General features: G+C 35.5%; 2 protein-coding genes and 1 long non-coding RNA gene across 3 annotated transcripts in view; all 3 read left to right on the plus strand.

Moving 5' to 3' along the window:
• LOC145686546 (uncharacterized) overlaps positions 1-3,389 on the plus strand; it is a 19,289-nt gene extending 15,900 nt beyond the window's left edge. Inside the window, exon 3 of the mRNA XM_081759983.1 lies at positions 2,794-3,389. Within this exon, the coding sequence (XP_081616109.1) occupies positions 2,794-3,178 (385 nt within the window). The 3' untranslated portion in view covers positions 3,179-3,389. The remainder of the gene's footprint in view (positions 1-2,793) is intronic.
• Positions 3,390-16,305: 12,916 nt separating this feature from the next.
• Positions 16,306-43,679, plus strand: LOC145686547 (uncharacterized). The gene is made up of 3 exons (XR_014131619.1): positions 16,306-16,361; positions 29,230-29,494; positions 43,467-43,679. It is a non-coding gene; the product is annotated as an uncharacterized LOC145686547 (long non-coding RNA).
• A 15,044-nt stretch (positions 43,680-58,723) lies between these two features.
• Positions 58,724-72,089, plus strand: part of LOC145686545 (uncharacterized) — a 16,878-nt gene continuing 3,512 nt past the window's right edge. Inside the window, exons 1-2 of the mRNA XM_081759982.1 lie at positions 58,724-58,874; positions 72,048-72,089. The exon at positions 72,048-72,089 is cut by the window's right edge and continues 206 nt beyond it. Coding sequence (XP_081616108.1) covers positions 58,746-58,874; positions 72,048-72,089 — 171 coding nt within the window. The 5' untranslated portion in view covers positions 58,724-58,745. The remainder of the gene's footprint in view (positions 58,875-72,047) is intronic.

Here is a 72,089-nt window from a genome sequence, read left to right on the forward strand (position 1 = left end):
GTTATGTTTGATATGGAGACCACCTATACTGACTATTGCCTGAAATCGGCGTTTCCATGGTAGAAAACTGCGTTGCAACTGGACCACAGGATTTCCTCAGGTCTGAGAAGGTTCGGACTCGATGATGGGAAAGGTACTGCTTGAGGAGTCCAAAAGGACATTAGTCCATTGAGTCTGGCGTCTGGATTCTTGACTGAGATGTCAGGGAAAGGAATTGCCGCAATTCGTATGTTCTGTTCCATACGGCGATAGAATTCCAGTGACGTAGCATTCATTAGTTAAGACGGATGGTACTAATAGAGCTGCGAACTCTCAAAAATAAAATCAACATCACCCGCTCATAATTTTCAAAATAGTTTAATTCAGGGATGCAAATAAGCACTCGCGCACGCGCCCGGGGCGCGTGGCTTATCGGTACGGGCGAGTATTTAAAATCATACCGAAGTAAATAAATGATTTCTATTGTGGGATGTACGCGAGTAGCTTCTTTCTTGGGCAAATAAAATTTTGTTGCTTATTTGCATCCCTGGGTTAATTATATGTTTTAAATGTTCAGCAGTTGGCAACCCAAATAAAGAATGCTAGGCCCATATACATACTTTGCATTAATTATGCACGAACGCAGGAATTTATTTCGTGAGGAGCTTCAAAGTCAATATGAGGATAAGTTATATTAAATTTCATAAAATTACCCCTAAAATTAGACTAAATTAACAGAAAAATTGGGATTTTAAAGGGTTCCAGACTTGCAGGACCCAAATTTAATTATGGATAATTAGACGTTAGTCGTTTTCTTCAAGATAAGAAAAAAATAGTAACATAAATATTAGCATAGTAACAGTTTAGCCGGGAAACTCCGGGAATTTACATCATCTGTGACCCTCAAAATTATTGAAAACTTCAAATGTTCCGGTTTTTCTCCAAAGCATACATTAATATAATTACCCTCACAGGGCAATAAAAGAAAAGAATCTTAATATTTCATGGTATGTTGGAAGGAGTGTGTTTTAAATTTTCATATTTCCTGACATTTTAAGAAAATGTTCAAATTTAGTTAGAATTTTAATAATCCTTCATATTCTATGTGTGACGTATACCTAAACTAAACTAAGTAACCTTCGATGAGTCCAGTGACATTGTATCATTCTCAAAATTAAGAGTTGTTTCCCCTGTATAAGGTGGGTTTCTTTCTTATCAGATCATAGTGGGCGCGGTGGCTCAGTGGTAGAGCGTTCAACTCCGGTGCTTGGGGTCCCTGGTCCGCGCCGTGTGGACTTTGTGGTGGACAAACACCGTGCTCGTGGGTTTTTTCGGGGTTGTCCCGTTTCCTCAAACTTTCTTCATTCCACCATTTCACTCATCTCTCATCATCACCGTCTCCTTAAGCCTAACCGGCATAATCGTGGGACGTAAAACTAAAGATTTCATTTCATTTCATTTTCTTATCAGATAATTAACAATGGTTCAGAGCCCATCTCCAAGTTATATGGAGACAGCGGTGGCTCAGTAATAGAGCGTTCACCTCTGGTGCATGGGGTCCCGGGTTCAAACCCTGCTCCCGTCAAGTTGAACTTTGTGGTGGACAAACACCGTATGCGTGGGTTTTCTCGGGGTTCTACCATTTCCTCCCACTTTCTTCATTCCACCACTTCATTCATTCCTTATTATCACCGTCTCCTTTAGCCTAGCCGGCATAATCGTGAGACGTAAAACTCAAATATTTAATTTCATTTTATTCCAAGTTATGCTTACTGATGGAGGGAACTCTCCTAGCGAGTTGGCTTATCCTCAAACACTAAACCCCACTTTTGTTGTATGGAAGATTCAGAATCTCACCATATGACCACAATTTGGCAGTCAACCCATGATCTGTAAAGTCCCCGAAAAGCAAGGAATTTCTACGATTCCAGCCATGCCTTAATAATATTAGGCTGAAGCACCACCTGTATTACCAAAACTAACGATCCGTGCTATACCCCTATTTGGAGTGCAATAAACTCCTCATGCAGGATGTCTCTTCCATCTAACTTTACGAGAAAGGCATCTAGTTCACGTCACTTTATAACAAAAAATGACAATTTCAGTGCAGGATTTACTTGTATTACCTGCAGTATGTTTAATGTAAAACTTCTCTACTTCATAAAATTCGACAAGAGACAGAGCTATGTGACGGTAACGCCATACTTGAGGGAAACGAGATGTTGACAGTTGCACATTCCCAGGCTTGTATCCCTATGTTTTAATCTTATTATATATTACTATATTATTTGAAGTGTAGTACGTATAAATATGCCAATTGTAATCGTAAGCTTTATTTAATGGTGTAAACTTTTGTCTGATATATGCATTTTACAAAGCTTAATGAATACGTAACACGAATTAAAGGTATATATAAAGGATACATACACATTATATCTTTTAGAAAGTACGAGAATGCAGTTACCTTTTCCTTTATATATATATATATATATATATATATATATATATATATATATATATATATATATATATATATATATATTTGAACTTTTGATTTTCATATTTTCTTCTTTTTGCTTTATATTATCTCTCTTTAGTAAATATGTATAGTTATTTGGTATTTAGTACTTCATCTGAAAGTTCCTATACATAGTTAGTCGGTGATTTAAAGATGAGAGAGGCTCAAATGTTCATACTGAAATTAACTGATGGCGAAAAAGTTTTAAGAGTGATATAGAGTTAACTATTAATAATTTAGACCTATCCTAAGTTGCAGTTGTGGTGGACATTACAGTAATATTTATCTGTTTCTAGCTACCAGTCTGACGACGGTACATCCGTAGAAGAAAGAGGATATTTGAGGAACGCTGGCAACCCAGAATTGGAAGCCCAGGTAGCCGAAGGCTCTTACACTTACACCGGTGATGATGGCGTAACATACACCGTTACATATGTTGCGGATGAAAATGGATTCCAACCTTCTGGAGATCATTTGCCAACTCCTCCACCAATCCCTGAAGAAATCCAGAGAGCTCTTGATCTGATTGCCCGAACCAACGCTCTTGGATCTGGCACTAGTGGTTCTGGATTTGGATCCGTTGGAGCTGCAGCATCCGATCCCGGATACAACTACAACCCACCAGGTCTCAGCTCTCAAGTCAGACGCCCAACAGCCCTTTACGGCGCTCCCGGAAAATAACATAAACATCTAAATAGTAAATCCTCCGAATAACTCATTGTATGCTCAATTGCCTTATTGTATTGAATAAACTGATTACTTTGTTTGCATGGACATTGAATCAAATGCTGCTGAAAGAATGAATGATTTTAGAAGTTTTGTAGTTATTTGTATATATTTATTTTTGTATGATAAAAGTGGGAATTGTATTAAAGGTTGATTTGCAAGCTGATGAATTGTTTCATTTACTCTGAATTATTGATATTTGAACTTGCTTCCGCTCAGAAATATACTCTGAGTTTGCTGTCACATGTGCAGATAATTTTAAAGTATCGGAAATTCACCGAAGTACACAAAACATGATATTTTAAGAAATTACACTTCAAAATATCTAGGTTTCTTCCACCCTTTATACATTCAGTTTTTCTTTTTTCAGATAGATCTTCTTAGTCAAGAGCTCTGATCTTGGGGCCCTAAGGAACATGGCCTCAAATGTTTCCTTGGGCTTCCTTAATCGTGGACACAATGTTACGTAGATGTCGCTTCACTTACATACGTAGGTATATCTTCAACAAATGGTCATTCGTATACGTAGCTAGCTTAAAAATCTATGTGTAATACCTGCAGAAATCTTATTTAGGGCTACTTAAGAGTATTTTTAACTATTATATTTGGTCTAGGAATTAATTCGTGCGGGTGGACAAGAGATGGCGCAACGAACGGAGCGTCCCACAGTTCCGTGTATTCACACATGTGCTGCAAACCCCTGTCATCGCGTATCGTTCGTAGTATAGGGCAGTGGATTAAAGCGTCAACAACACCAGTTTGTAGTTAAGTGAACATGGCGCAATTTGTGCCTGATAAAGTGTTTTTGCGGGGTGTCCTGCTGCATTACTTTAACATGCAGAAAAGTGCGACTGAAAGTCATCGTATTTTGGTGGAAGTGTATGGTGACCATGCTCTAGCTGAGCGAACGTGTCAGAAGTGGTTTGCACGGTTTAGAAGTGGTGATTTCGGCTTGGCAGACCAAGAGCGAGCTGTACAGCCTAAAAAATTTCAAGACGAAGAATTGACAGCATTGCTCGAGCAGGATTCGTGTCAAACGCAGGAACAACTTGCAGCAGCATTAGGCGTTGATCAAACAACAGTCTCCAAACGCTTGAAAGCCATGGGAATGATTCAAAAGATGTCACATTGGGTTCCACATGAATTGAAAGACAGAGACGTTGAAAGACGAAAAACCATTTGCGAATTGCTGCTTCAACGACAGAACAGAAAGGGGTTTCTGCATCGAATTATTACGGGTGATGAGAAGTGGATCCATTACGAGAACCCTAAACGAAGAAAGGCCTGAGTGAAACCAGGTGAACCAAGTCCATCACAACCAAAACGAGATATTCACTGTGCAAAGGTTATGCTGTGCATATGGTGGGATATGAAAGGTGTGGTATACTATGAGCTGCTGCAACCGGGTGAAACTATGAATGGAGAACGTTATCGACGACAATTAATGCGTTTGAAGCAAGCTCTGGCCAGAACACGACCAGAATGGGAGAACAGACATGATAAACTTATTGTTCAACATGATAACGCTCGCCCACATGTCGCAAAACCGGTCAAAACCTATTTAGAAAATGTCGGATGGGAAGTTTTACCCCACCCGCCGTATTCACCAGACGTTGCTCCTTCGGACTACTACTTGTTCGATTGCATGAACAACGATTTGATTGGACAGCGGTTTACTTCTTCAGAAGATATCGAAACATGGGTCTCTGACTGGATCGCTTCCAAGGATGAGGACTTCTTTCGCCACGGAATCCGTACATTGCCTGACAGATGGGCGAAAGTGGTGGCTAGCGATGGACAATATTTTTCTTAAGGTATTTATGTATTTTGTGTTTGTACTACAGCTTCAATGTGTGCGTACCAACCGCACGAATTAATTCCTAGACCAAATATTTCTAATCAAAATGTGTCAAAATCCTCACAGACATACTTTATAGTTTTCAAAATTATGGGGTAACAGATAATATAAATTGAGGACTGTCCCGGCTAAACCTGGAGGTGTGACAAGGGAACATCTTATATTGATAGCAGCATTGCCCAATCAAACAATGCGCAATCGATAGAGGAGTGAAGAAAAGTGATAAATCCGAAGTTTTACGGGCCGACACCCAGAAACACGGGAGATACAGAGGAAAGAAGGATCTAGAAGCATGTGAAGATAGCAATGCAAAAGATACTTTGACACAGAAACAACTTCAAAGTGATTAAAGAAATCAAAATGTCATTCACACAACAGTATAGTAAGCAAACATTGTACCCACAGACATGCTCAAATGCAGTGTTGCCAACGGAGCACAAAATGAAGTTTTGTTAAATAGCACGGAACACAAATTATAACATTTAGAAAATTTAATTATAAGTAGAACCTTACATGTGAAGTCGTGATGAATTTAGATTTCTCACTTTTCTTCACTTCTCTATCGATTGCTCATTGTTTAATTGGACAATACTACTACCAATATAATATGTTCCCTTGTGAGAATCTAAAATTAAGGCAATTGGAATAAATATTTACGTTAGTATTTTCTTATTTTGTAAAATACGAATAATCTTAAATTATCCATAATTAAATTTAGGCCCTGAGGATCCGAATCGCTCTAAAATCCCGATTTTTTAATGTTAATTTAGTCTAGTTTTAGGGGTAATTTAATAAAGTATAATATAATTTATCTTCACATTGTTACAAGATATGTGATAACAAACACATAGTTGAACTTCCACTCTACTCAATATTATTAGCATCTTGGACTATAGCTCGTAATGCTAAGATATACCTGACAATATTTCATATTCCACACCAATAACTGGGGAAGAAGTTGACAGCAAAAGAAAATGAAGCTCCTTGTTCTATCAATATAGATAGTGTGTATGTATGGAAACTCCTAGCAATAGGGTGGGATCATTTCGCCCTGTTGCATTTGCCATTTTCCCGTATCCGGATGAGAGCACGTAGTCAATTTCTAAGGGTTGCACGATATGCTTTGCTACGAGTATTCTGTAGGTATGGTAAATGAATACTCCGTAGATTTCGTTTTATTTTACGAACCTGTTTTCCAACCCTAATGGAGCATTTTTTCAACCCGTTTTTTCAACCCCTTACACTCACTCAACTCCTATTTAAGATAGCAGAGATTACACACAATCTAGAGTACGGCATAATAGCAGGACACGAACACATATTCAGACCCATGTGTAAGGTTATGACTACTTTTTTGGCCTCTCACAGTCAATCCCTATTTAACATAGCAGAAATTCATTAAGTCTAGACTGTGGCATAATAATAGACTACGAACACCTATTTAACATAGCAGAGATTATACACAGTCTATGCTACGCCATAGTAGCAGACTACGAACACATATTCTTAAACCTATGTAATCTAGCTACTACTGCTACTACTATGTAAGACTTTGATTACTTTTTCAGTCCCTTGCACGCAATCAATATTTAATATAACAGAAATTACATAGAGTCAAGGCTATGACATAGTAGTAGACTACGAACACATATTCCAAACCCTATCCATCATTGCAAAGATTAAATACAACAAACACATATTCCAACACCTATGTAAAGCTATGACTACATGATGCATTTCCCAATGCATATTTAGCATAGCGGAGATTAAAGACTGCGAACACATATTCCAGCCCCTTTTTAATATAGCAGGGATTAGATAGGAAGTTAATAAAATATTATAACCACCTTTCAACCCGTATTTAACATAGTAGAGATTACACAAGAAAAAGGGAACATAGAAACCTTATTACCCCATGACCATTTTTACCAACTCCTATGTAACAGCAGAAATTATACAATAAAAGACTATATATTACCCCTATGTAATATTATTTCATAAAAAAATATGGCACCTTTTCCAACAACATTTCTCTTTTTTTTCAGCCTCAATTAACATAGCAGAGATTATGAACAAAACCAAAAGACTAAAGTGCCTACTAATAAGACTAAAATGACCTTTTCAACTGTATTTAACATAGTAGAGACGATGTATTTACCATTCCATGTTCTCTTTTACAACCCCTTTTTTCTAACCGTTATGTAGTATAGTAGAGCTTACGCAAGTAAGGTTATAACTCTTCTCTTTTACGACATCTTTCTCAACCCCTATTTAACAAAGTAGAAAAAGTTATCACGGGTAGGAGACCTCGTTCCTCTTACAACCCTTATTTTACACATATTTCGATGAAACTCGGTATATACGGGTTTTCGGTCAAGCCGATTACGGATATTATACATTAGTTTCTGGAAAATACACCTATTTACAAGAAGTTTAATCGATGTGCATGAAACTCCGTATGTAGGGGTTTTCAAACATGCTGATCACGAATATCAGTTTATGAAGGATATGCCCTTTTATAAAAATTTTAACCAATCTGCGAGAGACTTAGTATATAAGGGTTTTCGAACATACTGATTACAAATATCGTATTAGTTTTTGTGGGATACGCACTTTTATAGAAATTCTAAACAGATTTGCATGAAAATCGGTATATAAGGTTCCCGAACATGCTAATCACGAATATTATACAAGTATTTTTTTTGTCTAGGTCTTACACTTTATGTTGGATACGCCCTTTAATAAAAATTTCAACTCTGCATGAAACTCGATATTTAGGTGCTTTCGAACATCTTGTGACCTTGAAGTCAAAATTCCACTATTTAGTCATGTGTAACTTGTATGCGGTACAAGATATTAAAACACTGTTTTAACATTTAGCAATGGAACTTGGGCTACTACTCCGTGTGCAAAGTGATGGCAACTATCATTGGTCCACTGTCGCCTTTTGGCGGATAGTCGCCGAAGTGAAGGAAAACTGACCGCCGGCATCGTTCCTCTTTCGATACCAAGCGGAAAGCCACCAAAGGGGAAGCGAAGTGGCTGCCGTTAGATAGCAGTTGTTGCTTTTCAGCCAGGCGATGTTATAGAGACTTTTCGACGAATGACCGCTGAATGATTGTGAGATCTCGGTAACGTCTGCTCAGAACTATTCTGCCACCTGTTCTTCTAATCTCTTTTTATGTTCTAGGATATAAAAACAACAGGTGGAAGTACTGCTATTCATGTATCTGTTGTCAGACAGTTCATAGACTTACAAAATTATTATCGTTGCCGATTACAGAAAAACATTTATATTATTCGTTACTTGGCCAAAATTTCAAATATACTGCGTAATGCTTTGCTCACTGCAAACAATAAAATCCAATTAAAATTCTCACTGACAATTACCAGTACTTCTGATATGCTTGGAAAACCATGTCTTTGGTGTCCATATCAGCATTGCGGATTACCGCAAATCATTCCAGGCCCACCTGATACTGCTGCTCTTGATAGGCAAAGCAGGGAAAGCCATAAACGTGTTCAAGGCACTAGTCAATCTCCATTTGGATCTCGATCTAACTCCCGTTCACCAGCTGTTTCACGTTCAACTCGGTCTTAGCCATCAAAGAAAACACACACCATTAGCGATTCTGAATCTGAACTTCAGATAGATCTAGGAGACGACCGGTAATTTTCACCATTACAAACACCGCAATGTTCACCGGTATACAGCTTTCTACTTCAATAGTTTGATTCTAAGTTTACCAATCTCTGCTCAAGCAATTCTGTAAGTACGTACCTCGTACATCAATTTCTGAGCTAATACCTACTCGCAAAGGCATCATCATAAAATCAACAGATGAAAAACCGGCCTATAAAATTCTGAACCTCTGAAGCTATGAAGTCTTTGACAAAACAGCCAATGTGACACGATTAACCGACAAAAGATCCAAGCAGCCACCACCACCACAGAAATCGCCTACCTTGTTTGTAGTTATACGCAGTGTGGACTCGTCGATCACAGACGAATAGGTTGCAGAAGAGCTCAAACAGGGAGGCCATGTCATTACGAAATGCATCCGCATTAAGAACAATATGGGCCCAACTTATATGATGTGTGTTATTTCCTCGCATCAAGTAACCATCGATGAACTTCAAGTTCAGGGGCATTCATCTTCAAACGTCGACACTGGGTCGAGGCATCTCGCACTCCACAACTTCTCCCACTTCGATGCGAAAAGTGTCAAAAATATAATTCTCATCCAACATCGAAATGTCCAAATCAACCAACGTGTGGCTTTTGTTCCGGGCCTCACTTCACTAAGGTTTGTCCAAATACACACCAACCGCCTAAATGCACTATATGTCCTGAACAATATCCTACGTTCAGTTATAAATGCAAAGCCAGGCCACCAGAGGACGAGAGTAAACCTGAACTTGTGGTGCGTATCAAAACACCCGAGAATAAATCTCAATTTCCACCTATCACCTCAGTGTATCAACCTATAACGATTGAACTTCTTGCATTTTTCACCGTAGTTCTGCAAAACATTCATCCATTTCAAAGACAATATGTACTCCAACAAATCCAACTTGCAGCTCAGGCAACTCTTAACGTCACATTAAATGCTACATATTCAGGTCCGTATGCTTATTTCCATGCTACTGCGGTTCCACCTAGCTCTTAAAACTTCACTTACTGTATACTGCTCATTATGGCTTTAATATTTCTGTTTCTTAATATCCGGTCTCTTCAATCACATAAACCACTGTTTGAACAACTACTACTAGAAGAACAAGTCACTGCATTTCTCCTTAACGAAACTCATCTGAAGCCTAAACAAAGCTGCAAATTTTCAAAATACACATTGCTCAGACATGACACAGCCATATCCATGTGCCGTGCAAATGGCGGAGTTGCCCTTGGATTTTCTCCTACAATCGCCTATCGCCAACATTTTCTGTCAATGCCAAACATCCCGGAATACATTATTACCACTCTATACTACAAAGATATATATATATATATACACGTCACTTTGGATACCATTTACGTCCGCCCTGGTCATGCCATACCTCTCCTGTTCTTTCAATATATCTCAAACACGTTCCGCGCCTGCATCATCATGGCAGACATAAATTTTCAGTCAAACGGACCGCCAAAAGGAACAATTTCTAGATTCCATTGCAACCGAACATCCGGCACATTCCATACCCTGCCTCATTCTACCCGATCTATCTAGGATACCACTCCAGACGTTGTCATTACTTCAGCCAGTCTCTCTACACGCTGTACTCTCACAGTGCTCGATTTTCTTGGTAGTGATCATGTTCCCGTTGAAATTATCACTCACGTCTTTACACCGTCCAGCATCACACTTACCTCCTGTCACTCGTACCACGTTGCGCTTCGATAAACCTGACTGGCCAGGATATCGAAATTACCTCAGTAGCACTTTTGACAACTCAACTCTACCAGAAACGAAGGAATATCTTTATAGTTCTTTGGATAGAATAACTACAGCACTTCATGACGCAACCAGCCGTTTTATACCGACTAGTACTTCCCATAATCATCACCCAACGTTCCCACCCCATTATTTACCACTTATCAAGGCACGTAGCCAAGGGGGGTCCGGGGGGTCCGGACCCACCCCTTCGACACCAGAAATGAAAAAATTAAGAAAGGAAAAACAAAATGAAATGAGAAAAAGAAGGATCAGCGTTAATAATAATAATAATAATAATAATAATAATAATAATAATAATAATAATAACTACAGGAAGCCTTTAGTTACTCTTTCTTATGAGGAGATTTGTATTACTTGCAATATATGGCGGCGAAATATCCTGAAGAGTCAGGGAATTTGAAATTTGTAGAAAAGTTACAGAATTCTCAGAATTTCTGCTACCAGTCAGGGAGATTTCAAGCTTCCGAAAGCATAGTGCTGTTGAGTAACAGCGTGACTATTTTTTATCATAATTTTTCGTCATCGCATCCTTGCAGAAATAAACATGTTATTTCAAAAACAACTTTCAACTGCTCCTTTAACCTGTCGTTTGGAACCGGCACAAGTTGACGGAATAACAAAACAAAAATTTATATGGAAAAGAATTTCTATTAGCATTTGATTCAACAGAAAAAGGAAAGCAGATATTGTAAAATAATTTACAAGACATTATTGAGTATGTAGTTTTTATAATAGTGAATATGTACTTTTTATAATAGTTGGGGTCATAATGAAAGGAAAATTGTTATATTTGAATAAACTGAGGAAGGACGTAAATGTTGTAAAATCTTTTTCAATACTTTTTTTATTCTTTTATTACTCGAGATTTCTTAATAGTTTGTTATCAAAATACTTACCAACATATCCTCATTTTATTGTCCTAACAATCCACTATATGTTGATAGTAAAATAGTTTACATCGATCAAGCTCCTGAGCATTCTGAATTTCATATCACGCTCCCCTTCCCCCGTTAGAAAATTCTGGATAAACGAACCAATATATGTTCCACTAAAATAGTTTAGAATGATCGAGACCCTGGTGTGATGATCACAGTATTTCATGTCGCGGGTCCCCCCTTCACCAAATCCTGGCTACGTGCCTGACTTATCAGACGTTCACGAGCACTCTACAGAGATTACAAACGTACAGGAAATCCAGAGTCATTGAACTTAAATCGTCAATTTCAACGCACAGTTCACAATTATGTTAAAGCATATAAACTCCGTCAATGGATAAAAGCTTGCAATATTTTGACAGACAACTTACACCCATCGAAATACTGGCACTATTTCTACATGCATACTGGTTGCAAGTCCCACACTACCTATCCTCTCATAGAAAATGAAAATCTTCTTCAGAAGGACAAAGAGAAAGTAGACGCTTTCGCAACCTCTCTACAATCTATCTTCACGCCATCTGAAGCTGCCATTCCTCGCAAGCATCCCACACATACCTATAACATAAATTCACCAAAACTTAATCCAGCACGTATCATATTTTACCCGATCATCCTCTTGCTACGCCTATCACGATAACACATATCAACTCCTTCACGGCTCGCAAACGCAATACTATTCCTGGTCTGGATTCAATCACTTATCGGCATGTCAAAGAAGCACCTAACGTCTTACTAAGCCTATTGGCAACTATCTTTACGCTTATTCTCCGCAAGGTTATTTTCCCTCTCAGTGGAAGACTTCCAAAACACTCATGTTTGCCAAGATACACAAACCACTGAATACCGTATCATCTTACAGGCCCATACAATTAACTCCGACTTTCAGCAAAATATTGAAACGCATCGTTGTTAACAGACTTCACACTCATTTAAAAGCGAAACATTTGCTACCTTTACATCTAAACGAGTTTCGTGTGGGTTTACCGGCCCAATGTACAGGCTTCCACCTGTGGTTCTCAACCCTAGGGATCAACGTAGAAACAGTAGGCGGGAATCTGATACCTCGGATAAGTCCGTTGATAAGCGTCCCCTTTCGGGCTCTGCTCCTGAGGCGGCCAATGCTTCCACTGCTGATGACCAGGACCTAACTATCTCAGACCCTACACCAACTCCATCTTCTCGGGATCAAATTTATAATTTCCTTCTAACAAACTTTGTTGCAAATTTCAAGAATTCAAACATATTTTTCAACAACTTGTTAAATACGTGCACGATTGGAGATAGCCGAGATTCGTTTCACTAACAATGGTGTCATACTCATGTCCAAGAGCCCAGATTTTCATCGCCACGTTCGTAACAAGGCCTCTTTTGAGATCTTTGGCAATAATGCAAACATTACTATCTTGCAACCAAAACATCAGACGCAAGCTCCACCACCAAGAAAACGCCACTGTTATCCGTCGTCATCAAGGGTGTCGATCCCGAGATAATTGACTCGGAAGTGGAAGACGAGCTTACTGCTGAAGGCGTCAACATCCAAAACTACTGGCAGTATACGCAACAATACTAGCCGCACTTATCTAGTTCGAGTTCGGACAATCGAACAGTAAGCTACTGATAATTATAATTAAAAATTAGTTATGTTTTACAAAATAACAAGAAAAATTAACATGATGTTTATTCTCAATTACTTCATATTGAACATTAACTTTAGGTTCTCAGACGTCCTGGTTTAGCCGGGACAATCCTGAATTTACATATGTTACCTCCAAAATTGTTGAAAACTGCAAATGTTTCGTTTTTCTCCGAAAGTAGGGCGCCCTTGTAGGGCAATAGGAATAAAGATCTTAATATTTTATGGCAGATACTTTTCAATCAGGTGGATAGTAGCCAGTTCTGAGGACAAAGTTGTACAGAGTTGCCAAAATATGAAGTAAAATAGCAAGACCTTCTTTTATATTTTAGTACGTAATGCCAATAAACCCTAGTGCCGTGTGTTTCTTGTACTACGTTCGTAATATCCAGTGGCGTTATTGATGCCGTTAAAGGATGCTAATGTATGGTTCAGTGTATGACCCATGTTAAATCCAAGGTTGAAATGTTTCCAGTCCTTAGTCAGATGACTCTTCTCTACTAAAACATTAACTGTCTTTATTCAGTTGCGTTTTTTATATGCTCGGATGTAAATTAGAACCATGCGAAGGTACTGACGATGAAATCGATTAGGAAAAACTATGTCTACCTTTACAGCATTATGATCACTACTAATAGAATCGAGGACACTGACATCGAGATATAATACTATACTAGATGAGGCAACTACCACATCAGGAGTTCTATTAGAGGATGGACGGGTTGCTCTCAGCAGTGGACAAATTTCGCAGTTCGTGTCACAAGTAATGAAATCATAAATAAACATTTTTCGGTAGCATTTCTGCTATGGTAGTTAATGCCAGCCATGGCGATATAGGAGCGAAAATTATTATCCAAATTATAACATCATAAAAGGTCCTCGTATAACTAAGGCTACTAATTTATCAAAATCCATTTTACACACTGCGTTCTGATATTACCTTTTATTGTAGTGCGAAACAAGTTAATCGTTTACTAACTAACTAACTCTATGGCCTATGGAATCCGGAGGTTCAATGCCGCGTTCACATAGGCTTTCCACTGACTTCTATTCTTAGTCAATCGGATCCAGTTTCTACTTTGTATTCCTATCTCTGCGAGATCCATCTTAATATTGTGCCCTTATCTGCGCCTAAGTCTTCCTAATGGTCATTTTCCGATTGGTCTTCCAGTCAAGACTTTGAAAGCGTTTCTACTTTCTTCCATTCTAGCTACATGACCTACCCACCTAGGCCTCCTAGACTTGATGACCCTAACAATGTTGGGTAAACCGTATAAATTATGTAGTTCCTCGTTATGAAGTTTCCGCCATTCTCGATTCCCGTTCCTCATGGGTCCGAATATCCGTCTCAGGATCTTGTTCCCAAATACTTTCAGTCTATGTTCTTTTCTTAGAGTAAGCGACCATGTTCGCAAACATACAGAACAACAGGCATGATTATCGTTTTATATATTTTAAGCTTTAAATTCCTCGACAGAATTCGAGAATACAAGAGATTTTGAACCGAATAGTAACACGAATTCCCTGCTTTTAACCGACATTTAATTTCTTCGTGAATATGATTTTCCTCTGTTAATATTGATACTAAATATTTGTGAGTATCCACTTTATCAAAAGTATTATTTAATATTTTAACGAATTCTCAATTTGCCGTATTACGGTCCCAACGCACTTAAATATATTTAGTTTTCTCTGCATTTACTTCTAAACCCATGTCCCTGCAAGCGTTTAATAAGATCTCTGTATTTCTTTCTATTGTTCTCCTATCATCTCCTATTAAATTTACATCATCAGCACATGCCATAACCTGGTAAATAACGTTCAACTCTAGGACCTGGTTGCTATGTTTGATTTTCCTTATAGCGTATTCCAGCACAAAGCTGAATAATAATGGCGACAACGCATCTCCTTGTTTCAGGCCATTTTCGACGTGAAAGCTCGTGGACAAAAATTTTCCTACCCGGACTTTACTTTGGGACTCATTTAAACATATCTTAATTAATCTAGTTAGCTTTTTCGGCATTCCAAGTTCTATAAGAACGTTCTATAAGAACGACTCTCCTAATCGAGTTGTACGCCTTTCTAAAATCAATAAATAATTGATGTACCGGTGTATTGTATTCCCACTTCTTTTCGGGTATTTGGCGAATCGTAAATATTTGGTCGATAGTTGATCGATTTCGTCTAAATCCGCACTGATAATCTCCAATAATTTCATCCGCGTATGGGATGAATCTCGCTAATAGAATATTTGAAAGGGTTTTATAGGATGTTGACAGAAGAGATATGCTTCGATAATTATTACAGTCAGTTTTGTCGCCTTTCTTGTGAATTGGAACAATGATTGATTCTTTCCACTCTTGTGGCAATTCTTCTTTGTTCCAGATAAGGAGAATGAGTTTGTGTATCTTGTTCGACAATTTTTCGCCTCCAGCTAAAAATTAACTCCGCCGGAATTTCATCTACACCCGGAGATTTTGTTTCTTTAATTTCTTTATAGCGGTTTCTACTTCTATTCGCTTGGGTTCTAGAATATACGGTTTTGCGGTGTGTATCTCCTTTTCTCCACGTTTCCTTAAAATTGTACATTAAGTCTTCACAAGATGGATCCTCTATTATAATAAGATTTATTATTCGTTACTCACATCGTCGAATTACTATTATAACATAATATCATCCCATAACAACAGAAAATTAATTACATCTATTTCTTTTTTTTTCATATTCTTCTTCTTCCTTTTTAGAACCGCTTGTTCATAATTTTAAAATACATTTTGCCCATAAATATAAACAAAGAGGTTAAAAATACAAGTATTGTTGTATGTTGCATCTGAACAATAGTGTAATATGACTAAAGCATTTTGGTAAAAGGCAAATAATATTTTATTAATTTTGACATTAATATTTTGTAAACCTTCATATATTAAATGCAAATAAAACTCAATTCCTAGTCTGGTGCTGTTAGGTCGTTCACACGTGTAAAGAAATTAAGAAAGTCTCGTAACAATTCAAAACAATGTCTAGATTAAACATTCTTTTAATAGGAAATATAACTTATGTAGACAATAACAAACACTTCCTACTTCAAGTTATGAGGTAATTCTAAAAATGTAATTATAAGCGGAAGAAATGACGCAACCAAAGACTAGGAAGAAAAGGTAGGTGGACAAAAAGAGTAGTGAACTCGAGAGAGTTTTGAAGTGACCATCAGACAAGAAGGATCAACCTCTCAAAATCTTCACTCATCAAAATCTGGGTGAGTACATGCTGGTTACAATTTGATAACACACTTTCATTATTCGACCTTCCTTTAATTTATAACCTAACTTCAAAATTCAATATGACAGTTATTATAGATTTTGACGTAAGGCCACAGCACTAGTTTTGGGTAATTATCTGATCTGATATCTCTACTTTTATTTCTACAATCAAAACCATCCATCTTAACAAATTAATCGCTCTACCTAAAATTAAATGGTTAAGTTTGTTATGAGAAACTCTTTAAATTGCCCCCATGCAAGTATGGTTATTAATACATTGAGCTATGTGTGGATAAAATTGTATATGTCAACGTCCGGATTTCGGGCCAATAAGTTGGCATATGTTAATAGGATCTTTTTTTCTAAAAGTAAAGAAAGAGAAATTCTGGATCGTTAACTATTACATACCTTTTACTTAAGTTTTTGAATGACTATCGTATATAAAGTATAAAAATTATAATTCATATATCATATTTATCTTTACATCAATATGATTTTCATATTTTATTATAATTCTCTTAATTAATTTCATTTTGAATATTTATACATTTCAACGTCGATAACAGAAGGTACATTCAGATAACGGCATAAAAGTTGTTTAATTTTAGGTCTCTTTGTGGTCATTGATACGTGTTATAAGTTGAAAGTTAACAAAATCTATGTTATTTTATCGGGCAAAATTAAGAAGATTGTGAAAATGATATCATTATGACATTTACATAGTTGCTCTTTTAAACAAGAAAGGATCAAATATATGATATATTCCAACAAAATACAAATTAAAAATGAAATATTGACAATATCTGGAATAAAACAAGATAATCAATATCACAACAAAAACTAACACAAGTAAAGAAATTATCATATTAAGAATAAATTCAAAGATTATATGTCATTCATGTTAACTTTGATCACAATCTCAGAAGGAACTAATGTTTTAACTAATTGCATCCATTTACTTTTAGTATACTTTGAAGAACGTGCCTAACTGCAGTTCATAAAACAATTTTACGGTTTGAACAAAAGAGGTTATTATTAAGATCATAAATGTACAAATTTTTCCATCTGTTGATTCATTCAATTATCTTCTGATAATTCAAATAAGTTATAAATAACAAACAAAATCATAACGATATTTTAAAGCAAATTAAAGGAAAATCAATAGAATACGGTATTCTCGGACGCCGTAACTTTAGCTTAAATTACATGACCAACGAATTCGTTCAAATTGCATTGAAAGTCATAAACCGGGATACAGTCTGGTGATTATTTACTTCTACAGTTCTTTGTTTCTTATTTTGAGAAATTTTGACATCTATGAAATTGCTACGAAATCTAATTCGAGGGATATTAGATCTAATGACTATCTGCTTCCTACATATATGGTCTATTACGATTCTTATTAGGTTCGGTTACCTTACCGGTAAAATTAGGTTCAGTTCTCATTCGTTTTACTGGTGGCGACATGTCGTGTCTCCTAACAGGGCTGTACTTGTCCTTTACACGATATCCACGTTAGAGTATCCTATCACGGTTTGTGTTTCCTCTGTAATTAGGTTCAGTTACATTATCGGTACACATGAATCTAACATTACTTTTCACATTGGGATCACACTTTAGTATCACATGGGCACTTCGAACTTGGTTTCGATTAAGGTTAGTTTGGTTCTGTATTGCACTATCGATGGATTTTTAAAATTTCGCAATGTCATACCTAGATGACTGAAGTCAACGCATTGCAACACGTTCTGTAAAAGCACCACCGAATGTTCACTATTATCATTTTGGTCTTTTCGTTGAGTGAACAGTTCAACAGCTCCAACTCAATCGACCAATCCCTACAAGCATTGGTGGGAACACACGTCCTCTTTCTGAATTTCACGAATACTAGGATCAATTTTCTTCCTGATACATGAACCAAGGTCGTGTATAGATCATTAAAAGATTTTATTACAATTACTTCGTCTAGACGAAGACAACCATAACTTTTCGCATATTGATGCATACTAAAATCTTCGTTACATGCAGCATCATCTCCCAGGAGGAGTAAACAATCTCCTAGATAATTGCAGATTGATATTAAGGCAATCAAAAACATTCGAATGAAGAGAAATGTTAGGATAATCTGATCCAACCAATACAGTAGTATGTTTTTGCGAACACTCAGCAAATTTCATCCACACATTTAAATCAATGATGTCATTTTTTTCGTTGATGCAAATTTAGGATCTGTATTCTTCATAGTTTCTGTGGAAGGTTCAGGTTCACTTAATGCTTCGGTAACTGATAAACGTTGACTATTACTGTCGAGTTGTTCAGGCACGTAGCCAGGATTTCGTGAAGGAGGGGGGGGGGGGTCCGTGACATGAAATACTGTCATCATCACAAAAGGGGCTCGATCACTCTAAACTATTTTACTGGAACATATATTGGTTTGTTAGGACAATAAAATGAGGATATGTTGAAGGAGCAACGGAAAATTGTCCTTGAAATAACACGTTTGATACTGCGAGGATGCGATGACGAAAAGTAATGATTAAAACTGTCCACGCTGTTACATAACGGCACTTATGCTTTCGAAAGCTTGAAATCTCCCTGACTAGTAGCAGGAATTCTGAGAATTCCATAACTTTTCTTGAAATTTCAAATTCGCTGACTCTTCGAGAATACCTCGCTTACCTCGCCACCATATTGCAAGTAATACAAATCTCCTCATAAGAAAGAGTAAGCAAAAGCTTTTTGTAGTTTTCTTTTTAATTTTTAACTCTGATCCTTCTTTTTGTCATGTCATTTTGTTTTATCCTTCCTTATTTTTTTTTTCATTTCTGGTCTCGAAGGGGAGGACCCCCCCTGGGCTACGTGCCTGAGTTGTTGCTTCAATTGTACAGTCTGCTGATTCATTTGCTCACCAAAATATTGCTCTAATTGTCCCATTTGCTGATTCATCCGTTCCATATGTTGATTCATTCATTCCTTCATTTGTTCCTTTCGCTCACCAATATCTTGTCTCAGTAGTCCAATCTGTTGTTTAAATAGGTCAGCAAGGTTCCTATTACTATTTGATTCAGTTGCATTTTCAATATTAGGAAGACTCATTTTGATATTTTTTTAGCAAAACCACTGCGTAGCCTTAATATCAATCTGCAATTATCTAGGAGGTTGTTTACTTAGCAACACACAAATCTCTTAAATTTATAACACGTAATCCTGGAGCGGATGACGCCAAGTTTTAACGTAAGGTCCACAGTTCATATATTTATATAATTAAGGCTACTAAGGTACCAAAAACCATTTACGACTGATTATTATGATATTATATTTTAATTGCAGTACGTATCAAATTAAACATTTACACTTCTTAATAAATGTACATATAGCCTAGTTTTCACGAGATGGATCCTCTATTATTATAATAAAGGATCGTTGCTGTGACAACTACATATTTTTCGTTCCTATGACAACTAAACTCACATCGTCGAATCACTATTATAACAAAATATCATCGCATAACAACAGAAAAGTAATTACATCTATTTCTCTTCTCATATTCTTCTTGTTCCTTTTAAGAACAGCTTGTGCATAATTTAAAAGTACATTTTGCCCATAAATACAAATAAAGAGGCTAAAAATACAAGTATCGATGTAAGATAAGTGAAAAACGAAGTAGGTATGCGAACATGCGGTCGAACATATATATTTGCTACAGTGACAGGCCTTGATTTAAAAAAAAAAAAAATTGTGACAATATTATGGTCCGGTAGAGGTTCAGTGAATTTGTGATTAATGATTTTGATGGAAACTTATGTTGAGTGCGAATTCCTGTTCCACCATTTGCTTGCTGCCCTGGTAGTCGATCGTGACGTATGAATTGATAACCAGGAAAATAAATGGATTGTTTTGGAGCTGGAAAGTTTCATTTAAGAGAAAACTATGAACCTTATGTTCATTTGATAAAGCAGTAAGTAGATCCTTTCTGGTACAGAGTGACTGGATATTGAATTAAAGAAACGTTATAATAAAATCCGAATCCATGATGTATGACAGTTGAACTTGGGTTGTAAGAGAATGGATTTGAAAATGCACTGTCTGTCCAGGTTGCTTTGAGATCTAGGTTATAGAGTATTTTAGTTGCATATACAACTTTGTGGATTATGTGAGTCCGCAAGAAAGAATGCATGTTCCGAAGAGCAAGACTAAAGAAGCAGATCATGTCTTGGACTGTAACGGGTTCTCGAAGAGAATTATGAGGAGGCACTGGTGTATTTGGTGTACGTAAAGGCACCACTAGTTCGGGTTTAGTGGGCTCTGCTTGAGGTTTGGTCTTACATTTGTAGCTATAGGTAGGATGCACATCATGGCAGATGTTGCAATTTGGCGGCGCTGCTCCGTAAGGACAGTCTTTAGTTAGATGATTTTGACCACAGTAACCACATTTAGAAGTATTCGGACAGTTAGGTGTCAGGTGCTGGTTGTAACCCTGGCACTTTTCATAGCGAATCGGAATAGGTGCGGGTGTACGACAGGGTTCTACTTAATGGCGGGTTTTAAATATGTGGGCCTCATTCTGTAATAATTTTATTCATAATTAAATTTGGGCTCTGGCGGTCCGGATCTCCCTAAAATCCCGATTTTTCTGTCAGCTTAGTCTAATAATTTATCCTCATATTCAATTTGGCCCTCCTCACAAAATAAATTCCGGCGTTCGTGCATAATTAATGCAAAGTACTTATATGGACCTACCATTCTTTATTTGGGTTGCCAACTACCGATATTTTTAAGGCTTACCTGTGTATTTCAATGTTTAAAAAATATAATTAATCTATTCTGAAGATTATGAACGGGTGATGGTGATTTTATTTTTGAGAGTTCGCAGCTTTGTTAGTATCGTTCGTCTTAACTAATGAATTCTACATTCCTGGAATTATGTCTCTGTATGGAACAGAAAACGAATTGCTTCAATTCCTTTCCCTGACATCTCAGTCAAGAACCCAGACGCCAGCTCAATGGACTATTGCCCTTTTGAGCTCCTCAAGAGGCATCGGTCCTGTCGTCGAGTCCGAAGCTTCTCCGATTTGTGGAAAGCGTGTAAAGAGGGGTACGATGCAATATTCTTGATCCGTCTGCAAAGCAGTCTTCTGCATTAGAAACGCCGATGCCAGGCAATAGACAGTAGAAGTGGTCTGCATATGAAGCATAACCGGTGGTGGAAACATGGCAATTACTAGGATGAGGCATATTAAAATTTAGCTCAGCATAACGGAATCAGCCTTTGTATAACTACATTTAAGTGTACAAGATGATCTAGAAAAATTATAATTAAAGTATCACAATAGAGGAAGTAATTCTGTCCTTCTTTACTTTTATTTTAAACATTTAGTTTAAACAAACATTATGAAATTGCTATTGAAAGTGGCAAAAGTTACGCTTAAAACAAAGCCCGTTAGTTTTCAATTAACTCCATTATTTTGGCACTGTTTACAAATATTTACAAATGAACTCAAGTCACAAGTTGGCTCTACCAATATTGTATCTATATCCTAAGGGTGTATTGTGATATTAGTCATCAATTATTTTGTTAATTTATATTTGGGCTTTCTCAACAATATACAAATATCAAATAAACCGTTAGAGTACGCAATATTGAAGATTTTGAAAACCGAAAAGATCAACAACTCAAGAAATAAAGAAGGTTGGGTCCTATGCTGCCCATTTCCCAATGTTTATCCAGATAATTTCATATTGCTAGCTAGAAGGTAATGTGTAATGTTCCAATATCTGCTATTACTGAACCAAATCCTTTTAAAGGACTTATTTTAAGTAATTGACTATTCTATGTGAATTAAAAGCACTTCAAGATTTTGTCACGGAAATATTTTGCCTATCACGGGACCACTCTTATTCTTTCTTACTAATATATAGAATGTAATATATAGAATTACGTGTGCGTGTGCTCTTGTATGTGTGGGTGTGTTCACCAGATTTTGTCACGTACAAAGCAGTTTTTTTTTTTTTTAATTTCGACTCGGGGAAGGATTTTGTAGTGAAAATTTAAAAATGAACCATAGTACTTGTGGGGCATGCAAAACAACGGCTTTTCCTGTGTTCCAGGTTGCCTAACTTTCAGATCATTGAATTATTTTGCATTAACTTTAATCTCGTATATTTAATGTAGTTAAATTCAGATTAAATACAGGTTACAATACAATACAGTTTAATATGATTAGATATGTGTACCAAATTAGACATAGTGTCCTACTTTTATGCTGCTTCTCTGCTGTAAGATAAACTTCAAAGCAAACTATGTATTAATAAATTTACATAAATGGTCGCAGATTAATCAAAATGTTACAAATAACAACATATAAACATTTAATAGGAAACCTCTTTTAACTTAACAAATAAATACATTTTACCGTGTTCAAAAGTTGTAGTGCAGTAGCATATCCAAACTTGCAAGTGGATTTTTCCCTCTTTAGATCCCTTATTCTTGATGTATTACAACTGCAAGTAACAGACTTATTTCTGCAAGTGAGAGGAAGGCATATGTCAAGTTTCATTGTAATAGGAAAAGTTTTGCGAATGTTGTCATTTGATAGACAGGCAAAATAATGATGAAGTCAAATGGAAGAAGCTTCGCTAACATTACTTTCATTAACTGTTTTTTTAATATTATTTCATAAAATGAAATTCAGTTGGAGTAAAATTAATAACTGGAACCAAAACAAAGCTATTGGGAGCAATTTAACCACATAAGCTTCTTCTTTAAAGATTGTGTCAAGCATGGGAGCAATTGTTTATAATTAATTATATCGAACCACTCGCTGGTATCCCAAAAACTTTCACCACAGTTTTAAGAAGAGAAGTCAATACTTTAATCTGAGATCCATTTCTACATTTTAATCAGCGAAATAAATAAAAATAAGATATAAATTAATAGTGCATTTGATATTAGCATTGTTTACAGTTTTTTTAAGTTCATAGAATTGTTTCACGTGCATGATCGTTCGATAGTTAAAACAATAAAAGCAAAATTGAAACATCTATTTTCATAAATTTTGACTGATTTTGTACCAGCTTATGAACAATAAAAGTACCGGTACATATTTGCAAACTCAAAATAGAGCTCAAGTCGTATTTTGAAACCAATAATTCCAATGTCACATATTACAATAGTTAAACTTAGACTTTATATATTCGCGGATTGTTAAGAGTTACGCTATACATGAAGATAACACGGAAATTAATTTCATTTGGTAAACTAAAAATAGATGGCAAGATAATCAGTTATGTAAGATATTTCAACAATTTTTGTACAGGAGGATACAAAAAAAAAAATACTTTCTCTTTCATATTGTTTTGAATCCTTCACGCATGACATGTTTTCGATAAAACAATGCACATTTATGCTTAAAAGATATGCATAATTTCCGACAGATCAATATTTAGTACTTTGAATGGTTTGTTTTCATTACAAGAAGCTGAAAATGTTTTCACTAACCCTTCCCTTCTCCATGGTTAGATTTTAATCATAGTTGTTGGATATGTTATATACATGCTTAACAAATTGGTTAATTAAGGCATGAATTGCCATCTTACTTTCAAACATCTTCTTCTAAACGGGTGAGCATATGTATGGCAGGAGTGCCCACAAGGGGGGGCTATGACGCAAACTGCGTCATTGAAATATTTGGGGGGGGGTTAAAAATCTATATAAATATGTTTGAGTTGGTGTAAAAATTAATTGAAAGGTTTTTTTTCATGGAAGAACACCTACGGGTAGACAATTGAGGGGGGTGCGTCATGGACATGAGGGGGGGGGCACCACTGTGTATGGTATGAATTGACTTCTGCCAATCAGACAAGTGTGTGGTTTTATTGTCTTTTCTCTTTCGTTTTGTTATCCTTGTATCCTTGTATCTCTGTCAACATATGACCCGAGAATGGGACAAAAACTTGTTTATAGCATATGCAAGTGGGAGGAAGATGGAAGTAAATCTGCCGATGGCGTAAGTGTTATATCTGTTACTGGACATGTAGTGCAAACTATAAGCACTCTCCTGGAATTATAATGTTTGTTTCCTCCCTCCTACCTTTTCCATTTTTATTCATCCCCCTCTTTGCACGTTAAAATATTTTAAACCATATGTGCGTTATCTCCATGTGAGGGAGCACGGATATATATATATATATATATATATATATATATATAAAGGTGGCAGAGTGTTCCGATTCATCAGTCAGCTTACCTATAGCACATGTCTAACACGTTCTTAAGAGCTCGAAGAATGCCTAAGATTGTAAGTAGCTTAGTTTCAACTAAGTTCTATTAGACTATGTAACATAAATGTGTTAATTTGAAACTAAAAATATCAGATACGCATATTAGCAAAGGAAATAACAACATTGTTAGTAAGTCGTATTTCAACGTACGAGACTTCTACTAATTATATATTTTATAAAAAATAGTTATCAACATTTATCAGTTGATGTAAATATAAATGCTCTTATCCGAAACATTAGCACACACCTATCGCGGATTCAATTTTCAGTTGTTTTTCAATATCCGCATACGAGTCAAGACCTTTTTTAAATGATAAATTAGCAGTCAATTTCGGTCAAGAACTAGTAAAGAATTAGATTGATCAACTACAATCTGTTTGGCCAGACATCGCCTTATAGGCTGCCATGCGCTGTGTAACCAAGAAATTAGTTTTGTTTCAGTTGTATTAAAAGTGAATGTTTTAAACATCTATTGCTAAATCAGAAGTTCCTAATATTCCTTGTGCCCTTTTCTTTACAGATTGTAAGCGTGCACGTGGTTCCAGGTTCTATTCTCAGTTATAAAAAGAACACAAGAAGTCATAAGGTGTTTAATTTAAGTATTAAGCCCTTTCTCATGGAACATTGTTTCTGGAAAGGCACTTACGTTGCAATGCAATTACTCAAAATGCTGCCTTTTTATTTTATTTTATTTATTTATTTATTTATTTATTGAAACCCATGGGGCACAAATTAAAACATTGAGCTCTCTTCTTAAAATTATGACTAAAGATTTGTAGATATCAGAGAGAGGTTCGATATAATTAATTATAAACAGTAGATACTATGCTTGACGCAATCTTCAAACAAGTAGTTCATGTGGTTAAATCGCTCCCAATAGCTTGTTTTCCGTCCCAGTTCTAAATTTTACTCCGCCGTTTCAATACATTTTATAAAAGTATATTTAAAAAAAAAAAAAAAACAGTTAATCGAAGTAGTGTGAGAGAAAGTTCTACCATTCAACTCCATTAGTATTTTGTCTGTCTGTCTCAGGAGAACACTCGCAAAACTTTTCCTATTACAATGAAACTTGACATGTACTTTCCTCTCACTTGCAGAAATAAGTCTGTTGTTTACAGTTGTAATACATCAAGAATAAGGGAGCTAAAGTACTCCTGTAATCCCATCCTATTTTTATAATTTCACTTGACGTTGCAGCGTAGGAGAGGGGGAAGATATATAAAAATGATCGAAAATGAACGATATTAGTGTCTAGTCCATAGTTTTCAGGGTCGCTGAGATGAATAGTGACACTTCCGATGTTACTGAAATACACCTTCAGGCCCGCAACTTGGGGAAGGGGAAGCAGGAGATAAAAATTATCAAAAATGGCCGATATTATAGTCCGCGTCACCCGAATTGGCATGTGGCATCAGCCAATAAACTCTCAGTGCGTTGTTAATAAACCTTCAGGGAGGTGTCTAATCATTCATAATTGTCCACAAATACAATTAAAGTCAATATAGTGAAGAATCCATAGTTTTTGGGGTCAGTGAAATGAACCGTAACACTTCTTATGCCATTTAAATCCAAATTCATCCCCGCAATTTGGGGGAGGGGGAGATGGGGATGATCGAAAATTACCGATATCAGTGAGCACTCCAGTAATAGTAAAAAGTGACTGACTAAAAGTAAACATATTACTAATTTTTCTTATTTTAACCTAATGAAGCGGTTAATTGAAGCTAGTAATGTACTAGTTAAAATAAATTTTACTTAAGGCGGCAGACTACTAAATATTTTTGAAAAACTAATATTTTTCCTTTTGCCCGTTTTTCGTAAGTGGAAAGAGATAATAAAATGTAACTTACCACAATAATAGATAATGTTATTCTACACCCGAAAATGCGAATCGGAAGAATTTTCAGTGTTGTCATCCATGGAAATTACAGTGTGATCAGAATTTGAATTACTCAAAAATCTAAGTTAAGCCAGCGACTAGAAAAATGAACTCAACGATAATTGATGACTTATCATGCTGTCTATGCTTTTTGTTTACTACTTTTTAAATAATATTTCTATTTATTTTATAAAACTTAATGAATTATTACAAAATAAATAAGTTATTACAAAATAAATAGAAACATTATTTAAAAAGTAGTAAACAAGGAGCATACACAGCATGATAAGTTATCAATTACCGTTGAGTTCATTTTTCTAGTTGCTGCCTTAACCTAGATTTTTGAGTAATTCAAATTCTGGTAATACTTTCTATGCATGGCAACACTGAAAATTCTTCCGACTCGTATTTTCGGGCGTAGAATAACATTATCTATTATTGTGATAAGTTACATTTTATTACCTCTTTACACTTATGAAAAACGAGCAAAAGAAAAATTATTAGTTTTTCAAAAATATTTAGTAGTCTGCCCCCATAATACAATCAGTAGTTAAAAGGATAGATCTGGATTTAGAGCCAGTGGTGATTTTAGAAGATTCTCTTCTTTGGAGACTTTAAAATACACAGAGGATGAAAAGAAATACTTCGAAAAATATTAGTAACACATTGAGCACAATTGAGAATATGGCCCCGAGAGAAATAAAGTAATTTTGGACAGAAATTTCTCTGATCCGGGCTTCACACAATTAACACTCATTCATTAAAGTTACACTAAACATGACAATTCATTCGTTACGTAATATGGCGAGGTACGAACTATACAAATTCGCAAATGGGGTGAAATATGTTTCTCTGTAAACAAGATAACTTTTTACCTATAACAGCTAGGGGACTCAAATTTGATATACAGGTACCTTAGGTCGATGCTGGGATCCAATAACCGAACCAACCATCTACGATCACTCTCAAGGTCAAAAAGGTCAAATTACTAAAAAATTTCTAAAATTATAAAAAGAGACCTATACGTTACAGTGACTTGAAAAGTATTTTTTTTTAGTGTCAAATATTGATAATGGTTTACAATAACATAAAGACAACGCATGATTTTCAAGTCAACAAATATTAAATATATTCACTAAGGAATGTAAAGCATCACGCTAACAGTTGTATCGTACTACTACAAATTTGTGTCACGATACTGATACATCTGGTTATCATTTAGTGAGAAAGGTATTTCGCGCCCAGTAGCTAAAAAAGTTGCGAAAAGGGCACAATATATATATCACAATTTATTGCGTTATATTACCTTATACTACCATAAATCTATGTTTGTATAAGAGCTCACTTAATTAAGCGACAGGTACTCCAGGTCTTGCTCTGTGATACAATTATTGTGAATTAGTTGCTTCAATCTTTCGATATGTGTGCTATCTGCCATACCATACGAGTCGATTACTCCAACTCTATCATGTTGTTAATCTCCAAAACCTAAACACAAGTGTCCATTATCGGCATATGGGAAGAAGATCAACTGTGACTAGAGCATCTTTTCATCACAATATTGGTGTATGCCACCGTACTCGAATGTCGAAACATTGTACAGCTTCATCAGCAAAACTTTGTCGAAGACAGAATAAATACTATAGGGCAGAGTGAAAACGGATGGCCAATTATTCGAATGTCCGTTATCGTTTATGTATCCGCTCAACATATAAAAAATATATATTGATCACAGAAGTTGACACGTCCCGAGTTGGATCCAAGAAAGGTAAAACCTCTGAAATTGAAGGAGCCACTCTTAAGTCATCATAAAAGTTGAATTCTTTGGCAGTTGTAATTGCTGTGAGGATTGAGTTGTATTGAGCAGTTTCCCAGCGTGTTATGCCTTTTCTACATAAGAGTAAAAATCTTGTCCTAACTTATGTGTTTCGGCGTTATATTCATTACTAATATCCATTTTTATATATAGAAGTTCTTATTTATATATTTTCCTCAATTAATTTAGCTTATTTACGGGTCATAGTGCATGTTTTGTCTGTATTTTTCATGGTTTTAAGGGTGTTTGTTTCGATGTTTGCACCAGAACTCATATCTATCACTTGGATATCAGGGATTAAAAATTCTAAACTTTCTTCATATTTCCGACGCTGTAGAAATGCAGGTAAATATTTTCTTCTATCGGAGTTCAGTGAACATTGGGTCGAACATGATGCCAGATAAGGTTTTGCATCTACTTACTGAAACATATGTTAATCCCAAGCTAGCTTCTCTGTTACCAATGTCCACTATAGCTTTGTCAAATCAGTCAATAACTTTGTCAGTGCCTTTAAATTGTCTGATAGATCATGGAGGCAGAGGCGGTGGAGACGGATATCTTCAACTGACGCCGGGAGGAAGTGTTTTTCTCTTTCTCCTCACAGAATCAGTTGAGAAACACGTTCGAGAGAAGTTAATTGAACACAGGAAGTGAGCATGAGGAAATTTTAATTGATGTAACTATCTTTAATTTCTACGTGTTTCATATTTGAAATTTTTTTTTAAACTACACTCATACCTCCTGCTATGGTTTTAATGGGTTTTAATCTATCATGGGGACTTCGCCATCCTTGTTCCACGAGCGCCTAGTTATAAAGAATTTCAGAAATAGTATTATCAGCTGGAAATAACAGTTTATTGTATATTTAAACTTTGCCTTTGTGTTTCAGATTTTACTTTTGGCCAACTTTGGAATTGCATTAGCCCAAAGAAACACAGACTTTCCACCAGGCAGAGGTTCTTCATTAAGATGTGGATTTGGAGGTTCTTTTAGTGCTTCAAATGTTGGTGACTTTGTCGAACCACCTTTTGCATCAATCTTTCATGATGCTGGATCAATTGGAGGACCACTTGATGCTGGATCTATTGGGTTAGCTTTATCAAATGCTGCAAGACCTTTAGCTGCCATTCTTGCATACTCCAACGAAAACAATGGTGATAGTTCTTATAGTTACAGGGAGGTGTAGGGTATGGATAATTGTTACATTTCTTATTTGTTGCCATAAATGAATAAAAAGAATGGAAAGTTGGAAAAATAATCTATAAAACAACTTTTACATTAGTTCAATGGGTTTTTCAACAATAAAAATATATGTCCAAACAACAGGTTCTCACATTTATAATTGAATTGAATTTTCTATGTCGAAGTGATCGAACGAGATAGCTCTAAACACGGGGTGCCCAGCAGGGTGACATGATGATTTTTTTTTTAAAGTTCCGTACAGAACAGAAACATTTCTTACATATTCAGTCATGAGATACCGGAATGTCCATGTTATGTCCCATTTCTATCAGTTTGGTCTTGTAAAAATTTAAATGTCATCTTCTGTCTCCCAGTAGTGGGATGTCCTAGGACATTTCTGAGCTTTTTGTGGGTTAATCACAGGACAACTTTTGGACATCCAAGTCTTGTCCCCTGACAGGCACTTCCCATTAAAGTACAGGGGAAATCCCATAAATATCTCCGTCATTATCCTTAAAGTTTCTGCTCCAATAGACACTTCCTACGGAAACCAAAGAAAGATCACATGGATATTTTCATTAACTGTAAAATATTTACTGCAAGCTTGAATGTTCCTGAATAGGCATGAGACTTCTCGAACGTCCCGTGGACACGTTCTGCTATATTGGAAAGGTAAGAAAGAAATTATTCGAGACATTTTAGCAAGCGAGCAACAAAATAGTTGTCTACGAACTACAGAAGCGATACATTTTTTTTAAAAATCAAGGCTATATCCGGAAGACATGCCAATAGTGAAATTTAGGATTGAGTCATAAGATAGGAAGTTAGGCACCTTTGGCTCTAAATATATATGAAACAAGTAATGATATTTTCTGGAAATAAATCTTTAAAGCTGTACTTAAGTACATATAAGAATAAGAATTAAAATTAAGAATAAATAGTAATACGTTTCGTTAGTCAGTCACTTTTTACTATTACTGAAGCGCTCCTTGATATTAGTCATTTTTGATGACTTTTATATATTCCCTCTCCTCCCCACGTTGCGGGTCGCAGCATTGGAAGTGTCATTGTTCATCTCAGCGACCCCGAAAAGTATGAATTCGACACTGATATTGGTAACTTTGATTTTATATATATATATCCCTCCCCTCCCAGAATTTTTGCGGGCCCCAATTTGGATTTAAATGGCATCAGAAGTGTTACTGTTCACCTCAGCGACTTCAACAACTATAGATTCGACAGTAATATCGATGATTTTCAATCATTTGTAAATGTCTTTCTCTTCCTTTAAGTTACATAGTCAAAGTGATATGACAAAAAATCATCTCATGTTCGAACTTAATCTATGTTGAAAATTTGATCGAGATCGGTTTGGTAGTTCAAGAGTTATTGTTTTATTTATTTTTATATATTTTCCCCTCCCTTCCTACCCTCCTAAGGTCTACAGTCAAAGTGATATGATAAACACCACCCCAGGTTTGAACTTCATCCATATTAAAAATTTGATTAAGATGAGTGTTGTGGTTAAAGCTTGATGAAGTCACAAAAACGGTCACTTTTATTTTTGTTCTTTATATATATATATATATATATATATATATATATATATATATATATATATATATATATATATATATATATATATATATATATATATATATATATATATCCCTCCCCCACTAGGTTCCACCGTAAAAGTGAAATAACGAAAACATCCCAGGCCCGAACCTTATCTATGTTGAAAGTTTGATCAAGGCCGGTGTGGTGGCTCAATAGTTATTAAGTTTCATTTATTTTTATAGATTTCTCCCCTCCACTTTCCGTCCTCTAAGTTCTACCGTTAAAGTGATATGGTAGAAACCACCTCAGGTCTAAACCTTATGTACGTTGACATTTTTTTAAAGATCGGTCGGGTTGTTTAAGCGTAAAGAAGTCACAAAAGCAGTCACTTTTATTTTTACTTTTATTACATATATCTCCCCCCCCCCCTCTTCCTCCCCATCGTTGCATTGTAAAAGTGAAATGAAGAAAACATCAAAGCCTCGAACCTTATCTATGTTGAAAGTTTGATCGAGATTGGTCGGGTGGTTCATGAGTTATTAAGTTTTATTTATTTTCATATATTTCCCCTCCTCTCCTTCCTCTCACCTAAAATCTACTACCAAAATGAAATGATATAAAAATTCCCAGGTTTGAATTTCATATATGTTAAAAATTTGATTGACATTGATCGGGTGGTTCAAAAGTAATTAATTCACGATCATAGTCACTTTTATTTTTATATTTATTGATTTTTGTATATCTCCCCTTCAAACCCTTCCTTAATTACTTGCTCCGTCCTTGCTCCGTCAAAGTGAAATGATAAAAATCATCCCAGTTTCGAACCTCATCTACCTTGGAAATTTGATCGAGATCGGTCGGGTGGTTCAAGAGATTAAGAGTCACAAACATAGCCACTTTTAATTTTATAATCTATATTAATAAAAATGACTGCTTTCGTGACTTCTTTACGCTTAAAGCACCCGACCGATCTTTAAAAAAAAAAAAAAAAAAAAAAAAAAATCAACGTACATGAGGTTCGGATCTGAGGTGTTTTTACTATATCACTTTAACGGTAGAACTTAGAGGGCGGAAAGTGGAGGGGAAAAATCTATAAAAATAAAAGAAACTTAATAACTCTTGAGCTACCAGATCTATCTTAATCAAACTTTCAACATACATAAGGTTCGGGCCTGGGATGTTTTCGTTATTTCACTTTTACGGTGGAACCTAGTGGGGGAGGGGGATATCTATATCTATCTATCTATCTATCTATCTATATATATATATATATATATATATATATATATATATATATATATATATATATATATGTAAAAAGAATAAAAATAAAAGTGACCGTTTTTGTGACTTCATCACGCTTTAACCACAGGACCGATCTTAATCAAATTTTCAATATGAATGAAGTTCGGACCTATGGTGGTTTTTATCATATCACTTTGACGATAGACCTTAGGAGAGGGTAAAATATATAAACATAAATAAAATTTAATAACTCTTGAATCAATCTCGGTCAAATTTTCAACATAGACGACGTTCGGGCTTGGGATAATTTTTATCATTTATTTTGACGGTGCAACGTAGGGGAGGGGAAGGGGGAGGCGGAGATACATGTAAAAAAATAAAAATGAAAGTGACTGTCTATGTGACTTAACTCTTGAACCACCTGACCGATCTCGATCAAATTTTCAACAAAGATTAGATTCGGGCCTGGGATGGTATTTATCAATTCACTTTCACGATAGAACTTAACTCTTGAACCACCGGACCGATTCGATCAAATTTTCAACGTAGATTAAGTTCGAACATGAGATAATTTTTGTCATATCACTTTGACAAATGATCGAAAATGACCGATATTAGTGTTGAATCTATAGTTTTTGAGGTCGCTAAGATGAACAATGACACTTCTGATGCCATTTACATCCAAATTGCGGCCCGCAAAAATTGTGGGAGGGAGGGGTATATATATATACATATAAAAAATCAAAATTACCAATATTAGTGCCAAATTCATACTTATCGGAGTCGCTGAGATGAATAATGACACTTCCGATTCTGTGACCTGCAACATGGGAAGGAGAGGGGATATATACAAATAATCGAATATAACCAATATCAAGGAGCGCTTTAGTGATAGTAAAAAGTAACTGACTAACGAAACATATTACAATTCTTTTGTTAATTTAACGCAGCGAAGCGGGTAATTGACGCTCATATATATATTGGAATTGGATCAAAAGATCCAATATATCTCAGGTAAAAATTTTATTGTAGGCCATATATCTCAAGAGCTGCATATAGTTTAGCCAAACCCAAACTACCACTTAACTCGGTATGATGTGTTTATTAAGTAAGAAATACAAAAACTCGATTTTGGGGTCGTTCAAATATTTTATGACCCTTGATCCAAGAAATTCAATATATTTCATTTTCTTGTACGCCCCATATCTCCAGAACTACATATAGTGTAGCCAAACCAAAAGTAACAATTTAATCAGTATGATGTACTTATTCCGTAAAAAATACGAAAACTCAATTTAGGGGCCGTTCAAAAATGTTGTGGCCCCTGATCCAAAAAATTCAATATATTTCATTCATTTAACATTTTCTTGTACACTCCATATGTCGAGAACTGCATATAGTGTAGCCAAACCCAAAGTATGATTTAACTCAGTATGATGTGGTTATTAAAAAAAAAAAAAAGTACGAAAACTCGGTTTAGTTGCCGTTCAAAAATTTTGTAACTCCTGATCGAAAAATTAATTATTGGTCAGAATCGCAATCTTTTGATCCATTTTTTTTATTATTCCTAAAATTCTTGTTAGAGTGATTATTCACTGTGAAGGTCAAACTACCACGACACAGCGAGTAGGCCAAAATATAAATAGTTTCTAGTGCAAATTGAAGTCAACCGAATTAACCTCACAAGGGAACCTTCCGAAAATGATAGTTGCAGTGAAAGATGTGGCTTATGCCAATTGAAAGAGCTGTAACAGAGATGTTCATTCCCAAAAAATTAGCTGCCCATAGCAATAGGTTTAAGAACTATAAGGGGTGGAATTTCGGGAAACAGCAAGGTTGGACAAGGTTGAAAAGTGCAAATTCCGAAAGAAAAAAAAAAGGTAGGGCACGGCAAAATACAATGCTGACAAGTGATGTATAGAAAGAGACTTGCCGCAATAGGGAACAAATGAAGGCCACCAGTAGAGTTAACAGTGTTGCCAACTGCAATAAAAAGTACATGTTTTTCAAACAGCACTATATGAAGGTAGTGCAATATTCAGTGTCATGTAGAACATAAGTTATGGCGTGTATAATCAGTGGTACAGTCTAAGAAAAGAGAATAGAAAAAACAGAAGTACGAAGAATACGGAAAAGACAAAGTTGGCCATAATGCGCCACATTTGATCACGAGCTGTGCATATTAGAATGAACAAAACAAGAAATCACCAACTATGCAGGAAACCGACGTACCTAGAGTAGAAAAGAAAAACAAGTTCCAAAGTTGGCAGCACTGGCCATGAAAATCCAGACAAATCAATGACAATCCTGCATAGTTAGGCCACTCGCTTCACAAAATTCCGGCAAAAGGCATTAGCCTTCGCATCATTTGTACATGCTCGTCCGCAATGTAATGCAATTGTTCGATAAGACAATGGTCCAAACAGAAGATACATTTGCAGTGAGCACAGCGGAATACTGCTAATCCGTCACACATGGTACAATGATCGCCTGTGAATGTCTCGAAACAGTACTCTAGAGGTGTTGGAGCCTTTGGTGGTCTTTCTATCACATATCCACACCTGTAGAAAGCAAACATAATCAAAGGCTTGATCTGCTGTGTGTTGCTGTCTGCAGTACTATCACCGCCTATATGATATATCCAGAGTGTCCCACCTAACTCTGCGACTGAAATAGTTTCAAAGCGAAAAAAATGACACATCCAGTTGTGCAGGAATGTACCCATGTCAGCGGGCGACAGACTTCTGTGAGACGCAAGTGCCCCCAAGTCCCCCATCATAGGGTCCCAGGGGCCAACTTCAAAATTTAAAATAGCACCATCGGTCGAGTTATATTTCTTTAGATAAATCATGGAATATGCAACAACGCATATCAGAAACATTTACTATATGGGATTTCAAAATGGCAGCCAAAAATATCTGCTCGGTGACAAGAACAACGTGCATTTTTGGCGGCCATTTTGAAACACGTGCTTCATATGGCAAATGTTTCTTATAGGCGGTGTTGTATCTATCCAGAGAAATATCATCAGCCCCCTGTTCCCATTTGCAATGTTGCGGTTGTCCCCTCGAGCCTTATGATGGGGAACTTGGGGGACTTGCTTCTTACAAAGTTTTCTTGGCACTCGACATGAGTACATTCCTATGCAATTGGATTTGCAACATCTCTTTTCGCTTCGCAGCAATTTGAAATCACAATGTTCGATGCCATGTTAAGACACAACATATATTTGTGGCGGCCATTTTAAAAAACATGCTTCATATAGCAAATGTTTCCTATATGTGTTGTTGCACATTCCATGATCTATCGAGAGAGGTACCACTCGGTACCTGTAGCCATTTGAAAGTTTGAAGTTTTCTCCTGGGGCCCTATGATGGGGATCCTGGGGGGCACTAGAGATGCACACGAGACAAGATTTGTGGCTGTCTCGTCTCGAAAATATGCTGTAAAAGTGATGTCTCGACTCGAAAAATGTATATTTCACTATTGGAATAGCCGTGTCTCGACTCGAATTTTGTCAGGAAAATCCTGTCTCGACTCGTCTCGTGCGCATCCCTAGGGGGCACTTGCTTCTCACAGACTTTTATACCCCCTGACATTAGTACATTCCTGCACACTGGATCCGTCACATTTTTGTTCGTTTCTCAAATCTTTCAGGTCACAAAGTTTGGTGGGACACCCTGTATATTGCCACATACGACCCAACCATGACATAATGTTTATGGCTCAACCCAACCATTTCATGTTCCCCGACTTGACATTGCCTCAATCACTCTAGCATTGATGCATTCCGAGTGATGCCTGTTGCCGGAATGTTCTTTTTGTGAGGCGAGTGGCCTAACTATATTAGACTTGTCTGGATGTTCATGGCCAGTGTTGCCAACTTTGGAACTCGTTTTTCTTTTCGACTCTAGGTACGTCGGTTTCCTGCATAGTCGGTGCTTCTTGTTTTGTTCATTCTAATATGCACAACTCGTAATCAAATGTGGCGCATTATGGCCGACTCCGTCTTTTCCGTTTTTTTCGTACTTCTGTTTTTCTATTTTCTTTTGTTAGATTGTACCACTGATTATACACGCCATATCTTATGTTCTACATGACACTGGATATTGCACTACCTTCATATAGTGCTCTTTGAAAAACATGTACTTTTTATTGCAGTTGGCAACACTGTTAACTCTACTGGTGGCCTTCATTTGTTCCCTATTGTGGCAAGTCTCTTTCTATACATCACTTGTCAGCATTGTATTTTGCCGTGCCACCCTTTTTTTGTAGAATTTGCACTTTTCCCCTTTGTCCAACCTTGCTGTTTCCCGAACTTCCACCCCTTATATTTCTTGAACCTATTGCTTTGGGCAGCTAATTTTTTTGGGAATGCTCATCTCTGTTACAGCTCTTTCAATTGGCATAGGTCATATCTTTCACTGCAACTATCATTTTCGGAAGGTTCCCTTGTCAGGAACATATATTCACATGGTGTTGATCTGGCAGCAATCAATGTAATTATGTAATTACTATTCTCATTGATTGATAGTGTCTCTGTGTAGCTAACTCACTTTTTTGAGCATGTTTCCAGTACAATTCCCGGTAAGATTATTTGCCTCGTACGCCAACCTGAGTACTGGTTCTTATTCTACTTGAAATCGAATTCAGCTTCAATTTTGGAGTGGGTTGTTCAACGGAAATACCAATCAAGTAAGATTGGTCAGTTATTTTCCGAACGTTGGGACTTTCAATACATTTTGATCTTATTAAGTTCTTTGTTCCCTCAAGAAAGAAAAGAAAAAGAAAAAAAAGGAAAGAGTCATCTTTGAAACTTTCCTATCCCGTCTATTCTATCTTCTTCCTCTTTTTCCTTCCATCATTTTCAATCTATTTTTATATCATTTTTCCTTAGACAAACGAAAATACGCCATTAGCTGAAAATCATGAAATGGCTTTTAGATTACAGGAAAAGAAAAAAAAAGATTTAACCCCTTTCTGTATGATTTTTTCTTTTAGTGAAAAACAAATATAATCAGTATTGGAAATCCTCATATAAGAACTTGGAAAATGAATTAAAACTTGAATTTTAGATTTTTCACTTAATTCCGATGAGAAATAAGTAAGTGCCACATATGACACACTAACAACTCACAAATAACATACCAGATGACACCAACATCTCTTATTCATACACGTCAATATCTCACACAGCAGACAATACAGTGATTTGATGCCTTTGATAAATCACAAAAAAGCTAAAGTGAAGAAAGGGTATGTGCCATATATGGCACGGCATGCGGTAAGGGGTTGATTTAAATTTCAGGGCTTTCGGCATGTATGGCCACATTAAACCGTCAAGCTTTGAGGAATGATGTTCCTCGGCAAGCACACTATCCGGGGAAAGGGAAGGAAGAAAGCGGCCTGGAACTTTTATGTTAGGTACCACCTCGGCATTTGCCTGGTGTGAATGAGGTAAACTCCAGGAAAAGCTCATTCAGGCTGGCCTGAAAACGTTTTTTATATTTGTTCGACCGAAAAAAAGAAACAATTGAAGACTTTTGGAAACAGAATTTTATAAAAAGAAATAGGTACACTAAAAATACAAGTTTAAAAGCCGTTTTTATAACTAAACAAGAGGAATATGCTTCAAATCACTGAAAATTTTTATTATTGTTGTTATTATTATTATTATTATTAAAGTTATTATTATTATGTTTGAAATCGAGTCAATAAGTAAATAGACCTGTACCAGTAAATCGTGTTTACTTACCCGGAATTTTGTTATAATCTCAAATAAAATTCTGGCAAAATATCTACATTAATAGTTCCCACTACAAAGATAATTTCAATTGCATTCTTGTACAGATATTGTTTACTAGAGAAAAATTAGTACGGAGCACTGCCCTTAGATGTTACGTCATACTGTTGCAGGATGTTTGATATCTAACAGTCTTCCTTATATTACATACATATATGTATGTTATCTTCGTCAGCTATATGTTGTATACGTCCATTTGTATATTGTTTCATATGAAAAGTACGTATAGATAGAACACTTAGACCCTACACAGAAAGTATTATAAAACATGCGTTTTCAGTTATACGTTTGTTGTACGTTAAATCCTAAAACTACAGGATTTACATATATAACAAATAAGTTTACGTAATTACGCCACATACATTTTTTCTCAGTGTCTTAAGAAACCCATTGGGTAAATTTTAAGGAAAGGTTTCATTCCGCAAGAGAGATTTTGGTCCGCGAGGTTTCTGGACGGCGAGGTTTTGACCAGGAGAGATTTTGGCCCACGAGGCTTTAGGCGGCGAGGTTTCGGCCATGCAAGATTTTGGGCGGCGAGGTCTTGGCCACGCGAGATTTTGGGCGGCGAGGTTTTGGTCCGCGAGATCTTGGGCGGCGATGTTTCGCTCGGGAGATTTTGTCCGTATCCCTCTCTCCACAATATGCATCATAGCCATTGGATGTGTCATTTTTTGACCCATCAAAGCATATTATCAAGATGCACGCAGACGATATATACGATAGTTTCCTGGGAAATCTATCTCTAAAATCATTTTTGAAAGACTATTTCCGGAAGCTTGAAATCGTGCTGCAACAGCTGGTAATATTACTAGTAGTTCAATAGTTGTGGAATTTTCCCATTCAAGCCACAAATAATTTCTGATCATATTTACACATCAGGATATGTTCACACTGTTGACAATGACGGAGATGAAGGTGATGCACATCTACCAAGAAGAGAAGCAAGTTACAGTTCCGCTTCGCCAGAAACTATCAGATTTTCGCGCCTAAGTTCTCTCCCTATTGCAACATCACCAGGACAGCAACGCTAGAGGAACATTTTTTTAATAAAGAGGATAAAGAATATTTACCTGTCGTAATGTGCTTCGGCGTAAACTTGCAAATAATTCCTCTAATCCGAAAGTTAAGAAGAAATCCCTTCCGACGACATCTAAAAAGATTGTACCGTCCAATTCACCATTAAAACAACAATTCGATATGAGTAATGTTTGTGTTGAGTGTAGAAAGGTATCCAGAGAGGGTGAGCATTGGATTCAGTGTTTGAGATGTCATTTTTGGTTTCATATTTCATGTGTTTCAAATAGAGATGAGCCGTACTTTGCATGTGTGCGTTGTGATGACGATGCTGATGACTGATGTGCACATTCTCTATTAGCCCCGTTGTACTGTCCTTATGCCCACTGTTGTTTGCATATGGACAATTTGGCAGTTTTTTTTTTTTGTGACGTTTTCATTGACTAAATGTAACTACAATTTTTTGTTAACAACTTTTCCTATTATGTAAAAATATAATTTCCAATACCATATGTAGTATCTACCTTCCAAATATAGGATGTGAGACTGTGATGATCTGAGGTTTCTTCTTGATTTCGATGGCTTATTATAATTGGTTGCAAGAATAAATATTTTGGTCAACTTTATAATCTTTCTTCTTTTTTCTCTTCTTCTTCTCATGATGTGGCTGTAATCCTAATTCGTTTTTTTTAATGTAGCAATTTTAGTTTTCGTGGCAAAGAACGTTCAGGTTTTTCTTATTTTTAGAATTTATTGTTTATTAACAGAAATTCTCGGCTTCGCACGATAGGAATAATGTCTATGCAAAACCATTGAAAAGAAAAAAAAACATATAAAATATATAACGACGAGTAATACCTTTGACATTAACTGTACCGGTTATTGTGTCATCTGATATTCCCGCTCTTCGCACGGGAAGAACAAGGTTAATGCGAAATACTTCAAAGATCTGAAAGATAGGCAACCTGGAACACTGGAGAAACGGTTGATTTGCATGTCCTACAAGCATTATGCTTCACTGAAAAATATATCTTTCAAATATACTACAGTGTAAATATACGGACTTTAAAGTTTGACTATACAATTTTTCCCCGAGTCAAAATTACTTGATTAGATCTAGCTTATACATTCACAGCAGGGGCGTCATTTAGGGGGGCAGGGAGGGGCATTTGCCCCGTCTGAGTTTAAGATTTACAGTGGACTCTTCTTAATTCGAAGTCCAAGGGGACACGAATAAAACTTCAAATTATCCAAAATTCGAATTATCCAACAACATTCACTTTCGCATATATAACGAAACATATTCATATGGTGTAGATTTTACCTTTAAAGCAGCTTATTATTTGTGTGATCGAATACCGCAAACTAACAAACGACATTGACTCCACATAATTGAAACTACGTGTACAATGGAAAATATATTTACGTACAACACTGCAACATAAATTGAATAGCCCAAAAAATTAAACACCAGTAACAATTTGAATATTTTGTTCTCACTTTTAAGAAGTCGTAAACCTCATTTGCTTAAATTTGATTGTTTTTGTACGGTCAATAAATCCTGAATTTCATGTATTGTGTAGAATACGATATTAAGAACATTTGGTTAACTTTATCATTAATTCATCTTACATTTTCAATCAATTCTGAAACAAGATGAGATTGGCACACGTTCTCTATCTTTACGTCTTCCCCAACTCACCTTCACCTATTTATCTTTTGTGTTACTCTTCCCTATGGCTGCATCTGGATAACTGAAAACACATTAAAACTATATTTTTCTGTTTACATCTGTCCAACATTAAAAATTTTCACCTGTATTTACTTCGAAGTATCCAAAACATAGGTTCAAAAGTTCCATTTATCCACATTTTTTAACTATTGTTTTCAATACAGTTTTCAAGGGGAACGGACTTCTGTTCGAAAAATTATCCAATATTTCGAATTATCCAAGTTCGAATTAACGATACTCCACTGTAGGCTATATAGATTTTATCAATAGAGTAGTAGTAAATGAGTAAAAAACGCGAAATTTTACTTATATCGAGGGGTTTTGCCCCCCCCCCCCCAAGCAAAATCTGAAATGACGCTCCTGATTCACAGACTTGTATCCTTTTTTTTTTATTCTTGTTATACATATTACTGTATCTTTTAAAGTGTGATACGTATAAACAGGTCAATTTGAATCGTAAGCTTCTATTACTGGTGTAAACCTTCTCCTGATATAGGACTTACGTATGTATTTTACAAAGGTATGAATACGTGATATAGTAAATGCAAGGTAATATATAGAAGGTACTACATGCAGACACATATACATAGTATCATATAGAAGGTGCGAGTATATCATTCAGTTACATTTTTTCATATATTGGACTTCTGATTATTATATTTTCTTATTTTTTCGTCATATGTCTCTCTCTTTAGAAAGTATGTATAATTAATTAGTATTTAGGGCATCACTAAAAGTTTATATATATATAGTTATTCGGTATAAAGAGAGTTAAGGAATTTAAAATGAGAAGCTCAAATGTTTATGCTCAAATTGACTAATGGCGAAGGTTTTCGGAGTAATACAAGGTGGCCCATTTTAATCTTTCCACGGAAATATCTCGAAAACGGCTAAACATAAATCAACTGAATAAAAACTGAAATAGGAAATACCATGAGGCAAATCGATGGGGTAATGTCGTGGTGCTCCCCAGGGCCGCTCTTCAAGGGGGCCCGGGGACCAACTTGAAAATTTTAAATAGAAACATGGGGCGAATGATATCTCTTTCGATAGATCTTTAAAAACTAAAAAGTGTTGTGGCAAAAGATTTTTCATATCGGTCACCGTATTCAAAATGGTCCCCAAGACATGGTGCCTGTATCAGATAAAACGTCCAGTACCACTAATATAAAAACGGTTGGAGATAAATGAACAGGATAAAACTCGTATAGGAAATCACAGAGGGCATTTATTAATCCATGCCTCGAGAATAATCCAACGGAGAAAAAGATTATTAAAGTATAAGTGACATAATGTTAAAGAGGAAATCTAATTCTTAGAAAATTATCTTTCCGATCTCCCTTCGTAAGTGGGTGAAGCGGAAATGAATAGTAAAATCTCAAATGTGAACCCCACTTTTACTTGCAATAGGTTTGGTTTGTCTGAAACACTTGGGTGTAGAAGTGTCTGGTACTGTAATGAAGTAATGAACCAATATTGTGCAGACGACTTTTGAGCAAAACCAACGTTTATACACGTTGTTCTAAAATTGCATTGTTCGACAAATTGGTTTCGCATTTCAGTTTATTCATCTTTGCACAAATCATTGCCTGCAATCAAAATAGAAGGTACGTACCATTTAACAAGAATTTTACCTACTTTTTCCCATTACAGACATCTATCTGTTATAAAAACATATTTCAGATAATTTTGTTGTGAAGATACAATTTGCAAAAACTAAGGTTCTCATTTGCAATTTCACCGTTCCTTCCCATCCCGCTTCACCCACTCACGGAGGACGTTGGAACGATGATTTTCTAGCAACTAGATTTCCTCCTTTGCATTATGGCAATTTTATCCTAATCATCTTCTCCTTTCTTGCAACATTTTCGAGTCCTGAAATGATAAATACAATCTGTGATTTTCTATAGGAGTTTTATTCTGTTCATCCGTTATTATCTTCAACCGTTTTCATATTAGTGCTACTAGACGTTTTATCTGATACAGGCACCATATCTTGGCGGCCATTTTGAATACGGTGACCGATATGGAAAATCTTTTGCCATATCGCTTTTTAGTTTTTGAAGTTCTATTGAACGAGGTGTCACTCGCCCCATATTTACATTTAAAATTTTAAAGTTGGCCCCCGGGTCCCTTGACGAGCGACCCTGGGGGGTTTCGCGACATCAGCACTCGCTTTGCTCCATGGTATTTCCTATTTTAGTTTTTGTTCAGTTCATTTATGTTCCGAGATATTTCCCTGGAAAGATTAAAATGGGTCACTCTGTATAGAGTAGGGATAGCCACATTTTCCGGAAAAACGAACAAGGAAAATATTATTTTCGGAAACTGGAAAATTGAAAACAGAAGACGGAAAATTTCCTGGAAAAGCGGAAACGGAAATTTTTTCCGTTTTCCGCTTTTCCGGGAAATTTTCTTTTTCCACTTTTCCTTAAAATTTTCCGTTTCCGAAAAAGCAGAGACCTGAAAACGATTTTTCCGGAAATAATCATTCCTTATATAAAGTTAATTAATAATAACTTAGACCTACTTAGACCTACTCTAAGTTGCAGTAGTTGTGGTTATCACATAATTTTTTCTCTGTTTATAGCTACTAATCTGACGACGGCACATCCGTAGAAGAAAGAGGATATTTGAAGAATGCTGGCAACCCAGAATTGGAAGCCCAGGTAGCCGAAGGCTCTTACACTTACACTGGTGACGATGGCAATACATACACCATTTCATATGTTGCGGATGAAAACGGATTTCAACCTTCTGGAGATTATGTATACCAACTTCTCCACCAATCCCTGCAGAAATCCAGAGAGCTCTTGAATTTATTGAAAGAAAGAGCGCTCAAGAATAAGGCAGTAGTGGTTCTGGTTTCGGATCTTTTGGAGCTGCAGCACCCGAATTCGGATACAACTAATCCACCAGGTCTCAGCTTTCAAGCCGGATGCCCAACAGCCCTTTACGGCCCTCCCAAAAAATAAGAGAATCCTCTAAATAGTGAATACTCAGAATAACTCATTGTATGCTTAATTATCTTATTGTATAGAGTAAACTGATTAACCTTACTTCGTTTGCATGAACATTGAATCAAATGCTACTGAAAGAATTAATGATTTTAGAAGTTTTGTAGTTGTTTGTATATATTTATTTTTGTATGATAAAAGTGGGAATTGTACTAAAAGTTGATTTACAAACTGATGGATGATTTTATTCATTTTAAATCATTGGTATTTTATCTGGTTTCCCAAAGGGTGTATTACTTCGAATATGGATCCTGAGTTTGCTATGACATGTGCAGACAATTTTTAAAATATCGGACATTTTAGATTAAAAAGTAAATTCACAGAAATATTCAAAACATGATGTTATATTTTAAGCAATTACAATTCAAAATGCCTAGGATCCTTCCATCCCTCATACTTTCAATGGGGCTCCTTTGACATAGATCTTCTTGGAGAAGAGCGCTGATTCAGGGGGCCGAAGGAACCTGGCCCCCAAACGTTTTCTTGGACTTCCTTAACCATACAATGCATAGTGGGACAGATATGGGTCATGGTAAATAATCTGTCCTTTCCTATATAACAGTGTGTAGTTGCATATTGAACCAGATTGTGAACGTTCAAAGATAGTTGTAATACCACAGTTTCCTCATACATGGCACTATTGAGCGTACCGGTACTTCCGTTACGTATTTTTGTTTCCTCTCTCAAAACTATTTTTTTTTTCACAGAACATAAAAAAGGTAATGCATTGTAGGGTTAATAGTGAATTACGATATGGTTCGTCGATGTTGCTTCACTTACATATATCTACAGCATATGTATTCATATACGTACTGCAAACAGCTACCTTCAAAATCTTTTGTAATACTTGCAGAAATCATTTTAAAGACTATATAAGTGTATTCGTAACTATTAAACGATCATTTCGAAAAAAATGTATTAAAATCCTCTCTGATATATTGGTATATGATATCTGATAACACATATTTGAACCTCCACTCTACCCAATATTGTTAGTGCCCTGCACTACAGCTCAATGCTAAGACATATCTGGCAATGTTTCATATTCTACACTAATACCTTAAGAAAATTTAACAGTAAAAGAAAATGAATTTAATGTGCGTCCCACATTAGACCGATTAGACTAAAGGAGACGGTTATGAGAATTATGAGAAATGAATGAAATGGTAGAATGAAGAAAGTGGTAGGAAACCGAAGAACCCCCAGAAAACCCACGAGCACGGTGTTTGTCCACCACAAAGTTCACATGGTGCGAGCTGGGATTGAACCAGGGACCCCAAGCACCGGAGATGAACGCTCTACCACTGAGCCATCGCGCCCCCTAAAACAAAATAGTTGCAGATATTGCCAACGTAGTACGCTACGTGCTAAAAAAGAATAGATATATCAGAATCTTATCCTTCTTTTCTATGGGTCTTCAAACATAGTGATTTTTGGAATATCACTATATTCAGTCTTTAGTATCTCGAAAGAAACATCTCAAAAATCTCAAATGTTCACAAAACAATTACTATTTGGGAGGTAACAGATGGTTAAAACTTGATCACTGAGACTTGACTACTTTTTAACTTATGGTGTATTTTTATAAAATATGTGTGGTCAAATACAGTTTACTATCAATGCAATTGCAACTAAACTGTCGGTTGAAACTATAACCAAATAAATTTTGGTATTAAAACAAATAGCTCAGTTCAATTGTTATCATCATCATCATCATCATCATCATAGGTATTCTGCCATTATTGGTAGGTTACTTGCCGCAACTGAGATGCTTCCATTCTCCACGGTATGCAGCTAACCTCTTCATCATCACGAACAATTTTTCTGTTTTAATAACGTACATTAATTGTAGTCTCCTTCGTCCCCTCCCTCTTTTTCCTACAACAATACCCTCTAACTCGTCCATCATGATACAGTTCCTTTTAGGCCAATGACCCAACCGGTTTCTCTTTCTCTTCTTAATAATATCTAAAATTGTTATTTCCTCCCCCACTATTTCTGATACCCTCTCATTCATTTTTCTCTCGACCCAGCTAATTTTCTTCGTTCTTCTCCACCCACATTTCGAAAGTTTTCAGTCGTTTTTCATCATTTTTGCGTAATGACCATGTTTCTGCCCCATACAGTAAAATACTCCACACGAAGTATTTTGTGAGACATTTTCTAAACTCTTTCTTCAAGATTTTACAAAATAGTATTTTCTTCCTCTTTAAAGCTTCCTTCGCCACTCCTTCCCTTGCTTTCATTTCACGTTCATACTTCATATCATCACTCTTAATAGTAGTCCGGTATAGGAAACTAGCCAAGTGTTTTATTTTCTCTCTTCCTGCTTCTATAGTTCACACTGACCACTCTACCATGCCTTTTGTCTTTCTAGCATTTATTTTTATCTCATATTCTTCCCAGCTCTTCCTTAAGCTTTCTAATATTTTATTCATTTTCTTTTCCGATTCCGCAACAAGCGCCATATCATTTGCAAAAAAAAAAAAAAGGAATCTTTAAGTTTTACGTTCCACGGTTATGCCTGTTAGGCTAAAGGAGACGGTGATGATGAGAAATGAATAAATGGTGGAATGAAGAAAGTGGGAGGAAACTTGAGAACCCCGAGAAAACCCACGCACACGGTGTTTGTCCACCACAAAGTCCACACGGCGCGAGCTGGAATCGAACTAGGGACCCCAAGCACCAGGTGAACGCTCTACCACTGAGCCACCTTGCAAACCGTATACATCTAATCATTCTACGTCCCACAGAAGTAATATATTTTCTTATGTAAGCTCTTTCTATCTCTTTTAGATAGACATCAAATAATGTTGGCGAGAGATAGCATCCCTGTTGAACTGCTCTTCCAATTGCACTCTCCTCCGTCATTTCCTCCCCTACCCTAGCTCACTTGTTGGTTCATATATAAGTTTCTTATGAGTAGGGCCCGGATAATTATGCACTAAAAACAATGAAAATATGTACATATATATGCACATAAAATCTCAAAAATATGTAATAAAACCCTTCGAAAAGAGCAAAATATGTAAAATGAAAATACCAGCATTTTCTATCACGTTTTCTACATTTAATGTGGTAAATACAATATTTATTCAATTACAATGTTTACTACCTGTTAGTTTTCCAGCATGATCTCCGCAACACTAAGAAACAGAATGAGTTTCAAAATTTCAATCAGAAAACTTATCTTGTAAAAAAAAAAAAAAGTTTCTATGCACTAAATGATCGTTTCACTCCACACAAAGTCTTGCTGCATATTTATACTTTTCAGGAATCATCCAAAGATCGATCAACTGTACATTACGGAAGAATTCTAGAACACCTGCCCACCTACCTGTACAAGGATACTAGCCTAACCTCTCTAATTAATCTTAATTAACCTTATTTAGGAAGGAATTTTTACGAAAACTTTGTGCCATTGTACTTCTAATGGGTGTCCAGCGTTATAGGACCTTCCCGTACTTACACACTCAAAACATTTTAGTAAAAAATATCGTGAAGAACAAAACATTCTCAATTAGTCTTTTCACTATTTCAACAGACGATCTCCGTAACAGTAAGGAACGAAAATGTGTTTCAAATTTTCAAACATAAAACCTCTCCTGTTATCACGCAACAGAGCTTTGTATTGACTAAACGATCGTTCAACATCACACGATAGGAACTTGCACAAATCAGAAGGTGTGTATTCAATAGCCACGACATCGGATTTAGCTTCAATTAACACTCCACTAATAGCACAGATTGTCTTATAGCCTGGATTTTTCTCCAAAACGAAAGCCATCTTCGTATTCACTGCATCCCCAACCGATCCTTTCACACCTACCAGAGAAACAACTGTTGAGCGAACAATTTTAAGATTGTCTGAAAGGCTAGATGATGATTTCTCCAAGGATTCAATAGTACTACTGAGACGCGAAAAATTGCTCTGAATGTAGGCAATATCATGCTTAACTTCCCGTCACCAAACATTTGTTTCGCTATTTCTATGGAAGATGCATCTTCAGAATCAAAATGTTGTAACACTTGTTTCACTGCATCAAAGTTCGTAGCATAGTAACACACAGCATCAATCCAGCTTCCCCACCTCGTTAGTACCGGCTGAGGAGGAAGAGGTAGTTCAGGGAACAATTCTTTAAATTTCTCAACTCTACTGGGAGCCTTCAAAAATACCTTCTTTGTATTTGAAATTAATGCATCCACATGTGAAAATGTAGAACGAACAAATTCTGCAACACAATGAAATGCGTGGGCAAGACAAGTTAGATGTAACAGTTTCGGATACAATACTTGCAAAGCTTCTGTGGCTTTGCACATGTACGGTGCTGCATCAGTCACTAGAAGGAAGACATTGTTATGCTTGATACCATCAGGCCACATAAGTCCCATAGCATCATTAAAGAGTTTTGCAATGGCTTGATGGTTGCATCGCGGCAACAAATGACTAGTTAACAGGATAGGCTTGCTGACTTCATTATCTTTCAACAAACCTATTAAAACATTACCAACATGTCGCCCCTCTACATCAGTTCTTTCGTCAATTGACACCCAAATAGGACCATCACCGATTTCCCCACGAATAGAGTTCATTGTTTCTACATATAAATCAGGCACGTAATGCTTTCTGATTCATCTGGAACTGTTTCGTGTGTGTATTGTTGCAGAAATTCACGAAGTACTGTATTGTTTAGTTTCCAAATAGGAATATCAGCACATACCATAGCACGGCACAGATCACTTGAAAACTGAGACTTCCGTGGCCCTGGACTACTTTGAGCTTGATATTCAGTTACTAGCAACTGCTTTTGTGGTTTAGGTTTTGAAGCTCGGGTCTGATGGCGTGATGTGGATGTGTTGCACAACTTGGGAACGTTGAGCGCATAAGACACCCTTCTCACAAACCTGGCAATAAAGCACTTTTCCATCGGTGGAAAAATGCTCAAATTCTTCCGTGAAATGCTTAAGTCTTATTGACAACGGGGTTTTGTCCTTTGGCATCTTGGAAACAGAATTTGCTGACAGCACAGGAGATTAAATATTCGATAAAATAGCTCACACTTGTCTTGTCGTAGACCATTACCGGTCAAATAGGTAGGTGCACCGGCTCACTAGCCATATGTTCTACTAATGCAAAATAGTCAAATGTGTACCTCAAACAGAAGATTTATGATTCAAAAGCAAAATACAATAAAATACAGGACACAATTGGGAAAAGGAACAAGTCGGGGAAAAAGTCAAAATCAGGAAAAAGTCAAAATCGGGAAAGAAGTTCAGACAGGGAAAGAGGGCGAAAAGCCAAGGTGAACAGGACAAAAAAGTAGAAGAAAGTGGGAAGTATAAAATGAAAATAGAAAGAGTGTAAAAAAGAAGGAAATGTATGTACGTGTAAATGGAACAGAAAGTGTAGGTGTATCACAGGGCCCACTTAACCTCCTTCCTCACGGAGCACTACCAGCCACGAGGCACTCACTGTAACAGCCACTGTCGAACTCCATGCTCACACTTTCCCTACAGCATGCGTTGTGACGGCAGGCGCTTCACTTTTGTCAACCAAGAATTAAGTGTTACCAATTGCGTGAATGCAAACTTCCCCATCTGATTTAATATTTTTCGAAGAAGGAAAATATTAGTGGGGCGAGTTTGCGACAACAACACGATAGGCAATCGTAAAATCGCGTCGTGATAGTAATTCGATTGAATTATTAATCTCACGTAAGGATGTGAGCGCTACTACCGCGACCGAGAGTGTACGATTGCTAATCAAACACGGTTGTGTCCAACTTTCCCTACCAATCCGCCAAACTACGCTTCAATACTATTTTAAAAGGGTGTAACGCAGTGAAACAATAAATAAATAAATAATAAAAATTAAAAATAAAGCAACCACTTTAAATTCAAAGAGAGATGTTTTCTTCTTTTCAAAGTCTATTGTTGAACAGCTTTTGTATGAAAAATCCCTATAAAACATGAAAATATCAAGAAATATGTAAAATTATGTGCTCATGAGTAAAATATGTAATTATATGTACATAAGTGTAAAATATGTAAATATATGTACTTTCAAATGGGTGTTTTAGGCACTATGGGTCACAAATGACATTATTACACTGATTTGGTATAAAAATATAACCCCTACAAAAATATGTAATTAAATAATTATCCAGGCCCTACTTATGAGTCTTCGAACGTTTAGTTCCAACCCAATCTTCTTTAGAACTTCTAACAACTCCCAATTCACGCAATCAAAAGCCTTTTCTAGATACCTCCCTTTTTTCTATAAATCATACACCGATCACCCTTAATAATCCAATTGCATCTCTTGAACAATTACCTCTCCTGAACCCGAACTCTTCCATTTTTAACTTTTTCATTTGCTCTTCCTTACAACCTTGTGTTCAGAATTCGAAGGAAAATTTTTGCTGCATGAGTTATGAGACTAATAGTTCAATAATTTTAGTATCTCTCTGAGTGTGATTTCCTAGCCATAGGTATCAATGTCATCTGCAGGAAATCTTTCGGTCGCTCTTCTGTTTCGTATACTTCATTGCAGAGACGGGCCAATTCTTGGGTACAACCAAAAATCACTGACTGCCCACTACAGGGCAACTTTTTTGAAAACAGCTGAAGATAACTACATTCTGGATTTCGATTTAAAAAAATAACTAAATCCGTTATATGTTGTAGATATTATAATCCTGAGAAAAAGTCTTAATGGGCGTAACCACAAATCACTGAACGTTTGGCCAGTATAGAGCCTCTTTTCTGAAAGCAGCCGAAGATAGTGATATACTGGATTTCGATGGAAATGACTGAAACTGTGATATGTTGCACATGATTTGATCCTGAGAAAGAGTCTTAATAAGATGGACTTATATGGAATTCCCTTACCACGCGTTTCGCTTTTTTTTTAATGTTTTCCTTAGAAGGAGAAAAAGGCGGGAAGAATAAGGGGTGGAGGTTGCAATTGTTATATTAAGACACACATATCTCGAATTTCCGTATGGTTAGAAGCATAAAGTTGGTATTTAGTCTTTTTACTTAAAATAATAAAATACGTCTTTCAGCGTTTTTATTTTTTTCTTTTGCTTAGAAGGGAAGGAAACGAGGGAAGAGAAAAGGATTCGGGTTGCAATTGTTAAAATAAAATGATCACATCTCTTAATTCATTAAGGGTCTTCACTATAGCGAAATTAAACTACCGTTAATTTTAGTGCTTTTCTGTAATATCTTCAAAACAAATAAAAATATTCAGAAAGCAGAAACATAGTGAACTAGATAATACGATTTTGCATATACCATTATCACAACTCATCTATCTGCTTTCGATTTGCAACTGTAGGTAGATTTAGCATTTTTGGCGGGTTCTGTAAATAGCGACATACCGAAAGCAGATAGGTGAATTTCGGTAAAGGTATCGGATGAAAAATCGCCTTATCTAGTTCACTACGTTTTTGCTTTTCTAATATTTTTATTTGTTTTGAAGATATTACAGGAAAACTATAAAATAAACGGTAGTTTAATTTCACTGTAGTGAATACCCTTAAGATTGGGGATATGAGAGGTGGGAGGCTGTAGGCCGAGCTGTTTCTTTTCAATTATTCTCTGAATATAGCGAAACTTTGTGCACAAGAATTAAAAATAAGAAATTTTTTCAGTAACCTCTGAATCTGAAATTGGGTGATTTTTAATTGATTAGCCCTTTTATGAGGATACCGATATCCGGCTGACTGGAAAATGTAGTTTCATCTCAGAGTAAATAAAATGTTATACTGATTCACGTTAGTGAATCAGTAATCTTCATAGACTAGTAGAGCATCTAGACAACTCATAAATAAACACTGTTGTTTTGTTAAATGTGGAAGATGTTATTTGTAGTTTTCCTTGGATTTAGACTCCTTAAATCGTATTATATTCCCCATATTCATTTATATTTAAGGTAAAAAAAAAAAAAAAAAAAACATGATTAGAATTCTTTTTCCTCGTTTTTCTGTAAGGAAGTATCTACAGCTTAATTGTGTTTATGCATAAAAAAATAGAAGGTAAGAAAGATGAATCACTGCACCGAATGAGAGAAGAACACATCAACATTTTATTAATCAAGGTTACAACTTGATCACCGAAATGTTCTTTTTCTTTCTAGTTAATAGAGTTAATAGATAACAGTAAGTATAACGAAATCATTAACTGTATAAAATACAATCACATAACTCTTCACTTAGGTTGATTAAATTAAATTTGACATCACAAATACCGTAAATATTGTAAAACGACCTTTAAACTTTCGACGAGATGATACTTGAAATTTAATATGCTTCATTAAAAACAAAGAAAAAAGGAAAGGAAAATTGTCACACTTAAGAGATAAAGGTAAATCAATCTTAAACTTGAAAGTTTTCTCTGTCCTTGAAGTCATTCCAAACATTCATTTGAAACTACTTATTTTTATGTGTAAACGATGAAAATAGTACTTATTTATTCAGTAGACATTTCGACCTTTGATTTTTAATTTATGTATCAATCGTTTCAAGTTTATTGTTTATGCAAGGAAAATATCGTAAGTATTTCGTCCTAAATGAGCCAGTAACAAATGCGGAAAAAACTTAGATACTAATTATGAGGAAACAGTAGATATAGTTAGTAAATCAGCACTTCAGGAAGAAATTTATTAAATAGTATTCGCCCAGAAAGAAATTTAACATTTATTTATACTATATGCACTGATTTTATTTATTTATTTATACTACAATTATTTATACTACATACACAGTTAGTTATCACAGATTTGATAAGAAAACTAGTCTCGTGTTTATCACAGACAGGTTTCTTATCATTGAATGTGGAAACAAGTTTTTTCAAAAAAAATATTTTAACACATGCAGAAGGAAAATCAAGAATAAAAGATTAAAGAACTAGTTTCACTGGAATTGCAAACTGATATATAGAGATTGAAGTTAAATATTGAACTACAGACAGACACAACGGTATTGTATTTGTGGTGTTTAGGCCTTTCTGAGTGCGAATGACCTTTCCCTCTCCTTCGTTCTTCATGATGGGGGTAGTATACTTAAAATTGTGGCTTTCAAGATTTGTTCTTTCAGAAGAAAGGGTGAGGCGGCAAATCATGATATTGCACGGGGCCACAAATGCCTAGGGCAGGCCCAGGTATATATTTCGTTAATAACACCAAACGTTTTCAAACTTTACCCGATTTTGCTAATATTTCATAAATATCTAATATTCTGCTGGTGCTATTTCTTCTGGAAAACAAGGGATAGTTTTTTTTGAGGTGGGCTTTTTGTTTTCTAGACTGTTATATATATATAATGCAACCAAGGTCAGTTTGTACAGATTTCTTAAATAAATGTGTCTTTAATAATCCTATAATGTGACGTAAGTAGTTCCTTCTGAAGGTATTTACAGGGAGTACCTTACCCGTGGAGGTAATTTTTTTTTTCAGTCGGCTTCTCAAAATTTTGTTCGTATTTGATAAACAACTCTACAATGTGGCATAAAATATCCTGAAGAAGTCATTTATTCTTGAAATGAAAATTTTCTGATGATTTTGTCAGAACTTACTCAGACGATGTTGTACATAAAGGGTGATCCATTATTGTATTCCTACCTTTAGTACATTATAAATCTACCACTAACGAAGCTACACGATGATTGCTTTCCATTTTATAATGTGCTATAGTTCTTGCCATTTCAACGAGGACACCAGCATTGTTAACACACCCTTGCAGGCATAATGCAACGTTAGATAGACCGTTGCAACATAAATAGGCAAGAACGCAAACTTGTCCTAATCAGTGCTTCCAAAATGTTAAAAATCACACGGTTTTCTGGCATACACTTTCTCCTTCAAGTACACTCAGAGATAGGAACCCGATGGGTGAAGTTTGGGTTTCGCGGTGGTCACCCAACATTTCCTCGACGACAATAATGCAGCCTGGAAAAGCGTTGCCAAGCCATTCTCGTGAAATGAATGCAAAATGGGCAGAAGCGTCATAATCCATAAAGTGGATATTGTCTACATCGTGCCAATAGCAAAGGCCATACTACATTATGCTATTGAAATCAATTATTTAACTTTATTAATGACAAGTCTATAATGCTTTAAAAATATGGACATAATAATGGATCACCCTGTATTTTACAAACACAATTACAACTCTACAACATTCACATATGTCACTTCAAAAAGTGATAAATCAACAACGAATGTTTTAAACTTGGGATAATTTTTCTTCGATGTTTTCCGAAAACACTAAGATTGACTTGATTTACTTTAATGAATGGAAAAGAGAAAGTTTAGTCTGGTCCGTACCTTTGCTTTCTTTTTAAAAATACATTTTGATAGATTTCTCCGATATTATTTAAATAGTTTTAAGTGGTAAAGGGTAATAAGTGGCGTTAAAATAAGTGGTAATAAAGTATAATAAATATACTTATTATACTTATTTTATCTAATCTACAGGGGACACCATGGCTCAGTGGTAGACCGTTTACCTCTGATGCATGGGGTCCCTGGTTCGATCCCAGGCCTAGTACTAAGTTTGTGGTGGACAACATCGTGTCCACTTCTGTTTCCTCTCTCTTTCTCATTCCACCAATTCTTCTATCATCATTCACTTGTTTTAATGATCATCTCCCTTAACCCTCTCCGGCCCAGTGGTTTCAGTGTGAAAGCATAGTTTTAACTCTTTTCTCCGTGCAACCTAGAGGATTTAGAAGGAAACCATCTTTCAGTATGAACTTTGCAAGCCATCTAAGGACAGGAATTTAAATTATTTCCAGGATTTTCATTCGCGCTGGAACTGTATAGCCAATTGACGTTGAAAGTTTGTTGTTTTCTTTGAATTCATAAATTCATTCTTTGGGATGCAAAGGGTTAACTTAAAGGTCATAATTGTGGGACGTTATACTAAAAGATTTCATTTCAGTCATTTTTAGTCTAATTTAATCTCTAAGCTTCCATACTTACCTTGCCAATGTTAAGGAAAAAACAAAACAATTTAGGGATATTTGATGGAAAGGAAATTGTGATAAAACAAAAACTCAAAAGAATGGTAAACAAAATTTATTCCGTCACGCTACTAAAACACTGAACTATTTAAAATATACATAACCACTTAATAAAGCCTCTCAAACATCCAGTAACGTCTTAGTATGTATAATGGGTTGATCTTTTAAAAAAGTGTATATATCCATCATAACTGTTCTTATTGTTACAGTAGGAAGCCAGAATGAAGGAATATAATAAGAATTATTTTTACCACTTATACAAGACTTGAATAATTACACATACACACACACACACGAAATAAAAGTCCCGGGCACCGGACCCCAAGGTGTGTATTCGATATATTTTGTTAGACAGAATCCAAATTTCGAAACCCCAGAACGATCGATCGTGTTAATTATTTTTATAGGCGAAAAACTTCAGAGATTTTATATAGGGAGGATACACGTAACACAACCATACAAATAATAATAATAATAATAATAATAATAATAATAATAATAATAATAATATTAATAATAATAATAATAATAATAATAGTAATAATAATAATAATAATAATAATAATAATAATAATAATAATAATAATAATAATAATAATAATAATAAAGTTCTCTGCAATGTACTCCAGAGTATGGATTCGGTGTATTTTGGTACACAGAATCCAAATTTCGAAACCCCAAGGCGGTCGACCATGTCAAATTGTTTTACGTGCGGAAAATGTATGTGCTGTCTGACGTACCAAAATTCGCTGAAGTTTTTCGCCCATAAAAACAAATTTACACAGTCGATCGTCTTGGAATTCCGAAATTTGGATTCTTTGTACCAAAATACATCGAATCCATACCCTGAGGTTCGGTGGACAAACTTTTACTTTTTGTGTGGCTGTGCTATTGATTTGGAGCAGTTTACCATTTTTAATTTGTGCTCCTTCTCATATATTTTTGGCTCTCCAAATTTATGTGGCAGGCTGCAGACCTAGGCTAGTTAGTAAGCAAATTTATAATAATAATAATAATAATAATAATAATAATAATAATAATAATAATAATAATAATAATAATAATAATAATAATAATAATAATAATAATAATAATAATAATAAATTTCTTAAATACAAATAATTAGAACTTTTAATTAAGCGCGGTTTCAATCTATAATGTACTGAATCCCACAGGCTTGGGTGGAATAGCTACCAGTATGAATAAATTAAGGACAGGAACGTGCGCAGCCGGAATCCCAACTGTTCTGTAAAAGGAAGTGGAATTAAATATTTCAGGTTAACGTCAAAGGACTATGACCTTTAGGCTAAGGGAGGCGATGATTAAGGCAAGTTTATAATAATGGAAGAATTGATGGAATGAGAATCTGGGAGGAAACCGGAGTACACGAAAAAACTAACGGACGCAATGTTGTCCATCACAAACTTACTTGGCTGAGGATCGAAGCTAGGACCCCATGCACCAAAAGTAAACGCTCTTCCACTGAACCACCGTGCTCCCTCCCGACTGTTTTGTAATTTTAGTATAATTTTACGGGTGGTTTTACAAATTTTAATATAATTAATTATTATATTGAATTTGCCGAAAACTTTTGGAATAAATTCCTGCGCAAGGGCGCCCATGTTGTGGTCTCCAAGGGCGGCAAGTATAAGCAACATTTCAAATATAGTTTTAAATTTTGATGTAACTACTCTAAAAATTCCATTGGGTTTTCGAAATTCCGAAGTACAATTTCCTCTAGGTGGGCGAACGCCCCACCTTGCCCTCCTGATGGGCGCCCTTGTTCCTGCGTACGAGCCTCATTAACGGATAGAAGGTAAGTCGATGATCATCTCGAAATGTATGAGTCACGGTCTCTTAGTTGATCGATAATTTTAACGCAACGTTCCATTATCGATGTAAACGGAACGGGAAGTTCTTTGTAAATTAAAGTCTGAATCGCTACTCGGATCATATCAATTCTTAGTAAAAGAGGAGATTGCTGCGAGTGGGAAATACAGTATATATTGTATTTCAACCAAAATCAGCAATTGTCGGTTTGCTCTCTCTTTCTTTCATACTGAAACATAACTCCGAACAGTAGACCGAAAGTAGTTCAAGTAGTAACTAAAAGATGTTTGGAGCTGAGTGAAATCGATTGCACCTAATTTTGAACGTTTTGTAACCTTGTTGGGAGAACTTCAATTATTAGAAAACTGCCGTTTCTACGTTTTTCTATTACACGGAAAGATGGCAACAGGGATTGAACGTGATCCACCAAATATACTGACTGTCCAATTCATTGTCTCATCTTTACAAAATTATAATATCATGGAATAATTTACAAAAATTCCTTGAATTCTCACTGTATTGGTGTGATCATAATATGTTCAAATTGTATATAGTATGATGTAAAACTAACAGAAGAAAAGTGTTCAGATAGGATGGACGGAAACATTGAGGAAATTCCTGTTGATGATGTCTTAGGGTGAACGTAGTATCTATCTCATTAGTATTATTGAGCATAATTCAACCAATTGAATCAATTTAAGAGACTGAAGTTAATGACAAGTGATTACGTTGTCTCTCATAATCAGAAAACGTGAATTTAAACGTCAAACGATATATATAGGTTTATCAAAGCTAGCAGTGGATCTCCTACGCTGAAATATATTATTCTAGAATATATTGCTAACAAGTTAAATCAACCAGTTTCATCAAACATATTGCTATAATGTTATGTTTAAGGTTTTTACAATGATATTCCAGAAGTGGAATTGAATTGAAGTTCATATATACATATACATATATATATATATATATATATATATATATATATATATATAATTCAGAGAAAACGCCGCCCGTAATGGATGATTAATAATAACGGAATATTTGTTAAACTTCTGTTTGCTGAAGTTATCTTTTTTCTGCATCCAGGCTATGTGAAATGTGAACCTATAATGTAAGATGAAAACCAAGCTACCATCGTAATAATTATTTGGGTGGTTAAAGTAGACCTCTGTATCCCTTTCAGTACGGAGACTACATGATATATGGATGGACCTACAGCTTTGGTTCCAAGCACATAAAGTCACTCCGGGAAACAAACCCGGGTTGCTACGCCAGCATCGTAAACTCTAACCATATAGCTTTGAGATTCCCTACCATTGTAATACGTTTAATGGTCTCTCACCGAGGACTGAACTTGTAATCTCCTGCACCAAAGGTACACGTGCTAGCAAGTAAGCCAGTGGTGAGAACATTGCCAAACTTTTGTTATGTAATAATTATTTATAAGTGATAGTTTGGAAGTGCTATTGTAATCGTGTTCATGGATCTCTGTATATACTTAGTAATACACAGTGATTTATGGTATGATTGTATATTTCTTTAAAGGAGTTATTTATCAAAGATAAGTAAAGTACCATCTTTTTTGTATAATTGACCGTAACTTCATAAATTAACAAGTATATGCTTTTTACGAAAGTGCGAGATGCGTCCAAATTGATTATTTAAAATACCACGTGTCATCAGCTTCTTCTGAAATACACACATGAGATAATGGCCATCAGAATGTGTACTTATTTTTTTCCTTTCCATCAGTCTCAATATATGTATGAACTATGTTTGTGATGGCACTGGAACTTGTTTAACCTAGTAGTTGGGTGGGGGGAAGGTAAGGAAGCGATTCATTTCACTGATGGCGTAATATTGTTACACTTGTTACTCTAACCGCTATTGTGGGCTAAATGAAGTCTCCTTGAATTCTAATGTTTTTTTATCTTCTCCCTCCCTTCTTCATTCTACATATTTCCTTTCCTTTGGATGCATATTAAAACCATATGTGTGTAGGGGGTATCGAATGGACAGCTGATACATATATATATATACGGTGTCGCAGCCTTTCGAAGTATCAGTCAACATCCATTCAAAAGACATTAGTCTTAGGATCCGTAACAATGGGTAAAATTGTAAGTACGAGTTTATATTTTACATTTTAAGCTTAAATTCGAATGTATAATACTAACTAGAACATTGTTCACTATATGGGTATGCCAGTAACATCATGGTAAATAGGTATCTGTTTCATGTATTCGAGACACACCCAGGTATCAAAGGCTTCCAACTTTCTTCACTTCGACACGTACAATAGGTGACGTGGCTATCATTAGTGCTGTTAAATCGAATGGTTATTCGAATAGTGAATTCTTCGAATATTGTTTATTCGATTAATAGATTCTTATCAGCAGGAGCATCACAAGATAAAGACAAAAATAGGAATTTTGTGTTGTACAGGTATAAATTTATACATTGAGCTTCTAAATTTGTAATCTTGATGACGTGTCAAAATATTAAACGATTACATGAATGCCTACTTAGAAACGAGTTTTTTTTATGTATAGTTGTATGAAAGTTGCTAACTCTCAATAAAATACTTTGGAGCAAATTTCGAGTAGTGGTTCCGATTTGGTTTTAATACCTAGTAGGTTCAGGACCTCATGAACTAAGTACTGCATAAGAAGCTACATACAACATGCACGTCGACTACGTGGGTGCTCCGGGACTCCGGCACCCACAATATTTTAGTTTGGAACCAGGTTTGAACCCGTTTCTCTTGCGTTTAAGTCAGCCGTATTACCGACTGAGCTAGGGCAGCCCCAACTTATCCTTATAGTTACCGGTATATTTTACTTTATCACAGCACAGCCCTTTATGACAGGGTTCATAAAAGATTTTATCTAAAAATAAATAAACATCGAGATCTCCCTAAAAACATATAGTCTAACAAGTCCCGCTATTTATATGTACCAACATAAATTTTGGAAAATCGGCGCCGTTGACATACAATCAAAGAAATATTACTGGTCCCCAGGGCTGGATCTACCATATGTGCAACATATGGTCCTAGCCAAGCAATAAACGTTTTCGCAGCCTGGTACAGAAAATCTTGTGCATGATACAGAGTCTTGCTACATTTCTTCTCTCCGGATTTTCTAGATTAAAAATAAGCTTCCTTTATTTGAGTATTTCTGTAAGATCGGTAACAAGGCTTAGTAAACGTTTCTCTTGCCTACATTTCAGATTTGTTCACTTTTTTTAAAGGATTTCTTTATACTTATAAAATCCAGTATCATTATACGCACCACATTATTTTAGTTTTCCGAAATAAAGAATAATAAGACTAATGTTAACACTTTCTACATTGACTCTTCGTTGCTTTGAAAGGCTAACAATTATTGTCTGTTTTTAAATTATTATTATTGTGATCTAGCAGAAAAAAGGACATTCCGTAAGAAAAATTGTAGTAAATGTGGGAATATTAGTGTTATTAGAATTAGGAACTGGTCTCAAAATTTCAGATAAAAAAACGTAATTTTTAATGTATAAATTTAACAGTTTACTCTCGTGTCTAAATGGAAGTTTAACATCTTTGTTGCAGAATATCTTAGTTTAATTCCCAATTGTATTTCATATTAAATTAATCCGACAAAGAAGCTGGAAAATACATATCTTATATCTATAAATTGGAGTAAATCTAGAAAACGAAGATACACTCAAACTAATAAATTTAATATGAATTTTGAATTTTAAAGATTCGATATTTATTCTATGAAATCTGGAAATATTTCGAGATAAATCTTGATTGAAAACGGCCATCTTCCATAATGTATTGGATACAGTAAGCGCACAAGACTCCAAATCGGATTCCCGCTGAGTAAACATCGAACCTACTACAGTTATTTAGATTCTACTTTAAACTATAGGTCTCTTCCTATACAGCCTCGCTGTCGATGAAGAAAGTAAATAGAAATTAAACTGGAATGATACCGGTTATAATTAATCAAATTGTAATGACACAACGTATGAACAAAATTCCAATTCCTTCACATTATTGTGCAGACAATAACAAGAGATTTAAATGGAAAAAATATTCTTGAAAAAAATGAAATGAAGTGAAATCTTTGAGTTTTACATCCCACGCTTATGCCAGTTAGACTAAAGGAGACGGTGATGATGAATAATGTATGAAATGGTGTAATGAAGAAAGTGGGAGGAAAGGAGAAAACTCAGAGAAAACCCACGCACACGGTGTTTGTCTACCACAAAGTTCACTTGGCGGGGGCTGGGGTCGAAACCGAGACCCCAAGCAGCAGAGGTGAACGCTCTACCACTGAGCCACCGCGGCCCCTTAAAATTATTCTTCTATTTAAAACACTCAAAAATTTAACTAGAAATCCAATCGAAAAACGACCATTAGGAACACCTACGTCCAGATGCGACTACAACATTAAGATGAATCTCGCAGAAATAGGAATAGAAAGAAGAAACTAAAATACATTGCTAAGAACAGAGGTCAATAAGAACTTAAGTGAATGTGGCATTTAACCTCCAGGTTTCATAAGCCATAGAGTTAGATAGTTATTTGAAACACGAATAAGATTAAAAGTGGTCTATTTCTACCAACGATTTAAAACAGAAAATATAAAATAAGGAGCATATAAAAACAATGCTTTCATAAACCACACTACAATATTTTTGGTGATGTAAAATGACGAAATAGATTAATATCGATACATTATAAGTGATTTAGTATTTGAGTAGCATTTCTACTGTAGACCATCGTTCCTAACAGACCATAAATAAACTTAAAAAAAAAGATACTTCAATCTTATGAAGAGCGATCAATGATTTTAGTCTTTTTCTCATTTCCTCATTTAACTCCATCGTCCCCCGTCCTAAAAACTTATTAGTGCTATTTGTAAAAATAGTGTTTTAAAAAGTTCAAGTATATCAGAAAATTACGAATAATAATAATAATAATTGTATGACTTAAGAATATTGAAAATTCATTGCCACAAAAACAAATGGTTGTCATTATATTATATTATCATTATATTGTCAAACACAACCCAATTAGGATTCTTGCAATTTCTCCATTATATATATTTGTATACCTTTCGGGTCCTTGTTTTGACAGGCGAATTGCATTATATGGCAACGTTCAAATAAAGAGCCATATAGTAAATCTACTAATCTATCAAATAGTTGTATCGATTCCTTCTAGATGGCAGCTAAAGTCGATATGGATTGACAGTAGCATCACTTATTAGTGTAGCGATCGATTTAACTGCTTGGTGGATATGTAGCATGATGCAAATGATTCCAAGTTAATATGCCACGTTGCAACATTGTGAAATTTTGATTCCCCATAGCGGCTGAAGGAGGTCCCGAAAGGCAACCATTGAACATTTTCGTTTTTTTTTTGGGGGGGGGCGGCCTGTAGAATAGTGCTGTAGTCCGTGCGTGCCATTTTTAGAAAACCCGATATATATTAAAGGTCTATAGCTCCAATACAATGGGACCTACCATAGTAGGGTCAAGACTTCATTTAGGAACTAATATGTGCGCTATTCAAAAATATACGTGTTTCAGAATCCTGCGGTACTCACGCAACAATTTTTATAGCGGGAGTTTGGCTACGGGCGTATAATTTGAAGTACTCACCAACTATATATAATGCGTCCCGTTCACTTTAGGGATCTAGTGATTGAGAATATACAAATTGGCCTATGTAGGTTACTGCTAACTCAATTGTGTTTTCAACATTCTGCAGTAGCTTATATCATGGCGTGCAGAAGCATGAAAGAAAGTAATGATTGTAACAAGGGGTGGACAATGAGTCGATCGCAGGCTACTAGTAACGGTTCGGATACAACTTTAACCCGTGGGTACCGTGTTTTGTAGCCTCTGTAGTGAAAAGAGATAGTAAAGCTACTTCAACCAATCAAAACTTTGTTTTCAATGCCTCTGTTCTTGTCCCCAAGTTATCTATTAGTTTTCACACCTGACTTCTAGTGCAAGGGGTCCCTCGTTTGACCCCAAGCCATGTGAGAATGTGGTGAATAATTATGTCAGAGTCTCCCGTTTCCTACAACATTCTCATTTTATCAATGTTTCATTATCATTCTCTTAAATTAATTACCCGTTTCCTTAAACCTACGAGGACTCTGAACTAGAATTTTCATTTGTTATTTTTTTTCTTTTCTATCTCATTTTTTTTCATTTATGAATGAAATCTTTCAGTTTAATGTCCTACGGTTGTATCCTTTAGCCTAATGGAGACCAATGATTAAGGTAATGGAATGGAATGATGATGGAATAATTGGTGGAATGAGATTGTGGGAGGAATCGAGAGTACCCCGAGAAAACCCACGGGGTCCACCACAAAATTACTTAGCCGGGAATTGAACCAGGGACCCCATACAACAGAGATAAGTGCTTTATCACTGATCCACCGTGTCCTCAGTTTTCATTTTAGAACAGTGCCAAGAGACTGAAAGCATACTTTTCCCGCACATAGTCGGAAGTCCCACTTTCGCTACAGATGATTGCCCCGAATAAAAACTGTTGAAGTAACTTTAACTTTTAGCTGAAGGCTCAGCCCTGAAAAATGATGTTATACACTAATCAAACAATATAAGGTTACAACTATTATAGACCGAAAAAGTGTCAAATACTTTTTAGTTATTTCGTACTTTTTCCAGTCCTCATCAAACGAGGGGATATAGTAATATATGAGTCATTCAAGAATATTACTGTTTCTCTGTCTGTGTGTACGTTTTCTTCCTTCCTTTGTTCTGAGGTTTGCAGGAAGCTTGTTACAATTCTACATGTGTCCAATATTACGCTCTTCTTCTCCCTTATCTTTTATTTCATCTTGTTTTGTTTCTTCTTTTCCTCTCCTCCTCCTCTTCTTTCTTCTTCTATTATTATTATTATTATTATTATTATTATTATTATTATTATTATTATTATTATTATTATATGAAAATTATGAAATGTTTGATTTAGCCTATCTTGATCCCGTATCTCATATTTTCACTATCGCTGTATCCGTCACTATTCATGGCCGCTGAAGGGTAATGAAACAAAATCAAATTGCTATGTTGTATGCGGATATGAAACACCTTTAGACATAATAGGTACAAACTGTTTTTTTCTATTTCTAACTTTCTTTATGTTGCTTGCTAGCTTTCTAGGTCATTTGTTAAGTTTAAATAGAAAGCAAACAAAGACATTCTTGAACCTAACGGTATATCGTTCCGCTAGAATCCTTTTCGTAACTACAAATTTTCCAGTAATAGCTCAATGGTTTATCGGTAACTAAGAGTGCAAAATGATGAAACAAGATATTGTAGATCCTTGTCTTGTAAACAAATTTGTGCTATGACTAACCTTGGTATATAAATTCCAAAGCTCAGTTTACTCCTTAGCTCAATGATGGGTAAACTACATCCTGCGGGCCAGACGCGGCCCTCTGAAATGTTCTATCGGACCCGGGACATGGTTTCCTAATCGGAAGACTGGGAAGAAGAGGAATAAAAGAAAACCAATAATTCTTGAGGATGTCCTTCTTTTCTCCCTGTTACGTTTAGTTTACTGACCATAAAATAATTATTTACTTATCCACGATATTGGAATGTTATGTTAACACAGAAAAAAATGAAATCTTGAAGTTTTACGCCCCGTAGTTACGCCGGCTAGGCTAAAGGAGACGGTACTGATGAGAATAAATTCAATGGTGGAATGAAGAAAGAATGAGTAAAGTGGGAAGAAACGGGAGAACAAAGAGAAAACCCCACACATACGGTGTTTGTCCACTACAAAATTCACTTGGAGCGAGCTGGGATCGAACTAAGGACCTCATGCACCAGAGGTGAACGCACTAAAACTGTGCCATCGCAGGCCTTATGTTAAAACATAGTGGCACTATGTGTTAATGGGTGAGGTGCGAACTGCTGGCACTTTTGTTGCAAAAAGTAAAGCCGGCTATTATACAGCACGTCACCTGAATTGACGTTTGGCGTCGACTAATGACTGGATAGTTCACAGTTTCCAGATTTGCAGTGAGAAAACTATTTTTTATAAAATGCATCATTGTTGTTTTTAGTAATTACACTGTCCTACTTGTTTTCCTATTTTCTTTACTCCTCTTTAAAAAATGTTTGCCCATCACTACTGTAGCTGTGGTGAACTTAATGCATTTATAATGAGAACGTCAGTCTGAAATGAATATGGGGATAGAACTTTTGTTTAAAAATGTAAGGAACTACAAAATTACAGACAGACGTATAACATAATGATTTGAAAGTTACCGTATTATTCAGAAAATTATTAAATTGTGTTAAGCTACTTTATATCTCATCTGATAATAAATGCATGGGTGTTTCTAACATCTCAAAGAAGGACTGCTCTTGGGAATCTTATCGTCAATAATATCGGCCTAAATACCGATAAGAGGAAGGGATGTAATAACTTGAAGAGATTGTTTAAAGTTTGACATTCCGCCCCATTAACTCTTATAGTTAAGCACTCACAAATTGATTTGACAAAAGCTAGCGTTTTTATTTATTTATTTAGTTTTAAGTCTTAGGTTTATGCCATCTGCACAAAAGAAGACGGGTGATTCGTGAAAATGTATGATTATAAGAAAATTTGAGAAATAAGAATGTGGGAGAAAACGGGAGAGCCCCGAAAAAACTGACCATAAACTCGTATAGCTAACATGATACCAAATCACGTTCTGGGTCCTTTTATCAAAAGTAAGCGCTACATCATGAAGCCACTGTCCAACCCCCCGAAATTTAAATCAAAGTACTTTATTGAATTGTCATCAATTTATAATTATGGCACAGGATGAATCGGGTACACCCTGTACAAAATTCAATATTTATTTGTTTGTCTTTGTATACAAATCAACGCGTTTGACTTGACACATTTCTAGATAACTTTAGGAAATACAACAAAATACTTTGGTTTGAGTAATATTTACCTGTACCTTGGGCAGAAAGTACTCATACATATGCACTATACTTAGTAGAATGTTAGTTTCATATTAACAAAAGAAGAATGTTTTTAATATATGTAAGTGAGTATTATGGGATAGTTGTTGATATGGACATGTTTTATGGTTACCTAGTCAGTGAGTTTGTGTACTTAACAGTTTTAAGAAAAGGATATTTAAGTTATATCAAATAATAAACCAGTTTAACATCGTTTATAGACGTTGTCAGTTTTATTAAAAAGGTGAGATTAATGGTATTTAAATATCGAAGCTAATGTTTTTAATGTCAAAGAAATTCTACCACTTCGGATTTTTATCTCAGCAAACGAACCAGGTTTACGACTATCTTTTTGATAAGTCGTTGTAAAAATTTGGTTTACCTCACCCGGGACTTTGTAAATTCAGTTCCCGAAGAAGAGTAAGATTGAATTTACTTTTATACTACATTTAATGAATACGAACTTAACCGTATTACGAAGTGGTAAAGTAATCATAAGAAAAATGGACAACGAAACAATGCTGCAGGAATCAAATACTAGTGACAGCGAAGAGACTAGTGTAACACCAGGATTGACATCGGAAGATATCTTGTTAGCTTTACAGCGACAAATGATGCAAATGTCTACCGAGATAAAGCAGACCATAGAGCAGAAGTCTGACGAAGCTAACAAGCGATACGAAGAATTAAAGCAGACCATAGATCAAAAGTCTGACGAAGCTAACAAGCGAAATGAAGAATTAAGTAGACGAATGGAACAGAAGTTTGACGAAGCTAACAAACAAAATGAAGAATTAAGTAGACGAATGGAACAGAAGTTTGACGAAGCTAACCAGATCATGGAACATAAGTTCAACGAATCTAACAAGACCATGGAACAGAAGATAGAACTGAAGTTTGACGAAGCTAACAAGCAATATGAAGAATTAAGTAGACGGATAGAACGGATAGAACAGAAATCAGATGAAACGAAACAAACAATTGTCCAGGTGGTGAACGACCTATCTTCACAGTTCGAGGAAAAGTTAAAAAGAATATCCGATGATTGTCAGGAAAAGCACAATCACCAAAATCAAGAAATCTGTGCTGTAAAAAAAGATTTAGAAGTAATAGAATCTTCCATTAAACAGCAAAAGATCCAGGTCAGCAACAACTCTAATAACATACGTGTAAATACACAGTTGTTAGCTACTATTCAAGAAGAGATTAGAACATTACAGGCTAAAGACAACATTTACCGTAATAACTTGGGTAGTGATCGTTTTGAGTTGCCCCACTCACCAGAGATGAACTCGCCTTTGCCGGGGTCTGATGAAGATATTATACTAGATGAAAGTTGTCCGAAGAGTACTGATGAGCGAAACATAGATGGTGTCACGACACAGCATGTCACGGATAGGAACTATCACTCAACAAGAACAAGGAATGAGAAAAGGAAGGTAAAGTCCAGTGTTAAGATGAGTGAAATCCGAGCAATGAGCAAATTCAGTGGTAAGTGTAATGAGAATGCTACTTCTTTCTTAGAGAAATTCCAAGACGAATGCAATATAATGTGTATTGATCGATCACAATATATGAAATTAATACCCCATGTATTACTCCCACCTTGTTCCTTATGGTTTAAAGCAATACGTGACCACATTAGTACATATGAGGAATTCAAAGCGGCATTGATCGCAAATTATGAAAATGACTTTTTGCTGGCAAATAGAGATGCCACCCTTAGAAATCAACACTTCAATCCTCGATTGCACAAATCTGTTGTAGAATTTGTTGTAAATGTCTACAACGAATTAAAGGTCGTTAATCCTTTGCAATCGGAATCGAGAATAATAGCATCGATTCGAAATTTGCTTCCATTTAAATTGCAACAGATCTTATTTTCCACACAGTGTATGAGTTTCAGCCATTTATTGATGCTTGTCCAATGCTACGAAACTCAATACCATGCCATGAATCCACAATTAGGAATAGGTAAAAATAAGAATAATTCAGATCATTTGGTGCCTGTTCGGAATTTAGATATCCGAAGTGTGAATAATACGAAACCTAACCTAACCCGAGTATACTCTAGCAATCCAAATGAACAAAATAAACAAGGTTATGTAGGGAATCCACCTAACCTAACTAATCATGGTAATTATGATGTCAGATCACTCTACAACAGTAGATATAAAAATAATCGAAGTACTGAGCGAAATTCCAAAAATACAGCGAACTACGTGGATAGACGTAATTGGAGATCAAGAGATGGGACTTCATATCAACATCAAAATCACGATGAAAGACATATACAAAACAATGTAGAACCTAATCATGATAGCGCAGTACAGTGTACATTATTAGAACCGTATGCAAGTTCGAATGTAACCTGATTACCGTTAATGAAATTAGGTTAAATTCATGTTAGTTGTAGATTCTTGTAAATTTCTATTTTAAGTTTATGTGTTATTATCAATAATGAAAACGATTCTTATAAATACTTGAAATGCTTAAATAGAGTTTTAGGTAGACTGGAAAATTAATTTTCAAATGATTTTTATTCTTTCTTGTTAATGTGAAGAATCATAATTCGATTTATAATTAATTAAAAGCAAAGATTATTTATATTAGATTGATTTGTGTTGAAAATTTAATTGTCAAAGATTATGTTACGAAGAAAATCTATTCTATAAAATTAATTATTCAACGACTAACTTGAACGATATTCTTCTTTATTATAACATCTTAGTGCTACTATGTATACTTTTAAATGCAACATCTGACTTATTTGTTATTTAATGCGCCCGCAAAGATTAATATTATTTGTAAACCACGTTTGTCCTTTACATTTTTTGAAATCGCACCCTTCGACGACTAATTAAATAAGCGATGATATTTTAATAAGAAAATGTAATAATAATATAGTGGAGAATAATGAAATAAATATAATTAATGTAATTAAAGATAATTATTGATGAAATGTAAGATTTGTTATGAATGTATTTATATATATGTATATGTGAAATATAATGAATAGATATACAAGGTGCGATTAAAATATGATGGGCATATGTAATGTAAAGAACACTAATGTAAACGGACCAGTGGTTCTTGAATATAAAAGCCAAGCCTACTCATGACTTTTATATTCAGTCCCTTTGTCGAGCGACATTTTATACAACAAAATACTTTGGTTTGAGTAATATTTACCTGTACCTTGGGCAGAAAGTACTCATACATATGCACTATACTTAGTAGAATGTTCATTTCATATTAACAAAAGAAGAATGTTTTTAATATATGTAAGTGAGTATTATGGGATAGTTGTTGATATGGACATGTTTTATGGTTACCTAGTCAGTGAGTTTGTGTACTTAACAGTTTTAAGAAAAGGATATTTAAGTTATATCAAATAATAAACCAGTTTAACATCGTTTATAGACGTTGTCAGTTTTATTAAAAAGGTGAGATTAATGGTATTTAAATATCGAAGCTAATGTTTTTAATGTCAAAGAAATTCTACCACTTCGGATTTTTATCTCAGCAAACGAACCAGGTTTACGACTATCTTTTTGGTAAGTCGTTGTAGAAAGAGACTGTGGACTATTTAGAATCTTTAAAATTGCGAATCCTAAGGGAAATGAGAGTTCAAAATTTATAAAGTATCTCAGAAATTTGAGATAGACAGCCCACACTGCTCTGCTGCGTTACAGGTTTTATACTGCTCAGCATTGGCGCATTTACGATTTTGTTTCGGGAGGGGCTTTTGCCTGAAAATGTGAAAATTCTGCAAGATATTTCATGTACTTTACTATAGTAAGTAAGATTTGGGGGGGCTTAAGCCCGGAAGCCCCCCCTAAATACGCCACTTCTGCTCAGCCTATGCAAAGATCGCACATTTCTACCGTAAACAATGAACTAATAATATTCATATATTGTGAATTTTGGAAGAAAACACTATGCAATTCTACTCTGGCGATAACCACTTGCTTCGTGCACGTGATACTAGGAAAACGCTGGATTCTTTATGGCAGTTTTGGATTTTACCTGAAACTATACGTCCATTTCTGATAAAAGTTGTATCGTGCAGAAAAGTGTATGTTAGCTTAAAAAAATAACCTGTGCACGTGGATTTTTCACGAATACCTTCATACTTATTGATATGTGTTCATCATTAATTTCCTTTAGAGAGAAGGACATAGTAGTCGCGTTTTAAACTACGTAAATAATTCATTTCGATACTTGTACAGAGTAGATTTTGTATTATAAGTTGGTGACGAAGAGTTGTGGTTTCCTTGTTTCTTCTTATTCTAAGAATGTCAATTAGGAAAAGCAACTGAGACCTTTCCAATTGGTCTAGTGGCTAACGCATTTACCTTTGATTCACGAGGTCCCGGGTTCACTTGCTAGTGGAAAAGCATTGATCCCATTACAATAGTTCGGATTCCACTTTAGACCGTAGTTCCATGTCATATGTAGCCTCGCCGCTGAAACGAGACGCTAAATTTATCAAACTATAATAGTAAAATCAATAGATTAACCCTAGAGTAAACGTTTTATTATTTAGAAAAAGATTTGAAATATATTTATTTTTTGCATGTAAGAACGGAGGCTCATAGGAAGTAATATACTTATTTACTAGCAGCGTTCACCCCGCTTCGCTGCGGTCACCCCGGAACGCAATAAACTTTGTTACTTAGATAATTTTTACTTTTTCGCTTTCAAGTGATATGATAAAAACCATAGAAGATTGCAGTAAATCTTAACATTATATCGCCTGTCATTTATGTTAACCCGCCCCGCTTCGCTGCGGTCATCCCGGTGCTGGCATATTGTAAAAGTGTCTGTAAAAATAAGCAAATCAATTAAAAAATTTTAAACAGAAGATTCAAGCTATTTTCCGCTGTATATCGCCTGTCATTTATGTTAACCCGCCGAGTGACACGGTCATGCGGGTTGCATATAAATACGTTTGTTTTTACCTATGATGAACTAATAACAAAGGATTTGTACGTTATGCACACTTGAATGGTCAATTATCTCAAGACACTGGTAATTAAAAATTAAAGTGATATGATAAAAACCATCTAGGGTCCAAATCCTAATAACCCCCCAAAAATGAAAGAAATTGGTTCAGCCGTATTAGCGTGATGAGCGGACAAAATTTTGTACGTTCTCTTTTATATATATAGATTATCTAAAAATTTTGAACTTCTGACAAAAATTCGCTTCTTAAGATTTACTCAACAAAGGTTTCTTCCATCCTTTTTCTATTTTGGATAGATTCTTGTTCCACCACTTTTAGTACACACTTCATTAGATAAAGAAATAATCAAAATCTTGAACAAAGATGATAATTTAATGCAAGTTCCATTATACAATGATGCTGAATGTGTTCTGTTTAATCCAGTGGTTCTCAACCTTTTCTGACTGACGACACACTTTCCTGAACGTCAAGGTACACTTGTTTGATATTATTATTATTATTATTATTATTATTATTATTATTATTATTATTATTATTATAGTGAAAGCAATTCGTTTTTATAATGACTCTATATGTCAAGGTATCATGATTCTTCTTACAAGAGTACAGTATGAACGTATTTTAGGAAGACAAAAGTCGTGAGAAAGCAGAACAGATGACTAGTTTTTGTAGCATGAGCTAATATTATTAATTAAGATATGAAGTGCGAATTTAAAATAAAAACGAAGATAGGAATAGTGAAAGAAACATGCAGGGCAAAGAAAATCATATGTAAGGGTATTTGGATACAAAGCTACCAGTAAGGAAAGGATTTGTAAAATATTTTCAATGATGTTTTGTACAGAAACATGGACAGTACCTAGGTATATAAAATGACTGGAGGTTTTCCAAACTTGTATGGGGATAAGAATGAAAAATGGCGAGTGCAAAGCAAAACCAACAAGGAAGAATTACTAATAGCCGGAGAATGAAAATAAGGATATTAAATGCATTTAGAAAGAGAAAGAAAAGCTGGTTGAGACACTGAGAAAAAATGTACAATGAGAGACGTGACACAAGGTATGGTAATAGATAAGAAAGGGAGAGAGCGAAAGAAGGTATTTTGCCGGGTGATATAACTGAAAATTGCTACATGAAGACGAATTGGTTACCTGAGGACCGTGTTAATTGAAACCTTACCAGTTTAAGGCAAGTGATTCTCATAGTAAGAGACTAAACCTGTGAATTAATTAGTAGTTACAAATATAAGTGTAATTCCTAAGTGTAACATTTGTTCCTTTAACAAATAACTAAGTTGTGGAATGCTTACACAATTTAACTATATATTTCAGGTCATACTTCTCTCTCTTTTGGCCACTGTTTTGGCTGAACCA

The sequence above is a fragment of the Thermobia domestica genome, chromosome 5 (genome assembly GCF_964235325.1).
Source record: "Thermobia domestica chromosome 5, izTheDome1.hap1.1, whole genome shotgun sequence".
Taxonomy (NCBI): Eukaryota; Metazoa; Arthropoda; class Insecta; order Zygentoma; family Lepismatidae; genus Thermobia; species Thermobia domestica.